The sequence below is a fragment of the Malaya genurostris genome, chromosome 2, assembly GCF_030247185.1.
Source record: "Malaya genurostris strain Urasoe2022 chromosome 2, Malgen_1.1, whole genome shotgun sequence".
NCBI lineage: Eukaryota > Metazoa > Arthropoda > Insecta > Diptera > Culicidae > Malaya > Malaya genurostris.
This window is the reverse complement of record NC_080571.1, coordinates 49,302,032-49,374,120: the sequence shown is the minus strand read 5'-3', so window position 1 is coordinate 49,374,120 and position 72,089 is coordinate 49,302,032. Positions and strand designations below refer to the sequence as shown.

The 72,089-nt window shown below is 36.9% G+C and overlaps 3 protein-coding genes across 5 annotated transcripts in view; all 3 read left to right on the top strand.

Moving 5' to 3' along the window:
* LOC131427979 (zwei Ig domain protein zig-8-like) overlaps positions 1-1,792 on the top strand; it is a 530,197-nt gene extending 528,405 nt beyond the window's left edge. Inside the window, exons 7-9 of one of the 3 annotated variants that reach the window (XM_058591597.1) lie at positions 989-1,110; positions 1,232-1,400; positions 1,517-1,792. In XM_058591597.1, the coding sequence (XP_058447580.1) occupies positions 989-1,110; positions 1,232-1,400; positions 1,517-1,647 (422 nt within the window). In that variant the 3' untranslated portion in view covers positions 1,648-1,792. Of the gene's footprint in view, positions 1-982; positions 1,111-1,231; positions 1,401-1,516 lie in introns of all 3 variants that reach the window. The other 2 variants (XM_058591595.1, XM_058591596.1) reach the window with 2 other exon arrangements.
* A 36,107-nt stretch (positions 1,793-37,899) lies between these two features.
* LOC131431467 (cytochrome P450 4V2-like) lies at positions 37,900-53,091 on the top strand. The gene is made up of 5 exons (XM_058597193.1): positions 37,900-38,294; positions 51,504-51,762; positions 51,823-51,949; positions 52,004-52,180; positions 52,243-53,091. The coding sequence occupies exons 1-5, from the start codon at positions 37,940-37,942 to the stop codon at positions 52,822-52,824; spliced, it is 1,500 nt and encodes a 499-aa protein (XP_058453176.1). The 5' UTR covers positions 37,900-37,939; the 3' UTR covers positions 52,825-53,091.
* A 9,525-nt stretch (positions 53,092-62,616) lies between these two features.
* LOC131432310 (probable cytochrome P450 313a4) lies at positions 62,617-64,435 on the top strand. Its single transcript, XM_058598513.1, has 5 exons — positions 62,617-62,894; positions 62,970-63,228; positions 63,283-63,409; positions 63,466-63,645; positions 63,702-64,435. The coding sequence occupies exons 1-5, from the start codon at positions 62,714-62,716 to the stop codon at positions 64,287-64,289; spliced, it is 1,335 nt and encodes a 444-aa protein (XP_058454496.1). The 5' UTR covers positions 62,617-62,713; the 3' UTR covers positions 64,290-64,435.
* The last annotated feature ends 7,654 nt before the right edge of the window (positions 64,436-72,089 follow it).

Here is a 72,089-nt window from a genome sequence, read left to right as displayed (position 1 = left end):
AATTGACAACTACCCCTGGATAAATTCTGAGTACTAATTTTAGATTAATTTCTAATTTATATTAGATGAACTCGATTGATAATGAGAAATAGTTTATCGCTTCAACCGAAATCGCAGAATGATAGAGAAAATTAACGCTAAAAAAACTGCTTGCATAAAAAACTTGATCACAAGCTTGGCGAAGAGAAGTTTATTTATCGAAATCGCAAGTATGTACAAAGATATAATTGCATACATTTGGGATATTAGTGTAATTTCGTCGGTTATAAAACAAATGCAAATCAAGACAAATGATGTTCGGTGTTGGTTCGGATTGATTGAACTTTTTGATTGTAGATCATTGAAAATTTTGGTTGCCTTGTTCCACATCAATGGCTCGAACAACCCCATGGGGCTGATCCTTGTAGTTCAATTCAAATATGTTTATTTGTTAAAGAATGGTAAAAATTTGTTGAAACTTTGAATTTCATTTTACAATGACTTTCAGAAAAACGTTTTTTTTTTCAACGTTTCTTTCAAAAAGTCATTTTAATGATCAAAATTGTTTGATTAGTATCTTATCCAGTATTTTTATCAGAGCAAATTTTCTATCCCGATAATATTTCGGCTCTCTATTGTGAATTTACATCATTTTCATGCACATATTTGAAACAGGCTTTACTATTCAAAGGAAAAATATTATTTCACTCCGAGTTGTCAGAACTATGCAGTTGAAATGTGTTGTGCATTGGCATTTATTTTTATTCAAGTATTTGTAACATAAAATCGAATATAAAATCTTATTTTGACCTAATATCAGCCGTAGATTTTAAATTATACACCTACTATTTCAATTTTACTCGTACTGTTTCTCATAATTCTCCCTCGATCTCCTTACTCTACTTGCACGCATTCGTCAACCGAAACACCGTTCGATCCATCGACGTGACACCACTGCATCCCATGCGTCCACATCCCGGGGGAGGTCATCTTCCGCGTCAAGAACCAGTGACAGAGATTAACGGTGGACCTGATTTATTTATTAATCGAGGCTCGACAATAAATCTCACCTGTATCGTCAAGTATGCCCCGGAGCCCCCGCCAGCCGTCATCTGGAAGCACAATCGAGATGTGAGTATAAAATAACAAGAAACACACACACACACACAGCCTCTTTTGACATTCTGTTTAAAAACGATCGTGTCCATTTATGCTTTTCTTTCTTGCTCTCCATTTCGCTCACATCGTACAGGACATTAACTTCGACTCACCCCGAGGCGGAATCTCGCTGGTAACGGAAAAGGGTGTCCTGACCTCTAGCCGTCTGCTGGTGCAAAAAGCGATAGCCAGCGATTCCGGACTGTACACATGCGAACCCTCCAACGCCAATCCGGCCTCGGTCCGGGTGCACATATTGAATGGTAGGTATCAGTTGTATGTCACATATGCGTCATCCTTTCCAAGATGCCAGACTCGTTGAGAAATCTCCACACCGCCTGTCACCTACCTACTAGTGTAGTGTAACCCTTTGTTTCAGGAGAACACCCAGCGGCAATGCATCATGGCATGTCGACCATCCTGGCCGGTCCCAGCTTAGTGGTGTTTGTGCTGTCCTGCATACTGCTCTACTACCATCACAGCATCCGGTGGAAGCATCCGTTGACGTAGTAACTTCTAGCTGCCACCATCTAATCTCCTACTATACTTTCACCGTCACACTTTTGTATAGTCGTCGTCACCGATGGAAACTGAAAAAGCAGTCGAAACCAAAAACAAATACTAAATTTCACCACGAACAAAAAAAAACAAACAAGATCCAGATCAACTTTACAAGACAACAGTATCTTCACCACTTCAAATCTAGGGTAACACACGGACATGGTTTAAACAGGAGGCGATCTGTTGAACATCCGTTTAGATGTGTCAAAAATCTGATAGTTGAAAAGTTAGGTTAATTATTAAAAAGAAAGATTTTATATATATACATGTACATTACGCCTCGAACAAGGTGAGATTGATGAAAGGACTAACAACTCGCGGATCAAAGCGCAAAGCGAGTGAGAATCCGCACGTGTTTATGATAATTTGATTTTCGTTTTAATCAATTGTGGAATCGAATTAAAATCGCTAAACAAAGGTTGATTAATTAAATCGAAATTTCCCAACAACAAAAGGACCCCGTTAGCTAGGGATCCCTGAAGACGGTAGCGGATGACGAGTGTGTGTGCGTGTGTACGTGTGTAGAATGTGCGCTCTGGTTGGTGGAATTTTATTTGATTGCGAGCTCGGTTCAAACTCGGTGTTTATGTTAGTGAAAGAATGCTGAATGGGATATGAAAATATTTATGTTTCGGTTCCCGTCAGAGCGACATAACGATGTTTGTTTTGAGGATTGTTCAGAAAATTGTAAACTCGTTGATCATATTCCGATTTAAAGTTATGAAATTTAGCAAAAGTGTATTCGAGAAACCAAGAAGCATTAGCATTACATGTCCATCCAATTGCAATGGGCCGTATTTTGTCAGACTTGTGTGGTTGGTCACTAGCAATGACTTACACCAACGGAGAACTGCACTGAACCAAGTGCACGATCCTCGTCAAGTAATTTGTATCTGTTGATGTGCAGCGGTGCAACAGAGATATCGGTCTACAGCTTTGCCTAGTCTGAATCTCGTTTGCTCAGCCTAAATCAGAGGTAGCATATTAAGCTACCCAAGTAAACACAAGCATTAGGCGATAGCAATGAAATCAACACTAGTAGGACATAAATATCGTATTGCAACCTTGACTTTGCATTTAAGTCATATATTTGAAGCTGTATATGCATAAAACGCCGCAGTTACCCAGCATCATAGATTGCTTGATATGATTGTATAATACCGGTATAAAATTTACAAGCATCAGCATCAGAGTTTTTATGTAAGTATTGATTTAGTGCTGCTATCGAACCAGTATAATGCTAATATTTTTTCTGAAAAATAGGACATCGACAGTTCAGTTTGCCTATCGAAAACATAACATGAATGAGAACAAAATATGTAAAAATGGAAACAGTTTCTTCGAAATCCAGCTTTTCGTTTATCAAGATGCGACGCATAAATTGCTCTTATTGTACCTTTGGATACACACTTCGAAAAAACGCTGTGTTTTAACATCTTACTATATGCACATAAATGGAGCGTTGTAATTTACGCAAATGTCACAGAAGCACACACCTGCGTGGCTGGTAAAAGGTGTATTTAAATTCATACAGTCGCACCTACTAGCAGAATGCAAGTTGCAGTCAAAACCAGTAAAACTAAATCTAATCTAACATTAGGTCATTACAAATGAAATTTTCCGTCATTTGACAAATCAGGTATTTACGAATTACATCGTATAGGGGATTTAGTCAACTGTAAAATTCATTTTTTTTGGTGTATATTGGAAAAAAATCACACCTTCATGAAACAAATTTAAAGCTTCTCCGAATATCGGATATGCAAGCTCTGAAATGATGACTTCATTTCTCTTGTTTATCCAACGAATTCTACTCCAAGAGCATGTCATTGCAAATTGAAGATATTTTAAAATCGAATAATCAAATATGTCGACTAGACAGTCTAAGCAAAATCATATTGAGATTCAATTTGGATATATTTCACTGCACTCAAATATTTGCGATACGATAATTTACGATGCAATTTTCAGGAGTATCTATTTTGTAATCTCAACAAATAACTCAAAATTAAAGTTTTCTGAAATGTTTATTCTTTCAATTCTTTGTCGCTTCCAATTCTTTGTAGCTTGTAAAGTTAGCTGACGTTTTTGACATGAGCACCACATTTCGGCCGTTTTGGTCCAGAACCTATTTTCAGAATACAGTTACAAAATTCAGGTGTAGAATCCAAGTTCAGAAATTGATTTTCAGAAGCATAAAAGAATCATGTCAGATTGCTTTGTACCCACGTCACTCAGTTATGTCTCTGGCATTACCCTCCCGTCATTTTTCATTTTCTTATCTCTACATTTCTGTTCTGTTAATGACAAAGAAGAAATTAAATCGGGTGAAAGTTTCTTTTTCTTGACACCAAACCTCAGTATCAGCAAAGCTATTTTCTGTCTTTCTATTTTGATATTTGTAGATTCGGTTCTAAACTTACATTACTAGTGCAGCAATCAGGCAAATATTACAGTTAAATATTTAGCCTCTTGTGGTTATCATGAGTTATTCATAGAAATTCTTCATATATATGGGGCATTCCACGCAAAATCAGCCACCCAAAATTTAATTTTTTTATTCTAACAATTTTTTTTACGGTAAAGAACTCGAAAATATTCGACACGTATTTTTTTATTTCAATATGGTACGTGGAATTTTCGAGAAATGATTTTTTGAAATTTCGCGTTTTCAAAAAAGAGCCTTTTTTAACAGCCTATAATTTTTCAATAAATAATAATAAAGATACAAAATTCGTCCAAGACATAAAATGTGCGACTTTTCCTTAGCATTCAAATAAGCGATTCCATAAAACAACCTTTAAAGTTAATATAATGATAGAAGTTAAAAATTAATAAACAAATGAAAAAAATTCAAACTTGGGCCCAATTTTTTTTGAGTTGAAAATAGAAGCCTTAGGGGTTTAACTCAATCTTGGCAAAGTTTCAGAGTGGAAAGATCAATACTTTCGGAGCAATTCAATTCCCTTTGCGCATCGTATTTCTCTTGTGATCTCTCGTATATGAGCAAACTGTACCGGGTTGCCAGCATACATTTTATTATTTTGATGAGAAGCTTCATCACAGTAATCTATCGTATGGGTTGGACATTACATGGATTCCAATGAACAATGAAAAAATATTCAACTTTCACAAAGATTGAATGTCTGTGTGTTTGGCAGCCTTGTCGAGCCAACTAAATTTCGTAGACATTGTCAGGTGAATTTTTCTATATTATATACTGGTTTTTCTATATTATATACTGTTTTCAAGGTCAATTGTGACAGATATTGTCAAAAAACTGAAAATTTTGACATAAAACTTCGTATAACTCAAAAAGTAAACATCCTATCACAAAACCATTCAATAGCGTTCAGGGTGACGGGAAGACCCTTCATTTGCGATTAGTTTGATCAAAATCGATCCAGCCCTCTCTGAGATTCCGACCTCTTAGTTGACAACACACATACAGACACACAAACGAACATTTTTCCAAAGTTCTTTACCGAAAAAAATAGATGGAAAAAAAACTTTGGGTGCTGATTTTGCGTGGAATTAATAATTATATATTAATAATATTAAGCAAAAATTCGACTTTTCATGCTTTTTAATTACTTGGATAGCCGCTACTTTGTCTGAATGTTGAAAAATACTTCGAGCCGCAATCTTGATCTGTGGTACCATGCCACTAAATATTTGATATACATTATGAACTTTTATTCTGCAACGACATTCAGAAAAAATCTGTTACAGAACAAGATGGGACCCATGGATATGCGAGTAATATTATCGGCGAACGCTACAATACTCGCATATCGGTAATAACTTAGCATGCGTTGCTTTTCTTGCACGTGGTGAAATTGCATGTGCAATTTTCAATTCATATAAAACGGTATGGTGGCAATTCATTCATCGAAGATTGTTCAAATAGTGACTACTGAATTTGATACCGTAAACATCGCGGTCAAAGTGCTAGCAAAAGAATTTTTCTAAAGTTGTTGTTGCTTCGGTTAATGAAAACGTGATTGTAGTACATTACAAAGGAAATTATTTTCGCGCAGGACTAAGATCGAAACGCAAAGATTATTGTTCAGGAGTGTGCTAGATATTAAAGCATAATTTATGTCAGTTTTAAAATTTAAATTTGGATTTTATAACAAAAAATACTGGCAGCCCCAGCAATGTTTTACTCGTGTTTCAAATATAGAAAAAATATAACGTACATCGTATGCCAGTTTTAAATTTGACAGAAAAGACTGTTTGAATAAATAAAACTAGTACGGCTTGCTGGGGATACGTTTGTTCCAGTTTTTGTTCTATCATAGATCTTCCATATAAAACTTCTAGCTGATGAATTTTGCTCTAAGATGGTCGTAGCAAAATAGACCCGAATTTTACATCCCCAAATCTATATGGGACTGATATGCGAGTATGAACAGTAATGTGCTTGAGTAAAACGATTCAGTAGATTCGATAGTGCAATAACTTATCTATCGAAAAAAATAAGAAGAGTGCAGGGATTTTTACCCCGAGTTGGTGGTTCAGTGCATAGGGCGCTGGTCTTACAAACCAGCTGCCATATGTTCGAGCCCCAACTTGGAAGGATTCATAGTGTCAGTAGGGTCGTAGTACTAGCCATGCTAGTATCGACTGCGAAGTCTGTTGTAACAGAAAGGCAAAACTCCACAAAAGACTTTTGAATACTAAGACTTTTGACATTATTTGCAGAGATCGTTGATAAATTCAATATGCATGTGTTCCGGTTTTTATTACGAGTAAATTCCAGCGTGTGATATATTGATTTAATTTCCATTGGGTGGCAGTGAGCGGCTCTGAAACCCATTAGTTGCGAGTGCGAATGCGGAGATCGTTCATAAAAAAAACGGATATCAGCATCTCCGGATGACTTCCTTGAGGATCACCGGTTTGCATTTCCAGTAGTTTCAAGCATGCAGTAGTAGTTTTTGAAAAACATCTTTTTACGTTAATATAGATTTATAAATGATGATGAATATTACCATTACGCTGGTAATGATAGACTCCGAAATATAAAAGAAAACAATACGCTCAAACCTCCGTTTACGAACTCTTTTTTGTTACGTTACTTCTTTTTACGTACCTCTTTTTACTAACTAAATCCCAAATAACGTAAACTTTTTTTTACGAACCCACTTCGTAAAAGGAAGTTATTGCATACAATGAAAACAATTTTCGGCTCATTTATATTCCACACGGAAAGAAATTCGTTACTGTTGTCATGATTAGAAAATCATGAAACCAATCATTTTAACTTATCATGAAACCATGAGCAATAACTCTTCTCCCATGAAAATTAATCATGGTTCGAAAATGCATTACTTGAAGAATGCATTTCTTTCAAAGCTCGTAACTCCAATTTTCTACCCGGATATCACTTTGATCCCTCTGCCTCAAGTGATGCGATAAATTAATAAATTAATGATAAAGCAAAAAGCAGACATTGAAAATCAAGACCTACTGAAAATGTTTACTTGATCCTGAAGTATGTTCATTTAATAATCGTGTTGTTTTACCCACCGACTGATAGAGAATTAAACATAACATAAAAATAAAGATAATGAACCAAAATTGACATCATAAGCGACTAAGCACGGCTACGCTTCTCATTTGACAAATATCAATGTTACATTTTGTTTGAATGTATTCTTACATATTTGCTGTGACCGTTGTTGCTAGAAAAATATTCCGAAAGCTAGCGTAAACCAAAAAATAAATTTGATTGTGAATTTGGAACACTATCTAACGAAAATCAGAAAAATATTTTGTTCAACCACTTTGATTAATTTGTTATATAGATTTAAAAACACAAGCTGTATTGATTTACCTAAATATTATAAATAGGACGATTTTTTTTGCAAGAATTCGACATAGAGTTTATTTTTAAGAGGTTTGATTCACACGTGTTCTTTCATGCAGTTCGTTTAAGTGTTTAAATTCTGAAACACAAAATCAAAACTGAAACAATGAACGCAAGTAAGCACGTTATTTTAGGCGTCGTCGTTTTTAAAAAACATAATATTTTAATTGTTAATGATTCTGATTAAAAGAAGTTCGTCGTGCTTTTCACTGAATTAATGTTGCAAAAATTAACATCGTTGCATAAATCACAAAAAAACGCCTGAATTTATGTCACAAAAATTACCATCGTAGCATAAACACGCCTGAAGTTATACCTCACAATGTCAAGTGCGTTACGTTTAAATTTCAGCGGAATCAGTCCAAATAGATCATGATCCGAGAAATTTTAATCATGGTGTATTATCATAACATGAAAATATAATATTTTCCCCAAATCATGACTCGTTTTGCTCATTTCTAGAATCGGAATTTTTCCCGTGCATGGAAACTACCACAATATAAGTATTTTTGGAATAGGTTTACGGAATATGATGTTTGAGATATTTTGCAAATCTAGGATGGTGACTTCCGGTGTATTGATATTCCTTGAAAACCCCTAACAATATAAGTATTTTCGGAACGAATTTGATGAATACTGATTGTTACATAATAGCCAGGGGCGTACCCAGGATTTTGTTTCGAGAGGGGTCCACAGATAAAAAATAAACATCTAACAAATGATTTTTTACCCTAGATGCAGCTATAGTACTTTTTATTTCTTAGAAGCGTGAGTATACACAACAATTAAAAAAAAATACGAATCCACGTTGAAATCAATTACCAATTCAATTAGGTAGTCCCATATTTTTTATGGAACTATGAGAGATTGAAGGCAGAAAGTTTTGTGATTCCCATAGTCCGAAGTCGACTTCCCGTTCCGAAATTACAGAGTGTTTAACATTATAATTTGAAGAGTGTGTTTTATAAGTGAAGTTGTAAGAAGAAGCCAACCCTTAAAAAAAAATTTCAGTAAGCTCTTCTAGTATGCATTTTTTTTTGTTTTTTTTTGTCGAACAAGTTTTAATGAAATATATCGGTTTGGAAAGCACCTGGAAGAGCGATCGAAAATTTCGAGATAGAACATCAAATCGATTTCTTAGAGACAGCTAAACCAATTTTAACGAACTTACATTCAAATGAAGTGTCTTATAATCCAATATGATCCTAACTAATTTTGTCGACATCTCACTTTCGGTTCTGTAAATACAGAGTGATGAGTGTTGTAAATTTCGATTCATCATTAGAAGTCGAAAACTCCAAAACTAAGCTCAGGAGGATTTCTCAGAGATTTCTACAACAATTTTCACAAATGTAAGAATTTGTATACAGTATCATTCGGTTCTGGAATATGATAATAAGAGATCCAACATTTTAAGTGTCATATGTTCTTTTTTCTTAGATCAGAATTATCTTATCGCACATCTTACTATGTAACTGCACACATGTTAACTTAATAATATTTTGAATTCAAACGATGATGTAGACTTTTGAAACGGTGAAAACGAAGATCCATGAGATGGTTATGGCCGCAAGGTGTACGGTAAACTAAGGTTCGAGGAAAGTCCGATATTAAGAATTATCTTACCAGAACATTAAAACTATTTTTATCCAAAAGAATGCGACAATAGATGAGTCCGAAAACTGCATAGGCATAGGATTTTTTTTTTCAATAGCATATGTTAATCGATGTTATTAGGTAGTGGACCGGAAAAAGATCCGCGGAATAAATACTCATCAATTTTGCAGGTTGATGAGAGTGATTGTACCTCGGAATTCCAGAATTCTGCGTACTAGTGCGATATGAACATTATGGAGAAAAGACACATCGTTAAGTCTTTAGTGTTGCGATTAATTAGTCCTAAAACTAGGCATTCGCAGTAATAAAACCTCTCTATTGCCTTCTGTAGATCCCAACAATCCACAAGGATTATGATGATATGAAATATTCAGAAATCAGTATGCATTACATCTCGGTTCTTAAGATGCTTCAACCTAATCCGATTCAGCGTCTCCAAATATGTTTCCGATGATCGCTCGCGTTCGTCTTTATATTTCAGTATAAGCATGTGCGGCTCCCAGCGGCAGAACAGATTTCTCAAAACCACTATTTCACGGTGTAATCGGAAGAAGCACTAGCTCCTAGCATATTTATTAAAATTTTGCCTCCAGAAATTGTTTTTTTTTTTTCAAAGAATGAAAACCGTTTTCCATTAAGTTTAACATGTATTAAAAAGGATGTTTAAAAAATATGCATCAAAACAAATCGATAAAACATCCGATTTTGGGAGGGGAAAACGATGACAACTCGGATTAAAAATCTTTTGCGCAAAACTTGTAAACATGTTTACTTTCCTGTGTATAAATAGAAGGTATAGTAATGTTTTTGTTTTCTTTCGGTATTATTGTGTTACCATAGTAGCGAGGCTTTCCAATGTTTATCGAGGCTTTTTTTTCCAAGGGGCTAAAATAAGTAGGGGAGACCGAGGCGAAAATGACCACTCACAATAACTGGAACACTAAAAGTTACATCCCATCGGCTATGTCCTCCATTCGAGAGCTCGAACATTAACTACGCTTAGGTTATGTTCATTTGACATGTCGTCCGACACTCATTTGAGCCTCAGTAATCGGTGAATTCAAAAGAGGCGATTTTGGCCAGAAATAATTTATTTTTGTTCCACAGTTATTTTACTTGTAAAATATATTCTCAGGAAAAATACATGTTCGATGAGTTATTTAAGGGTTATTCTAAGGCTGTGAACCATTTCGTGGTTAATTTCAACTTTTGGTTTAAATCTGACGCTTGAGTGGTTATTTTCTGTCGAGTAGTTAAATTTAACTAAAACTGCGACCCATTTCAAAGTTTGACGGATGGAAAGTTATTTGGGTTTATTTTGCACTGGAAATAATTATGACTAAAGAATTGATATTAGAATTTTCTTTGCAAGATTTTTTTCCATGTCAGAAAATAACCATCGATCTGTCAAAAATAACCATGCTTTTGAGCAGGGTTATTTTTGACAACATCAAAATGTATTTCTCTATTCTAATGGCAATGATATTTATCCCTATATTTATCACTCTGCACTTTAGTCGTTTTTACCTTTTTTTATATATATAAAAAATAGGTATAGAATTCGCTCAAACTTTAGAAAATTTTTCCGAGGCCTGGAGGGCCGAATGACATATACCAATCGATTCAGCTCGACGAACTGAGCAAATGTCTGTGTGTGTGTATGTGTGTGTGTATGTGTGTGTGTCTGTATGTGTGTTGTCAACTAAGAGGTCGAGATCTCAGAGATGGCTGGACCGATTTTTATCAAACTAGCCGCAAATGAAAGGTCTCCCCGTCACCCAAAACGCTATTGAATGGTTTTGAGATCGGATGTTTACTTTTTGAGTTATTCGAAGTTTTATGTCAAAATTTTCAGTTTTTTGACAGTATCTGTCACAATTAACCTTGAAAACAGAATATGTTTTCAGACGTAGATTCCGCACGATAATGCCTATTCAACAAGCCATAGATTGTTAAAATCCGTCCATTTTGAACGGAGATATCGAAATTTTTGTGTAAACGACTTTTCCCCCTATTCCAGCAGTAGGTGTTTTGAGTGCTGTATGACAAAGAAATGCTTGGGAGCAACGGAAAACACGATTTTTATACTGTGACATACAATTGTTTCTAAGTACCAAAAAGACTGTGTACAGCATCCTTTTTTATGACAATTTGCCTCGGACCGATTTTAGCACGGCTCGTTTTTGGCAACATAATCGTTCGAATATGACATATATAAACCAGATGATGGCAGATTTTTTTTTTAATTATATTGTTTTAAACTACTTACAGCTATAAATGCTGGAAGAACATAACATCCATATACCATTCGAATCAGTTCGTCGAGATCAGCAAATGCGTGTGTGACAAATAATTTAACTCAATTTTCTTTGAAAATTTCTTTTCTACAAATTCAGATTCATACGAAAATTCGTATGCTCCCAAACAAAGTTCCTGAATTATGTTTGGTTCCGACCTCTGGTTCCGGAACTACAGGATGATATATAAAACGAAATCAAAATTGTGTAACTCATTCTTCTCGTAGATGGCTGAACCGATCTAAGATTCAAATGAAATCTAAGAATCATCAAAGATTCAAATGAAAAGTTTCAAGATTCTATAAAACATCTTGCTCTTCAGTCAGATCCAACTTCCGGTTTCGGGGATACAGGGTGATTAGTATAAAAATGTCTATTCCACATAAATTAATCAGGTTTATCGGGTTAGCAGATTTGGATAGTCGATCAAAAAAATTAATTTTTTTCAGTTTTAGTGGTATTCAGTTGTCGATTCAGAAGGCACCTAAAAATTTAATTCATGCTATGATTCCTCAAAGATGTCTTCACTGATTTTCAAATATTTTGAAACAAATGTAAACTATACAGCTATTCAGGTGAATTTATCTGACTTCGGCCATACCGATTTTAGAATTCCGGTTCCAGTATAAAATCGTTTCTCAAAGCTCAATCATTTTCTCAAAAAAGCCTAATCAAATTTCAGAAACAAAAATTCAAATTGAATTAAACTTATATACAAAATTCATTAGTTTTATACATACATAAAAAAATTAATGAATTTTATCCAATTAAGTTTCAAAGTTGTACTCAAAACTGTAATTTATTCGTCATATGGCCATACGAATCGGTCTGGGTTATGCTGGTTCCTGAATACGGGCTCTGGAAGTACCTTAAATTACCGTAAACTCTGAAGTGGAACTTACATATCATGGCATGTTTAATCGATTATCACACTTCTAGATTTAAATTTGATTGTATTTGCAGTTTCGACATTACAGAGTAATGAGTGATTACAATCTCAAATTGTCGCTTAAAACGACGGTCATTAAAATAATGTAATGAAAACTTAAACACCGAAGAATATTCATGCAAAAAACACATGCGAATTGATAAAAAAAGGTATCATCTCACTGCTAGGTGGATTAATCACGTTTTTTTTAAATAAAATATTGATTCTATAAAACTTTTCATGAAACACGTGAATTAGAAGTTTGGAGAGCTTTCGGTACTAAGTGTTAAAACAAAATTTCGCATCTAAGGTTTAACCTGGTTTCAAAATCACTACCAATTTTTGAATTCAATTCAAAGCACCAACCTTCAAAGAACATTTAACATCAATAGCACCACGAACACTGAATCGATCGACATATAAGTGACGAAAAATGGAAATAACCAATTCCGTGTGTTGCTAAAACATTACTTTTTAAAGGGAAAACGAGCAAGCCCAGCTATAGCTTGAGAAGTGTTTTCCCCACTAGGATCCATTAAAAATGAAGGTTTGTAGTATTTTGATTTTGAACGTGCCTAAATGATACAGTCAACCGGAAAAAATTAAGCAAGTTTTGATAAACGTGATGTATGAACGCTAAATCAAAGTTCGTGAGATTAGATATGCTGAGATCGTTAGCACATGAACTGGAAGTTCTTTTACGATCTTGTACGAAAATCTGCGCATAAAAAAATCATCTCCAAATGGATCTCGAACACGGCCGCTCATAATGAACAAAAGTCTGCCGCAATAAAATGGAACGCGTTGGTATGAAACAGTGGACGAAACTATTTTTATTCGGAATCATACCAGCATTCAGACTGGAAAAGCCATTTGAAAACGTAACAGGTAGCTGGAATAATCATGGCATAAGTTTTTTAGATGTTCGAGGTATAATTAACATCGACCATCTTGAACAGGAAAGTATCATCAAAAGTGATTCACCGTTAACCATGACAATGCCCCGTGCCATAAGTCAATGAAAACAATGAAAAAATTAAACGAATTGGGCTACGATCTGTTTCCTCATCCACCTTGTTCACAATTACCTAGCCCCCAGCGATTGCTTGTCCTTTGCGGATCAGAAAAAGACACGCCGGGGAAAAAATTTGGCTCGAATAAGACAGTCATCGCCGCAAAGGAAGCCGATGTTTAGACCAGTGACAAATCATTCTATAAGGATGGTATTGAAAAGTTATTAAAGTGCTAGAACGATTGTATGTCATTTGAAGATGATAATGTTGATGAATAAAAAATATGCCTGCACATGAAATTATGTTTTTCTGGTTAGTTCCTGGACTGTTTGAACGATGTGTTAGCAACTTTTACTTCTTTTCTGAACCACACAGAGTTCAAATTTATTCGATACAGAATCGGTTTGGTTTGTATGAGTGGTTTTCTTAAAAGCGAACACACTCATTAAAACGCAGAAATTCAATGGAAACCGTGAACTTGTATGTATACGAAACTGTCGTATTTGTTAAAAGAAACCATGACATAGATTTTCGTTACTAACAGAAGTTTCGATCTCCAATTATTTGAAATATGATTTTATAGATATAGATTAATCTACTCTAATCGAAGTGTAGAAATATTTTTAGTGCAGTTATTGTCATGATATGGAAAATTAATTAAAAATGATTGAGATATAGATGTTCAAAACCTGAACACTGTTTGTACGGTTCTCAGTATTTTGAGTTTGCACACCGGTATAGAAAACAAAAACGTAATCATCCGCTCGATTCTCTCGATCCCCGTCCCTGTCCACCATCTTCATTGGAACTAACAAGATCTTTTTTTTGTCACTAACTTTTTCGTTCTCCTTTCCTCCGGTTCTTCACCATTTCGACCACCTCCTCTTTTACCTCGTTTTTCACAATATTTACTTCTCTTTCATTCTCTTCAGTAACATCACCATCACCGACAACGGAGAACCGCTCCAGTCGATGACCAGGCTGCGGGCCACCCGCCGGGTTTTTGTAGCCTGGGGATGGTAACTGAAGGTTGTAGCTTCCGAACAGTATATAACATTCCGAGTAAAAATATTATTTTCCGCACTATTTTCTGCGTAAGACCATCAGTGGTCATTTTCGCCCCGGTTTCCCCTATATCATTATTGAGTTCAACAATTCACGAATACTGAACTAGGATTGATTTGTATGGGACTTCGCAATGAGCTTTTTTTTGGTATTTTGACGATAGATTGAACTGCTGAATAGAAAACTGTGATCATTCAAAAGCACGAATAAACTCACTGCGCTGAACAGTTCAGTTTTCTGAACAATTCCCACTGACTAGACTCCGTTAGCCGCTGCATTCGTTCTGACGAGAAATTTATTTTGATGATTTATGGAACGTATACGAGTAAGTGAAAGAGTGTGCAATCGAGTGTCGTGATTCATCGCAGCCGGATCGGTTTTATGTTTTATGAATGCACAAAACAAATAACCGATGTATATCATATGTATGCACACAGTTATTAGGTTACAATGAGTCACATCCTCCGGTAATTCATAGGATAATTACATTTTCATTGAACGGATTAGCGTTTCGAATCAAGTTACAAGCTTCAATCAAACTTACGTTACCATTAATTATAGCTTGTTTAATTACGAAAACAATCAAACAAATCGGTTCTTTCCACCAGCGATCAAGCATACTTTTCAGTTGAATAAATGTTAACTAGAAAATAGCAAAACTAATTTGGCAAAACATACTTGAAAAATCAATTTTCAAACAATCAACAAACTTCACTGTCCAGTCGTCGTACATACGATGATAGTTTAGTTAATAGTTTTGTATGAACCAGTTTTGTATAGAACAATCGTGTGAATGGACGCTGCAAACGAGAAAAGCGGAAATTAAAATGTCTGAGTTGGGAGCTTTTAATACTGCAATCAGCATGTTTCCGAAATGCCGGAGTGACAGGCTGTCGACATTCAAAAACAATAGCTAGGGCACCCAATAATGAACGTGTGTCGTCATCAATCGGTGAATTTGATCCTGGATGATGCGCTGCGTGTGAATCCGAAAAAAAGGCCGAAACAAATCAATGGGAAGGATTAATGAACTCATTCCATACATACCGGGATTTGTTGTTAACATATCAATCGATCAACAGTAGCGTGTGTGTGTGTGTGTGTGTGAGTGTGTGTGAAAGCGAACTTTTAAAAAAGCGACAGAAAGATAATGGAGTTGGAAGCGTTGTTACACCGAGATAAACCGTACACGATTTAAGTTGATTGCTTACCAAAAAAAATCCCGTTCATTGTGTCGTGGAACACGTGGAACGAGTTTCGGTTTTTACGGAACATTCGGTCCAACATTAAATTGCGCGTGAATAAGTACTTTCGAACGGAAACTTCCCGGTGGGAAGCGAACCCGAAGAAGCAGGATTACGAAAGTGCGTCGTTGAATTGAGCCAGATTTTATTGATCCGTTTCTCGCCTCCAACTCAGCAAAGGTTATTTGTTGTAGCAGATAGGTCAAGTCAGAATCGAAGATTTTGTGTACAAAAACAAGCTAGGAATTTAAAGTCATAGTATAAAACATGCATAAACAAAGTTTTTACCACAGTGTGTTAGTACCGTAAGTGACGTGAGGAGAGCAGCACACACCGCCTGTGCGACGAATGAAACTGGTAACTGAATGTATGATGGCTGGGGCCAGACGCCTTGGTTGGCCGATGTTTGAGACGAGAGGTGGTAGAATGAAGGCAAAGATCGAAAACCGAATAGTTAGTGTGCAGTTGAGGAAGTCCATTCAAAACAAACTTTTTTCACGAAAGAAAGTACATAGAGATCCAACTTGCAGTCAGCAGCTTGAAGTTAAAACTAACTCTGTATTTGAAAAGTGTAAACAAATTGAATAAAAAAAATGATCACGAAAATGACGACTGGTTTGTTTTGCTCCTTTATTTCTCTTTGCTTCGAAATGCTCCAGTTGCCACTGTTCTTTTCTTTTTTGGACAACCGACGAAGCGAGACATACAATTTTAACCTTCAATGGCTTTTGTTTTTATGTTTATTTATTTTGTTATGTTCTCTTATGCACCTTTCGTTTAACACTACGCGAACGTCGTCGTTGAAATAAATTTCCTGTTTAACAATATGTTGTCGGGTGCTTACCCGGAACTGTTTACGTTGACACTAAACATGTGCAGAACGACTTTTTGCACAGTTAAAACATTTACTTTTGCCACCATAATAAATTCTGTATCTTTAACACTATAACAATACGAGACAACTGGAATTTTTATTCTGATTATATTCCTCCTGAAATACGAAACTACCCTGTCAAATTTGGACGCATATCGTACGATTAGTTTTTGTTTGGCGTCTATACAAAGAAGTTGAGTTCGGGTTTACATCTCATCCAAGTCAGTCGATAAAACAAAACCGCTTACGTTGGGGACAGAAGAAACCAAGTACAGTATTGTGTAGTGAACAATAGACCTCGAAAATGAGTGAACCAAACGAACAAAAGCTACCGCCGGTACGAAAGAATACAATTATTGTTGACTTCAGACAGTGCAAAATTCGACCTTCGATAAAAACTTGAAGGTTTGCTTAAGGAGCAAATGCATCTTGACATTAAACGTGTGCATTTACTTTAATGCAATAAGACCAATGATGTTGTTTAGATCCAGTTCTATAAAGAGTTGGATGCAATTCAATTCGCTAAAGACAATAATAATGTGCACTATGTGGAGCATGAAAATATCAAGTACAACATTCCAGTATATATGGAAGCAACTAGCAACGAAATCGACAACAATACCACGGCAATGGATGACGAGACGAACCACGAACAAACTGCCCCTCAATCCTCGCAGGAGGAAAAAGAAGCTCCTCTCCCCCTAGAAAAAGGGTGACAACGAGATCCAATACAAAAAAATATTTATCTAAAAACTCAGCTTAATCGGGCGCGTAAAGCTTGTACGCAAATAGGCCTGAACAAAATATCTTTTAAATAAAAAAACAAGAAGTTGAAAAATTTTCGTGTGGCGATTTTTATAATGGATGAAAATTTAGAACAACGGCTCGCCCTTCGAATCGCCATTCGGTCGATTGTTGTGCGGTTTCGACGTCATATTCATAGATCCACACCTCATCACCAGTTATGATGCATTCGATGAATGTGGGGTCACTATCCGCGTTGGAAATCATCTCTTTGGCCACATCAACACGACGCTGTTTTTGAATGAAATTCAGCTTTTTTGGCACCAGCCGAGAAGCAACGCGTTTCAAACCCAAAACATCAGTTAAAATGTGTTCGGCTGATCCATAAGAGATGCCCACACGGAACGACCGAAATCAGCATTTTCGCGAAAAATTTAGTTGATTTGCTGATTTTAGTTAGTTATTTTTTGAGACAACTAAAAAAATCTTACTTTTGCTGATTTAGATTTTTTATTCTCATTCCCTTAATAATAATAAAATATTTGTTGAAATGACTATTTTTTTTAGTTGAATTCACAAATTAAACGTACTGTCATTTCTTAGCTAAGGCACACTTCATATCCAGTCAACTAATTTTTTAGTTGAATTAAAGAAATATAATGTTGTTTTCAACCAATATGAATGGTTGAATTGGCTTCTGCAATCTGCACCTATATGGCGCCCTGTCACCGAAACGGTAACACCTTAATGACTACTAGCCACTAGATGGCACACTACTGCCGAAAAAAATTCAGACGCGGTTGTCTTTTCTATATTGGCAGGTATAAATACGATGTTGTGTTGGAGAAAAAGACATAAACGAAACGTAAACATCTTTTTGAATTTTTTTTCATCTAAATCACTGTTTTCTTCATTCTCACTGAAAACTTTGAGCACTCGGAAAACAAAAACCGAATACAAATAGTACACCGAACGGCGCAGCTCGGAAGGTTAGAAGATACAAAAAAAAACTTCAACACAATTAGAGTGAAACATTCGAAATTCACTTCACTGTTCCGCGTAAAAACATTATTACGCACAATCGCTTCAAGTGCGCACAAATTCTGAATAAATACGATTTCCACTAACAGTTTACGACATTTTTACATATCGGTTTAGAAATTTAAATAAAGATATATCGAACACATGCGAAAAACATCAAAACAATGTTCAAGCAGTTTCAATAAGACTGTCCCTTTTAGCTTTTTAATGGATTGTTTTGCTTTGATACTTCTCATGAGTTTTTGGCTAATAAACTTGTTAATAATACCCATTTCAGTTTTGGTTTTTTTGTGCTGTCCTTCAGTAATGATGGTGATAGATAAATAGAAACAAATTTTCTGATTTTAATAACAAAATTAGTTGTCAATGAGAATTTCGTGTTGGATTGAAATATTGCTGGTTTGAGTCCAGGATATTCACCAACTAAACACATTCTCTAAAAATAAGAGTTTTTTCAGCAAAGTAAATTCTCAATTTTAACTAATTTTATAGTTATTTTGGAAATTTTGTTGTTAAAATCAACTAATTCAAAAACAGTAATACGAATTAGGCGCAGAGCTAATTTCGGTCGTTCCGTGCAACAACACAGCAATCTCTCTAATCGGTACAGAACGACTTTGCAACACGATTTGCTTCGCCAATTCAATGTTTTCTTCAGTAACAGATGTTGTTGGGCGGCAGGGATCTCATCATGATCCAAGCTTGTACGACCACCTTCGAAGCGTTTATACCACTCGTATGCCTGTGTTTTTCCTAGACACGATTTACCAAAGGCCTTTTCTAACATTTTCAACGTTTCGGAACACTTCAATCCATTTGCAACACAACATTTGATGCACGCACGTTGTTCTAAATTTTCATCCATTATAAAAATCGCCACACGAAAATTTTTCAACTTCTTTGTATAGACGCCAAACAAAAACTAATCGTACGATATGCGTCAAAATTTGACAGAATGTGTATAAAAGTGTTGCCAACGTTGAGAGAATAAAAGTTTACCGATTGGACAGACGCAGGAATTTTAGAATGAAAATTCCGGTTTTTTTTTATCATAAGGTATATACAAGGTTTGAAACTTTCAAAAATTTATGATTCAAAAATGAACGATTTCGCTTCGCTATCTTTTGTATATTTATTTTATAATGCAGTGCCCTCTATCTACAAACCATGAAAACCGATTAAAACGTATACAATTGGTATTTTCAATAACAAAACTCCAAATTTACCACAACTACGCATTTTTTCTGGAAACTATAGACATTTCTAGACAACATATCCAAAAATTGAACAAATCGGTTCAGTGGTTATCAAGTTACAAATTTAAAAAACACTGTCTTAATCCACCTAGTGGTGTAAGGATGCCTTTCTCATATCAATCATACTATCATATATAATACTGTGGTATTCTTCATAATAATTTTCTTCGATTCTTGAAAGAATAACCGAAATCGATTTGTTTGACCGTCTACTGATAAAAACTATCAATTGGAGAAGATTTGAGGATTGATTTTTTTTAACGGTTTTTCGCCCTTTTCAGTGATGGTATAAAATTTGTAACAAACATTACTCATACGGAATACGGATACGGAAGTCGGATCCGGATGAAATTTAGGAATTCCGTATGGGACCACAGGACTTTTCATTTGAACTTAAGTTTGTGTAAATCGGTCGGGCCATCTATGAGAAATGCTAGAACAAATATTTTCATTATTTTTGCATGTTTTACCCCATAACTCCGGAAACGGAAGTCAAATCTAAATGAAATTCAAAAGGTGTACAATTTTGCTTCCGCCGTTTTTTTTTTTTTTTTTCAAAATTCAAAGCTTCATTGTGAAAAGTGCTTACAGATGTATTATTCAAAGTATTGTCCGTCTCTAGCGACAACTTTCTCCCATCTTTCCGGTAATTTTCGGAACCCGGCTCGAAAACAGGAGTTCTCTTTTAACGCTATCCATGAAGCAATCCATTTTCCCAACTCTTCGAAGGATTGAAAAATGATGATCTGCCAGGTCGTGTGCCATCGAACGGAATAGGTGGAAGTCAGAAGGGGCGACATCTGGGGAATACGGCGGGTGGGACAAGACTTCCCATTTCACCGTTTCCAGGTACTTTTTGACCACTTTTGCGACGTGAGGTCGAGCATTGTCGTGTTGGAGGATGACTTTGTCATGTCGCTTTTCTTTTAGCGCGCGACTAAGGCGCATCAGTTGCGTTCGGTAGCGATCTCCTGTGATGGTTTCACCGGGTTTTAAGAGCTCGAAGTGAATCACACCGAGCTGATCCCACCAAATACAAATCATAACCTTGGCGCCGTGAATATTCAGTTTTGCCTTCGAAGAACTAGCATGTCCGGGCTTTCCCCATGATTTTCTGCGTTTAGGATTATCGTATCGAACCAACTTTTCATCACCGGTTACAATTCGATGTAAAAACCCCTTACGTTTTTGTCTTTCAAGCAGCTGCCCACATACAAATAGACGGCGCTCGATGTCTCTCGGTTTCAATTCGTACGGCACCCAGTTTCCTTCTTTCTGAATCATACCCTGAGCCTTTAGACGTTTTGAAATGGCTTTCTAACTCACTTCCAACTATTCGGCAAGCTCTTATTGGGGTTGGCACGAATCTTCATCAAGCAATGCTTCTAGTTGTTCATCTTTGAAGGTTTTTTCTTTTCCACCACCATGTTTGTCTTCGACATCGAAATCACTCTCGACATGTTCTTTTACTCAGAGCAGCATCACCGTAAGTTTCTGAGAGCATTCGATGCGCTTCAGCTGCATTTTTTTTGAATTGTAACAGAAAAGTAAAACTTCCCGCAAATGGCGAGAATTGGGGACATAAACAGACATTTTCGAGCGTGAATAATACAAAAACAAGAACAACTGTCACGAAAACGGCGATGACAATTCGTTTGACACTGTACACACTCACTTTAAAGGCATTATCATTTATGTATTTTATTCAGCCTCAACCGATACAGCCACCTATTGGAAAACGGCGGAAGCAAAGTTGTACACCTGATAGTATGGGACCTAAAGAGCTTTCATTTGAATCTAAGTTTGTGAAAATCGGTTTAGCCATCTCCGATGAAAGTTTGTGCACATATTTTCACAATTTGTTGCACATTTTTCACCATATTTCCGGAACCGGAAGTCGGATCCAAATAATATTCAGGAATTTTTAACATACACACACATACATACAAAGTCTTCAAACAAATATGTTTCATCATTCATTACGGTACAAAAAAAGTTTAGCAATAAAATTGGTATGAAGCTTCTTGTATTGAAATTTTGCTTTAAGTGGGCATTTTTTACATACCGCTTCCAGCACATTAATTGTTGGCTCATCAAATTTATAAGGAAACTAATGTAATCTAGCGGAATTGAAAAAAAAACTCAAATATCTTTACCCAACGAGCGATAGAAAGAGTTAATCAAACGAAGAGATAATCCAACGCTGCGAGATTTTGGGATGCATGGTCACCTAGCAGAGAGTGCAGTGGCTTACAAACAGTATACTCATACATCCAGAAGCTTGGCGGTTTGATTATTCTCTCTCTCGATGTTTAAGTGTGTGTTATTGGAGAATGGGCACTGTATGGGGCTCACTACGCGTTGGTCAACACAGAAAGATTGAGCTTTTTCTCAATAATGGCTACCACCTTCCTGCCCACATACTCGGAAGCATACTTTCCGATTTCTTCCATTTCCAACCTTGCGATCTATATTCGGATACCTTTCGCACAAAATACGTTTGCCAACATCCACTTTATTCGACGTTATTTTACTGTAAGTTAATAAGTGTGTAAACATGTACCACGAAATAAAATTGAGAGTTTCAGCTACCACACAAATGAAACGTTTCAGCATTCCATGAAATATTTAAAAATCAACACTGAAAGAAAAGTTCGCACACAAATCTTACACACGACAAAACAAAAACTTTAAAAACCGGAACCGGATATAAACATATGATTTAGAAGGACCGCCATCGGGTTTTTGGGATTTCATCTGGTTTTTGCATTCAAAGTTTTTTGTATGGTTCTTTCAAAACAGATTTTAAAGCATTTTTTCTGGATTTTGCATTCAAAAATACTTGAACGGGTTTTCCGAAATAAGCTTTATTTGTTCGATTTCTGAATTTAGACTACTAGACTACTTCATAATGAAGTGCTAGACGACCTTCACGATGAAGTGCATAATGATCTGGATCACCACAAAAAAACAGCAAACTAAACAAAGGTTTACGGGACATCCAATATCGGAAAAACATGATTTCCGGCAGTATGTTCCGTATAGATACAAATACGTACAACAAAAATATCTGCCTTAATATTCAAAACAAGAATTAGCAGTGATTTTGACAATTGTGTAATTCTACGTTAACAGTAACATAACATAAGGATTTTGCATTTATAATTCATTCAGTGCTCCAACACTTCCATGACCATGATTTCACTTCTGCCTGAGAAACCCTTTAGTCTCCACGATTCTATCAAGACTGTCCCAGAAAGTATTGACGCACTTTGATTTCGCTGTAAATAATTCACAAGTGTTAGATATTCAAATTTTATTCGATATACTGATAATATTAGACTACAACAACAGAATACGAGGTCTGTTCAAAAAGTACTTACCTTTGATAAAACCTTGCACCGAAGCGAAATATGCAACTTTATGCAGCTGATTTTTACAAAATTTGTAGGAAAAGATATGCCCAAAATCATAAAAAAAAATCTAAGTGGAACTCGGTGGAACTGTTTTTTAGGTCTTTTCAAAGTTAGTTTTAATTACTGAATTATGGCAACCCCCTTAAAACTAGTTTTCTAGTCATAACTTGTTTCGTGTTATTTTTTTATGCATACTTCGTTTGGAACAATTGTAGAAAATATAGAATTTCATAATTTTGTAGAAGCTAATGCATAAGTTTATTCTTTTCTGGAAAATTTATGCATAATTTTACTTCTTGCCTAGAAAACCTTGTGCCGAAGCGAAATATGCAACTTTTATAATACTTATAGCAAACTTTTATAATACTTATAGGAGAACATGTACCTTATCAAATTTATTTTCCAATGAGAATATCTTGAGTAATATTCGTGTGACTCATTTCAACTATGGCCATGCTGAAACCATGAATGGTTAAGAAACAGAGGGCGCACAGTGGTCCAAAACTCGAAAAAGGCGGTCACAAGTCTGTACTGACTTTCACTGATTTTTAAGAGCTAACGTGTCTTTGAAGAAGTTTTACAAAATTATATAACGCTTCGTTTGAAAGTAGCACCTTAATTTTTGTTAAGCTTTCGATTTCGAAATAAAAATAATTTTGTTTTTGACGAAAAATTTTGTTTTTCTATTTAATTTCAAAGAAAAAAACATTTCAAGTATTTTTGCTGAAGATATGAATAATGTAAAAAAATATATCTTTTGAGATATTCGCTTTATTTTAAAAACAGTTTTTTTGGATTTACCAACGTAGAATTTATTTCTATTACCTAAGTATCTACTACAAAGTTAGCATTTAAATGAGTAACTTTTCCCAATACTTTTCAAAACCTAATCAATCAACTAGGTAGTTAATGTTACCTAATAAATCATTACAATATGTCACTTAGTCGCATTGCATTCGATCAATCAGTATCAGTCACGCTATCGTCCGAGTTTTCCGTATCGCTAATTTCTTGTTCTGTTGTAAGTTCTAGCATATCAATTGCTTCCAGTGACAATTTCTTTCCAGTTTTGATAGGTTTGTAATAAATATTCAAAATCAGTGGGTCAGAGGCTACTAGGAGTCTACAAAAATCATCTCTCATCGTTTTTTCACGGCTGTTTTTCCTCGTGCCCAAATTTGGATTTTTTTTATTTGTTTATTAATTTTTAACTTTTTTCATTCAATAAACTATAAAGGTTGTTTTATGGAATCGCTTATTTGAAACCTAAGAAAAAACCGTACATTCATGCCTTGGACGAATTTTTGTATCTTTGTTATATTTTACAGGCTGTTGAAAAAAGGCTTTGTGTGAAATACCCCATGGATTATTACTATACATGCTATGCACGTATGCAAATATATGAGAGATATTTCTATCCTATTTCCGACTACCAGTCTGGACGCGCGTAAACACGCATAAACAAGTTCATGCTTGCACGCGCAACTTAAGCAAATTGTTGCGATTTTTATTTTGTTACTTTTTACAATTGACAATATTAGAATGAATCTAAGTGGAACTAGATGCAATTTTAGGCCTTTTCAAATTTAGTTTTAATTATTGAAAATCCGAAAAATTATCAAAATTTCTACACATATTTAAAAAATGGAAAAATGTTTTCTAGACAAAATATGATAAAGTATTGTTAAAGTACAAACCTTTACGAAGAGATTTCATGTTTGAACGTGTAAATAAATTGAGTTATCGCGAAGCAACACGATTTTTAAGACGAGATATTGATCGGGCGACGCTCACTGCAAAAGTGAGTTACAGAAATAGCAGACGCGTGACACCCTCTGTTTCTTAACCATTCATGGTTTCAGCATGGCCATAGTGAAAATGAGTCACACGAATATTACTCAAGATATTCTCATTGGAAAATAAATTTGATAAGGTACATGTTCTAGTATAAGTATTATAAAAGTTAGCTGCATTAAGTTGCATATTTCGCTTCGGCACAAGGTTTTCTAGGTAAGAAGTAAAATTATGCATAAATTTTCCAGAAAAGAATAAACTTATGCATTAGCTTCTACAAAATTATGAAATTTTATATTTTCTGCAATTATTCCAAACGAAGTATGCATAAAAAAATAACTCGAAACAAGTTATGACTAGAAAACTAGTTTTAAGGGGGTTGCCATAATTCAGTAATTAAAACTAACTTTGAAAAGACCTAAAAAAAAAGTTCCACCGAGTTCCACTTAGATTTTTTTTATGATATTGGGTACATCTTTTCCTACAAATTTTGTAAAAATCAGCTGCATAAAGTTGCATATTTCGCTTCGGTGCAAGTTTTTATCCTAGATAAAAAAAAGGTAAAATGTTGCATAACTTTGCCAGGAAAGAACAAACCTATGCACTATCTTCAACAAAAATATGCGATTTTATAAATTCTACAATTATTCCAAACAAAGTATGCGTAACAAAATAACTCGAAACAATTTATGAATAAAAAACTGATTTTAAGGGAGTTCCCACAAAAACGCTTTGTATATCCGAAACGGTGCGACCTAGACTTTTGGTATATTTGACAAAGTAAATTATTTTTACTAGTTCTAAAACTTTGTAGAAGAAAAAAAATTTCTATCTCTTCAGATAAAAAAGTTATGGTTACATTTTTTCTCAAAGTAGGCCATGAACAATTAATGATATGATCAAATTACGCGGTATATATTTGTAAATAATTTCTTCAAAGCAACTATATGCATTAAAAGAGCGGTTTGGTAGCTACTGATTTATGTCCACGTTTTTATTGATTCGAACCACTGTGCGTCCCCTCGAATCGATGCAAATCTATTTCCAGCTAGCTGAAATCTGAGAACAAAATCAAGTTACTGAGAGTAAAATTTGGCGAATATGATGTATGTTATTAGGTCATTAATGGATCAGAATTCATTTACAGTAATCATGTATAAAACATCAATTTGATGAAAAATAACGAACAATTTTCTAACTTTCGCCGCGTTGCTTTGATGAATTTTGACCAGTTGTTGAAGGTTGTAATGTCTCTTTTCTCAGATACGCAAGACTCTATATTATATCAAATCAAAATTCGCTATCCGGCGATCGAGATGTTCTATGTATTGTTCAAAGAGTAGCAAGAGAATTAAATTGAAATTATGAGAAGACTATGCATGGATCAGGCGCGTACACAGGGGGGGGTTTTAGGGGTTCAAACCCCCCCCCGAAACAAAAAATTATAACCCGTGGGAAACATTGTGATATAAATTGTACATGTGTTGATTTATCACCATGTTCTAAAACCCCCCCCCGAAAATTTTCTCTGGCTACGCGCCTGGCATGGATCGTTCATGTTTGTTCTCTTTAGTTAAGATACAACCACATTTCCTTAGAAAGTGCGTTTTACTCCCGCTATAAGAGTTGTTGATGGTATTCTATGACATGTATTAGTGGATCCAGGTTTCATCAGCAGTTATCATTCGACGCCAAAAGTACACCCTGTTCCACATCAACATTGCTGAAAACGCTTCTGAATCAAAAATCAACTCAAGATTACAGTATCCTTACGATTCCTTGAAAACTGTTGGGTCAGTAATCGCGAACCAGCAGGCTTAGAAATAGTGTAATTTCATTGGTCCTTCGTTAATAAGCAGCGACAAGCTCTAGCGAAATTCCATGGAAAAAATACAAGTTAGGGCAACGGCTGCCTATTTCATCTTTTTTGTAAGGATGTAATATCAAAAATCTGATTTAGCCTCTAAAATCACTATAATTATTTCATATTTCTGCTTATTTCGCCTAGCTCCACATTGAGAACTAATTCAATTTTTTTAGGAAATGATTCGAAAAACAGCTAAGACACTTCTAATATGATCACTGCTCTGTTCCTAAGTTCATCTCAATGGATCATCCTCTCGTTGGACCTATATTCATCCTGTAAATTATAAATTGCGATAGTAATGAAAACAAAATATTGCATTAATACATTCTCAAGTTTAAAATGTTAGTATTCTTCTTTACCTAGTGCCTAATGCCAACTGTGAGACAACGAACGTTATTTTTAGAAACAGTTTGGAACCAGACTTTAAAAATTATTTGGTCGTTTTCGTTACCTTTTGTTTTACATTTTAAATATTATTGTAAGTTTAGTCTGAATTAGCCCTTTAACATATATTGGAATGAAACCTGTGCTATAATGGTTATTTCATTGGTATTCAACACGTACTTCTTGTTAATATTCCAATCCGAAACGGCACTATTGAAATATAAATATCAAAAATATAATTAAAATAATTTCACGGATACCAAAAAAATCTTTTTGATGGTATTTTAAAGAAGAAAAAAAAATTTTTTTTTTTCAAAGCATAAGTAAACTTGGCAACCTTGCAATACGAAATGAGATGAAAATAAGGCGCAATCAAGTGAATTGAGTTCAAATTTCCATGTCATATTTTTGAAGATTTTCATTGCTTAGCGGGTAACTTGAGAAATTCTCAATCGTTGATAAAACAAGTGTAAAGTGAACATTACTAATTATGCAGTCATCTAACATTGAAAATTGGTTGAATTATGTGATATAGTAATCATGTTTTGAAATGAATCAATTAGTAAATATTCAGAAACATGACGAACTGTAAAACTTGAGACGAAAATGTTTCCTAAATTACACACATGCACATAAATGGAGCAACGTATTTCATACAAATTTATTGTCAAGAACATGTAAAATTGCGTGATTTGAAAATTGCAGGAGTTTGAAATCGAATTAAACAAAAAACAAAAGATCGATAGCAACCGCACGACTTTAACCTAGAAACACTAGATCACAAAGCACGTCAGTTAATCGACTGAACCACAGAAGCCCATGTCCGCTTGATGAATAATTGATACATTTAAATCCATACACCGGCACTTGATAACCGTGTCCAAATTACACCCGGAACCTGTAAAATTTTGTGCGAGTGGAATTTTGTGTCATTGGATAAGTTTAGCAGTTATGAATTGCATCGTTTGTAGAATTATGTCACCTGTAATATTCATTATTTTTTTCTGTGCGGAAAGGGAATTTATTTTTTTAGTGGCATCAGAGATGGCATTTCACCAGAGTTATACACGCTAGAGTCAGATTTTTGCCACATCGAGGATGCAAAAAACGAATCACCGCCCAAAGAGGAAAGCGCACTTCTTCTCAGTGTCGAATAGACAGCATTTGAGTGTGTGCTTGTGGTTAAAGCAGCTGGCGCGAGTGAAACACATTCTCTTCGCATGAATCGCTCACACGCGCTCTCGTCTTTTTTTTTTTTTACAAGGTGAAATGCATTTACGCACGGAGTGTGGGACTCTCCACAGGACTACCCAACTGTTGATTGGAACTACCCACTAAAACACCTTGGATCTCCAACCCTACCTCCCCGGCACCACCGCTAGGTATTACTTCGGGTGGAAGGCTATTGGTGCTCACAGCATCCTCCCCAGTTTTATGCAGAATGGGGATCAGCATCCTGCTCTCGAGGGATCGACCAGTTGGATGACGAGGTCGGTCTAGTGATGCCGGCTGGAGGGTAACTTCCGGTTCACTGGCGCCTCGGCGACCCAAAACTGATGCTACGTCGCGGAACTACTCGACTAGTCTCCGCCAAAAGATCTAGTCTACACCGACGGAGGGTTCCTCGACGAGGGAAGTCCTCCCGAACCGACGCTTACGGTACGCGTCTACGACCCGACTGAAAGGATGCCTAAGTCGATCCAATGATTCCGGTTGGAGCGTGGCTTCCGGTTCACTGGCGCTCAGACGATCCTATCGGTATCACGCGACGATCTACTCATCTAGTCCCCGACAAAGGATCTAGACTACTCCGACGGAGATTTCCCCGGCGAAGGAGAATCTCCCGACACCGAGTCTCTTACGCCACACGGGACACCCGATGGAGTGCCGAGGTCGGTCCCGCGATTCCGGTTGGAGCATGGCTTCCGGTTCGCTGGCGCCTCGACGACTCGAATCGGTGTTGTGGCGGCTACTCGACTAGGCCCCGCCAAAGGATCTAGCCTACACCGACGGAGAGTTCCCCGACGAAGGAGGCCCTCCCGAAACCGACGCTTTCGATTCCCGTCAACGCCCGACCAAGAGGATGCCTGGGTCGGTCCAGTGATTCCGGTTGGAGGATAGCTTCCGGTTCACTGGCGCCCTGACTATCCTAGCGGTATTACACCACGATTTACTCGTCTAGTCCCCGACGAAGGATCTAGACTACTCCGACGGAGATTTCCCCGGCGAAGGAGAATCTCCCGACACCGAGTCTCTTACACCACACGGGACACCCGATGGAGTGCCGAGGTCGATCCCGCGATTCCGGTTGGAGCATGGCTTCCGGTTCGCTGGCGCCTCGATGACTCGAATCGGTGTTGTGGCGGCTACTCGACTAGCCCCCGCCGAAGGATCTAGCATACACCGACGGAGAGTTCCCCGACGAAGGAGGCCCTCCCGAAACCGACGCTTTCGATACCCGTCAACGCCCGACCGAGAGGATGCCTGGGTCGATCCAGTGATTCCGGTTGGAGGATAGCTTCCGGTTCACTGGCGCCCCGACGATCCTAGCAGTTTTACGTACTACTCGTCTAGTCCCCGACGATGGATCTAGACTACTCCGACGAAGAACTTCCCGACGAAGAAGGTTCTCCCGGACCGACGTTTATTCGCTGATCCCTCTTGAGCCTACTACGGTACGCGTTGATCCGCACTCCATTTCCGCTGCAATATGCCCGCAATTTGGGATGCCGCGGTCGACACTGCGTTCCAGTTCTCTACGCAGTGGCACATTCTCTGGATCAGGTTTTCCGGTGTGGTGTCCCTGCCGCATGCCTCCAGTAGCTCACTCCTTTGAGCCGCGAAACGGGAACATGCGAACAAGACGTGTTCAGCCGTCTCGATCTCGTCTGGGCAGCCAGGACATACAGGGGATGTCGCGTGGCCGAACCTGTGGATGTACCATCTGAAGCACCCGTGGCCTGTGAGGAATTGCGTCAGGCCGAAGTTCACTTCTCCGTGAGGTCTATCTAACCAGCTCGAGACCCTAGGTATGAGCCGATGTGTCCACCTGCCCTTGGTTGAGCTGTCCCACTCTTGTTGCCATCTGCGTAGAGAATCGGCTTTGGAGGCCCTACGGGCGTTCTTGTCTCCTCGCATGCTGTAGCGCTCCGCGTCTTCCTTCACTATCAGACCGATAGGCATCATGCTTGCAACCACGCAGGCCGCATCCCTCGATACAGTGCGGTATGCACTGATTACGCGAAGACACATCAGTCTATGCGTACTCTCCAGCATCTGTGCGTTGCGTTCCACATTTAGTGCCGACGCCCATACCGGGCTGCCGTACCTGAGGATCGAAACTGCCACTCCTGCCAGTAACCTTCGTTTACTGGAGCGCACAGGCGAGCTGTTGGCCATCAAACGGGAGAGCGCCGCGATCGCTGTTGATGCGCGCTTGCAGGCGTATTCAACGTGCTTGCTGAAACTGAGTTTGTCGTCAAGCATCACACCTAATTGCTTCAGTGATCTCTTGGAGGGGATCACGCAATCTCCGGCATGTACCAGCGCCTCCTGTTCCGATTTGCGGTTGTTTACCACCATCACCTCTGTTTTGTGGTGCGCGAGTTGCAGTTTCCTGCTACGCAGCCAGTCCTCCACCAAGCAAATTGAGTGTGATGCACTCAGTTCGACCTCTTCGATGGATTCGCCGTAGACTGTCAGCGTGACGTCGTCCGCGAACCCGACTATCTTGACACCCGGAGGGAGCCTCAACCTCAGTACTCCATCGTACATTATATTCCACAGGATCGGGCCCAAGATAGATCCCTGTGGTACTCCAGCAGTGATTGGAGTGCTACGTGTGCCTTCGTCGGTCTCGTAGAGCAATACTCGGTTCTGGAAGTAGCTTTCCAGAATCTTGTACAGCCCTTCCGGTACTCCTAGTCGAAGTAGGGAATCAGCAATGTCTGCCCAGCAAGCACTATTGAACGCGTTCTTGACGTCTAGCGTTACTACCGCACAGTAGCGGATCCCTCGTCGTTTGCGCTGTATAGCTACCTCCGCCGTGGTTACCACCGATGTTATGGCGTCCACCGTCGACCTGCCTCTGCGGAACCCGTACTGTTGACCGGACAGTCCTCCTGCCTCCTCTATGAAGGGGGCTAGCCTGTTGAGGATGATTTTCTCAAGGAGCTTACCCACAGTGTCTATCAGACAGATTGGTCTATACGCCGAAGGATCCCCTGGGGGTTTCCCAGGTTTCGGTAATAGTACCAACCTTTGTCTTTTCCAAATGTCTGGGAACATACGCTCGTCCAGACATCTCTGTATGACCTCCCTGAACATGTCCGGTTTTGTCATTATAGCCGCCTTTAGAGCCACGTTCGGGATACCGTCTGGCCCCGGGGCTTTCTTTGTATCGAGCGATCTCGCTGCAGTGAGCAACTCCTCGTTCGTCACCTTTACGACTTCATTCGCTGGTAGCGGAGCTGGCTGCCAGGGGGACGTGTCGTGGTGGGGAAAGAGAACCGTTATGATTTCCTTCAACCTCGCCGGACTACGTTCAGGGGGTGCTAGCGCCCCTCTCGTTTTGGCCATCACCATCCTGTAGGCATCGCCCCATGGGTTGGAGTTGGCTCCCTCGCATAGCTTGTCGAAACAGGCTATTTTGCTTGCGCTGATGGCCTTGTTTAGTGCTAGCTTCGCCGCTTTGAACGCCGTGTTCCTCTCCATCCTCATCTCCGCTGATCGAGCTCTTTGCATCCTTCTTCTAACCCTGAGGCAGGATGCGCGAAGGCGTGCAATTTGCTCGTTCCACCAGTAGACCGGTGGTCTATTGGTCCTCGGTTGAGCCTTTCTAGGCATGGTTGCGTCACACGCCCGTGACAAGATAGCGACCAACTCGTCCCCTCTCAGGTTCGCGTTGTGCTCCTCTAATTCGAAGGCAGCGCAAAACGTTTCGCGGTCGAAGTTAGCCACCTTCCGCGCTAGAGTTTTGGGAGTATTTCTCCTCCTTGTGCTTCTCGCCAATTGGCCGATCGTGTAGCGAATGGCTAGATGGTCGCTATGGGTGTAGCCATCATCAACTCTCCAATTAAGATCTCCAGCTAGGCCGGGACTACAGAAAGTCAGGTCGATAAACGACTCGACTCCATTCCGCTGGAAGGTACTTTTCAGTCCATCATTCGCTAACACGACGTCCAACTTGGCGAGGGCCTCCAGTAACGTCTGTCCTCTCCTATTGGTGAAGCGGCTGCCCCAAGCCGTTGCCCAGGCGTTGAAGTCTCCGGCTATCACCACCGGCTTCCGACCCACCAGGTCTGCGGTCAACATGTCGACCATCCGAGTGAACTGGTCTATTGACCATCTCGGTGGTGCGTAGCAGCTACAATAGTAAACTCCGTTTACCTTAGCTATGGCTACTCCCTCCGCTTGTGTTTTCACCACCTCTTGCACTGGGTATCGACCAGTCGTCAAGATCGCCACCGTCTTGGATTCGTCAGACACCCAGTTCCCGTTATCTACCGGTGTGTGATAGGGATCCGAGATAATCGCGACATCAATGCCCCATTCCGTCACTGACTGGTGCAGCAATTGCTGGCCAGCTGCACAGTGATTTAGGTTCAGCTGTACTACTTGCATGTAGTTTTGCTCCCTCCACTTGTTGAACAAGCAGGTCCGCCCATGACGTGGTTTGGGGCCTTCTTCTTGCTCGCGCATAGCATGCAACGTGGCGTTCTTTCGCATGCATACGCCTTGTGCCCCTCGCCGCCGCAACGCTTGCAGAGGTTGCTCCGGTCTGGGCCTTTGCAATTCCACGACTTGTGGCCAGGTTCGAAACACCTGAAACACATGTCGACCACCGGCGGTTGGTAAGCGGTCACTGGGCATACCGACCATCCGACCTTTAGCCTGCCCACTTTGAGGACCTTATTGGCATCCGTGGCCGATAGCTTAAATGTAGCTATCTGGGTGCCCTGTGGTCCTTTCCTCATGCGGATGGATTCCCGTGAGACATCCACACCTCCTTGCTCCTTGATGGCCATGGCAAGTTCTTCTGCGGTGGCGATTTCGTCCAACCGTTTGCACTGGAGTGCAACCTCGTTACGCAGGGCTCTAACTTCGGCCGTATCGCCCAGGACTTGTTGGGCAAGCGCAACAAGCTCCGTTCCGCCCTGAGCTCCCTTTTTAAGCTCGAGCAGCATCTCTCCCGTCTTCGTACGACGGATGCTGCGAACCTCTTTGCCAAGCTCGGCTAGCTTTGCCTCGCTCCGCATGGCCTTGAGCGCATCGGCGTACTTTTCTTTGTCGGTCTTAACCAACAAAGCCTCTCCTTTGTCCCTAGCCTTCCTCGCGGGAATGGGCCCGGCCTCTTTTGGGACCTTTTGTCGTGAATACGACTTACTTTACTATGGGGTGCCTTTTCAAAATTTACCCTCTGAGAGAGTGATAAGTTTTTGATCGTGAATATCTATTGTTGTATCTAATGAATCAACATAATTCTTGCGACATGCCATCGGAAATATGATCACAATTTTATGATAAAATTTTCAGTTTTGTGACATAGTCTCAAATAATTCAAAATTGAACTTTTCTGAAATGTTTTGTATAAAAGAATATCAAAGAGGATAATTCATAAGGCGCGTTTGCCTTTCTCGTATTTTGAAAGCTCATAGCTCAGTGATCTGTGGAAGGATTTATATAATCTAACTACCAATAGAATCGAAATTTTTCAACTTAAACGTGTATAGCAAAAACATTGAAGTATTTCAATAGTACACTATTGAAAAACCTGTCTCATTTGCTCCATGTCAACACCAGCCAATCAGAACGCGTTCTAAGGAAAAGAACAAAATATCTGCTGCTGTCCAACAAATCGTCCGGGAAAAATGTTCCGAAAAGTGGTGAATATCGTAGTGAGTTCCTCAATTTGGTCCTTCTGAATGCTAGAAACGAATCCCTACAGCATATTGATAGTTTCTTTCAATAAATTATGCAAATCCGAAAAGAAATAATCGACAATAAAATTCTGTATGCGGCTATTTTTATAGCCGTTAGGACCGCCCATTAGTGAAAAAGCTACAAACGAAATCACATAAACGGAAATCTCTTAACAAAAATTCAATCAGTTCGGATTCAATCGCCCCTGCGAGCAGATGTGTTTTGTGTCGTCTGCACAGCTAGTTTCGCTTTTGACAAAAGCGATTACGTCACAGCTGCCAGTCATTAGCATTGGGAAAAAAACAACGGTGGAGAGCATTGCACAAGATCAGCCGTACTAATGGCTCTAAAAGTTTTCTAAAGAACTATTAGGATTTGTTGTTCGCAAATCGTAGGGAAATATTCTCAGTTTACTGCAAATCAAGAACAGTTTGCTTAGATTTGTGCACTTTTCGCTGTGTGAAATTCACAGTAATCGAGATCAAGTGAAGCTTTCTTTGTTTTTGCGAAAAATGTGAAAAAGGGGAATGCGTGCATAATTCATACAATTGATATTCGGAAGTGTTAAGGAACATGTCAGTTGTTTTCGTATTCACGACATCCAGTTATGTCTCTGACATTACCCACCCGCCTTTTTCTTCTTCGCGACCTTCACCCATGGATTCTCGCCGGGTTCGCTTACATGGCTCGGATCCGGGGTTCGAGTTCCGAGGTTTGGGTTGAGCCCCTCGCCACGTTCCTTTGCCCCATCATTTCCGCCATGGTCTTTGCTCCTTTTGGCCTTGGGAGTCAGGCGTTTACTGCCTGGAGAATCCCTGGCGCGTTTCCGGCGATGTTTATTCCGCTCAATCGTGAGCCGGAGCGCATAGTCGACCGCCTCCTGTTTTTTGTCGGTATCGAAGGTGAAGGGCTCTGTTTGAGAACACTTCTCCGACTTTCCGCCACCCTCTAGCCGCACTATCAACGCCTCTTGGTCCCTTTTAGCTACGTTCACGGCCTTACGTAGCTTCAGCAAGTTCGCCTTCAGCTCCTTGCTGATGTTGGATTTCTCCTGCGCGAATTCAATAATCGCATCGAGTTGTTCTATGACCGCTGTCATACTCGGCTTGATTACTTCCTTCGCTTGCTCCTGGGACTCAGGCTGGTTCACTGGTTTGACGTGGACATTGCTGTCACTCGTCTCCTCAGCTACTGCTTCGCTCTCCTCTCTCGCACCCGTTCTGGATGGAGACCTCCTCAAACCCCCTCTTGCGAAAGGGTTTACCTCCTTACTCGACGCCGATGTTGTTGATGTAGAACTCATGTTTTATATGGGTCCCCCTTATGGCTACCGTCAAACCCAGCCGAAAGTAGTCGCTATCATGATCCCATGGTTACCTATGCGGTGCAGTGAGGCCATGCGAGGGTTGGCTTTACGCTCAGAGCCGGATCAGCGCAAATCAGGAAAAGGGCATCTGAACCTACTTCCACCCAGTCATCCCAACCAGGTGGCTGAAAGTGAGACGGCGTGCCATAAGGCCTGCCACGGTTTTATGGGACGGAAGGCAGCTACGGCATTAGCCTACTCGCCATTTCAAGCCGGTTCCACCCTGCTTTACTGAAGGAGTAGAATACCGCAGCTGTCAGCCCTAGTTTCTCTATATATTCCGCTCTACCGTATCGTATCCATGGATGGTGTGGTAGCCAGTATGCCATAGTTAGGACCTCACTGGCGTTAGTCCTAACGTGCCGAGTCGGCACTCCCGTTGGGCTTGTGCACTTTGAGCGGCACACGATCGCTTTGGTAGGACTTGCTTGCGGATACATGCAGCTTTTTGTAGAGGATTAGCAGAGCCCACTGCCAAACCCCACCGCATTCTAGGCAAGCCCTACAACTCGCAGTTGCCGGGGGAGGGGTCGTCAAGCCCTTAGACATAGTCCCTGCTGCCCCGCGCTCTCGTCTAAATACACCCAAGTGACCACTGGCGCGTGATGGTGAGCGAACACTTCTGTGAACTTCAATTAATAGAGAGTAGATCTGGCCTTGCTATGAAAAATTTGCAAGGAAAACCGAAAATTTTACGATAAATTGTTTTATTTTGCTGATTTTGCGTGTCCACGCTTCTTCTACGCAAACCATACAGCAGAGTGCTCACCGGCGTGTACACCTCTGTGAAAGTATCTGCATCCACTTCAGAGAATTTATTAGCTAATGCTCTACACAACACTTACACAACAGTGGTGTATAAATGTGAAAGAGAAGAGCTCTCGTTGAAGTTGTCAGTGCGAGGGGAGAAATTTTGCTTGCTCTTCGTCATACAGAGGTGATAGACATCTCTGAGTGGCAGTAACAAGCTAAATAAATTATAAGAATTAATTTTAAGTCGTTTCTACATTTTTATTTTAAAAATCATACCACAAAATTACTTTAATGAAGCAAAATTGTGCTTTATCGCTCATACTGTAACTTGATACTTTTTCAAACATAAACAAATATCGTCATAGTTACGGAGTACCGAGTTCGTCGATTCAAATGATACATGAGAAATCGCAAACCACTCTATCTTGAGTTTATCTTTGTCTAAAGTGCGTTAGCAGTTGTGTTTTTTAATTCGAATTCAGCATGCAGGATGATTGTTTTCATCTGCAGAATCTCGTCGAAAAAGTGTGGAATGAGAACTCATTACTCATTAGTCTTTCTGCTTGACCAAAAACATGTCATGTCTACTTCGAAATTGTTCTTTGTAACCTCATGTAGAGGCTTCTCGCTGCGAACTTCATCGGCAGTGGACTTTCAGCCAGCATGAAAATCTCTAAGCCAGTAGTTCACGATGTAAACTCAAGGAGGCTTAGCTCTATAATAATTATCAAGTTTAAAACCGAATTTAAATTGACAGTCACAACAAACCGAGTGGCTGTACTGCATTGGAGGCATAATGAGGATGTTACTTTTCATCCCATCTAGGATGACAGCACCCCCATTCATCTCAGCTTCAGTAGACATCTCATATACTTAAACCACAAGTTATTTTATTTATTTATTTGAATCAACCAACATTGTTTCCCAATCAAAATAAATTAGCACCTTCAGAGGATACTGGCTTTATTATTAATCTGTTAACGATCCGAACCGCCTAGTTTCAGTTTTATAACCCAGTGGCCCCATGCTAATAAATATCAGAACGCAACTCCTCAATTGGATTATAGGGAGCTAATTAGAAACTATTTTTCTGGTTCGTTGCATGTTAAAATTAAAATAATTATCCGGCTTATCCCATTCGCATTTTTAAAATAATTTTTGAATCCATATTCGAATATTTGTTGATACAATTTATTCTATTGGTATTAGTGATAGAATGTGTGCAACTTTCACTTTTCTTTGATTCCAGATGAAATTAATACACTTTATACAATTGTATTAAAAATTGAAAAGAGTTAAGCGGTTTTGCACATCATCAAATGAATGTGATGTTAGACTATCAAATTTTTAAAAGCACAATAACATTATGTTATTCCATTTCTTCCGAACTATTGACTGTTTGCCGCATTGCATTCGAGCTCTCGGCAAATTCCACGAGCTCATGTTGTTATGAAAATCCAACTTAATAGTAGTCTGCACTTTCCAACAACCAAGTTATTTACAACTGCCCCTGCTGTAAGCATGATTCAACTTCGGGCATCGTATCCCAAACAGTGTTCAGTGACCGCTCTTGACTCTGAATACTTTCACTTTTTGTAACTGGCAAAATACGACGGTCAACAAAGAACTTCTTGGAAGGCCACACTAGATAACGCATGCGGAACCGGTTAGCAACGGAATTATTCTTGCAGTTGCATCCGATCCGATGATTCTGCACAGAACAATTCAGTTACTTGCAACATTCGAAATAGTTCGGTCCGATCTTTGGCACGCGATCAGGTTCAAAATGTTGCTTCCGTTGTTACTTTCGATTATCGGAACTCTGCTGCTGTTGTATCTCTACACCAGGGAACTATTCGGTTCTCGTTTTGCCAACAAAATCTGTGCCACTTTGCCAGTGCATCCCGTTTTCGGTCATATTTTGTTCTTCATGGGAAAGTCATCCGATCAAGCCTTCTGCTTGGTAAACAAATACTTCAGCCAAGTCGATCGTCTCGGGAAACTTTTGACCGGTCCGAAAGCATTGATCATGGTTAATCATCCCGATCTACTGCAGCAGATACTGACGAGCAGCGATCTACACGATAAACCGTTCTTCTACAAGTTCTTTGGGCTTGGCGGTGGACTGATAACGGAGAACTGTAAGTATTTTAGTATTTGTGTTTATATTTTTTTTTCTAGTACTCATGGTTTATCAATTTCTCCTAAATTAATGTTACGCGCAAGCAGAATGCAACCGTCATTTTTTGATCTGTTATTATTTTATAACTTATAAAACCACAATTCAATTTTAACAAATATCAAGATTGATTATGCTTGATGAAGGTTCAGTCGAAAATGAACAGATTTTATATTTTTTTAATAACTATTTATTGGAATATGAGTTAAAATTAAATTATTAAGATTTTTAAATTGGGTGTTTATATATGATTTGGTTATTACCATGAGGACATTATTTGCTTCCGCAATTCTGAGATTTTTGTGTAGGGAAAATTCTAAACCTACTTGTATTGTGTAATGGGGAAAAGGAACTTTTATACTAACTTACTAACTAATACAGAGAGCGGATCGATTCAATTGAAGATTGCATCGATTTTTGTCGGAATTTGCTTATAATATTATGTGACATTACATCTAATGGTTCTATATTTGTGAGTCTGTGTAACTCATTTGTACTAAACCAGGGAGGACGCTTCAAAATCATTTTCAGAATTTTATTCTGAATCCTTTGAAGCGTTTTCTTCCTGGTGGAACAACAGCTTGACCAAATTGGTACTGCATAAAGCATGGCTGGTCTGAAAATTTGTTTATAAATTAACAATTTGTTTTTAGACAAAGATTAGAATTTCTGTTTATAAGAGGATATAAACATTTAATATATTTATTAAACTTTGCCTGGATTCATTCCTTGAAAGTGAGTTTTTTGTCATACGTTAAACCTAAGTATTTAGCTTGATCAGACCATGTCAATTCCAAGCCATTCAATTTTAGAATGTGATTATTGTTGGGTTTAAGAAAAGAAGCTCTTGACTTATGAGGAAAGATAATTAATTGCGTGTTTGCTGCATTTGGTTTAATTTTCCATTTTGACAGATAATCACTGAAAATATTTAAACTTCTTTGTAGGCGACTGCAGATCACTCTTAGATTTCTACCTGTGGCTAACAGACTTGTGTCGTTACAGAATAGCGATTTCTGACAACCAACGGGTAGATTTGGAAGATCAGAAGTGAAAATATTATACAAGATTGGAGCTACGCTCGAACCCTGCGGAACACCGGCTCGTACGGGTAGCAATTCAGATTTACTATTCTGATAGCTAACCTGAAGAGTACGATCAGTTAAATAATTTTGAATCATTTTGATCAAATAAATAGGAAACTGGAAATCAGACATTTTTGCTATTAAATCTTTGTGCTGTCGAATGCTTTTTCTATGTCTAGAAGAGCAACTCCAGTGGATAACCCAGAAGATTTATTTGCTTTTATCATGTTCGTTACTCTTACAAGTTGATGAGTAGTTGAATGTTCATGACGATGATGTCTCATATAAATTCTCATTTATATGAGACATTATTCTCAACAGGATAATTTTTTCAAAAAGTTTACTGATAGAAGAAAGTAAGCTAATTGGTCGATAACTTGATGTTTCTGCTAGATTTTTATCAGGTTTCAGGATAGGAATTACTTTAGCGTTTTTCCATCTTTTTGGGAAGTAAGCTAATGAAAAACATTATTTTATTTATTATATCGTTTATTCATACCCGGTTTTAACCTAGTTACGGTCGTTCACCGGGTTTAATGAAAAACACTTGTTGAAAATTGTAACCAGGAGTCTCAAGGCAACATCGGGAAGATTTTTAATAAGAATATCAAAAATTTAATCATTACCAGGAGCCTTCATGTTTTTAAGTTTTCTAATAATTGACTTAATTTCATCAAAATTCGTCTCAATAATGTCATCTTGTGATAACACTTGGGTTGAAATATGATCATATTTCAGTGAGACTTCATTTTCAATAGGACTCACAACGTTCAAATTAAAATTGTGGACACTCTCGAACTGCTGAGCAAATTTTTGAGCTTTTTCGCCATTCGTAAGAAGTATTTGATTTCCTTCCTTGAGAGCAGGAATTGGTTTCTGAGGTTTCTTAAGAACCTTAGAAAGTTTCCAGAAAGGTTTAGAATATGGATTAATTTGTGTAGATTCTTTAGCGAAGTTTTCATTTCGCACAAGAGTAAATCTATGTTTAATTTCTTTTTTTAAATCCTAACAAAACTATGTTTTTCATAGCAGGATCACGAGAGCGTTGATATTGTCGTCGACGAACATTCTTCAACCGAATGAGCAGTTGAAGATTGTCATCGATGATAGGAGAATTTAATTTAGTTCGAGCTTTGGGAACTGAAAGATTTCTAGATTCGAATTATTCAAATTATCAATTGCTGTGTCGATGTCCGCAGAATTTTCTAAAATAGTTTCATGATCCACATGATTTTCAATGTGAGATCTGTAATCCAACCAATTAGCTCTATGATAGTTGAATATAGAACTAATAGGATTAATCATAGCTTCGTTGGAAAGTCTGAATGTTACAGGAAGATGATCTGAGTCAAAGTCAACATGTGTAATTGGTTCACTACAAATGTGACTTTGATTCGTTAGAATCAGATCAATTGTAGACGGGTTTTTCACGGAAGAGAAACAAGTAGGATTACTGGGATAAAGAACTGTGAAGTAACCAGCTGAGAGTTGATTATGAAGTATTTCACCATTACTGTTATTTTGCATACAATTCCACTGGACATGCTTAGCATTTAAGTCCCCTATTACGAAAAAATTCGGTCGATATCTTGTGAGTTTTTGCAAATCGCCTTTAAAGAAATTTAATTGTTCGCTGGTGCATTGGAATGGCAAATATGCTTCAGCGATGAAATAAATTCCATGAATGGTTTCAACTTCGATTCTCAAGCTTTCAATAACTTTAGTATTGAAAGAAGGTAAAATTCGATGTTTAATTTGCCGTTGGACAAAAATGGCAAGTCCACCACCCATTCCAGTAAACCTGTCGAATCGATGAACCACATAACGTAAATTACTTTTCAATTTGACATTTGGTTTAAGAAAAGTTTCTGTCACAATGGCAATATGGATTTTGTGAACTTCGAGAAAATTATAAAATTCATCTTCACTCGATTTCAAAGATCGAGCATTCCAATTTAAAATATTCAAATAATTATATAACATCACTGTTAAATTTTGAATTCAATATAATATTATTTGCAAATTGCCATCCGATTTTAAATGCTTCAAAAAGTGATGAAGTCGAATTCATTCGGATGATCATTTGAAAAAGTTAATCTTGTGGGTAGATCATTTTATTTTCAGTTATATCGCCTAAATCGACTTCATTTAAAGAAGCGAATGGCATTGAAGGAATATTTGTAGGTAGACTGCCATTAGAAGAAGATGATATAGCCGATCTACCTATTAATAAATTGTTTTCGTTAGAAGTTGAACTGCAAGGCATTCCTGTGTTTTGATTATTTACATTTGAAGAATTAGATGGTAGATTTTACCTAGAAGAATTAGATGGTAGATTTTTACCTGTTATACTAGCATAACTGAAATTAGAAGAAGAAAATTAGAATGACGAGGTCGATCTACCTGTCAATAAATTGTTTTCGTTAGAAGACGAATTTTAAGGCGTACCTGCTTTTTGTTTTAAATTCGAAGAAATAAGTGCCTTAGAAGAATTAGGCGTGGCATTTGTAACGGTTTTTTGATTTTCAGGTATGTTTTGTAAATTTAAAGTCGTTTATTTGACTTGTTGTCTAAGCGAACGAGAGTTTAAATTTTTTTCCCTGACAGGACATTTCAAATAATTGGATTTATATTTTCCATAGCAATTTGAACACGAAAATTTATCAGTGGTTTCATTCATTGGACAAACGTCTTTCGAATGCGATTTACCACAATTCAAACACCGTATATCCAAATGACAATTTTTGGTTCCATGGCCGAAGCCTTGACAACGACGACATTGCGTTAAGTTTGCAATACCATCAAACAGAAATTTAGTAATTATATTATGCTGAGTATAATGTTCAGAATGAATTTTAATGTGGGAAATAAAACGTACTTTTTCTAAAGTTTTCAAATTGTTTACATCACTTCGATTGAAGTGTATTAGGTAAAGTTCATGGGAAATTCCAGAGCGTGGTTTAGAATTACCATTCGCTCTTGAGACTTGAGACTACTTGAGAAACAATTCTTTTAGTTCATTTTTAATTTCATCAGTACTTTGATCATTTGATAAGCCTTTCAAGACAGCCTTAAAGGGTCTGTCTGATTTTATATCATATGAATAAAATTTATGAAGTTTCTCGGACAAATATCGAATAAGTCGTTTGTAATCTTCCAATCCATCAACCAAGACTCGACATTCTCCTCTTCGTCCGATTTGAAATGAGACTTTTACTTCCGGGAGAAAAGTAGAAAGCTCAGTACGGAATGCTTTGAAGTCGGAAATCATCACCGTCACTGGTGGCATAGATTGTTGTTTCTTCCCAGAACGACAAGCGTCCATTTTGGGAGTTTTTAAAGAATTTTCTTCTATGTCGCTACAATCGGATTCAGGAAGAATCTCGTAAATATTGTTAGACGGCATAGAATCAACGGAAGGGAAATCCGTCCGTTGTCTTTTATTTTTACATTCAGATTCTATAAGATCGTGAATGTTATTAGAAAAATGTTGATTGTGATTTATTCCGTATTAAATTATTTTTTGCCTTAGTTCGAATATTGTGGTTAAATAGTAGCGATTTTTTAGTGAAATTAAATGCAATTTATTTTCTTTTGAAACGATAGATATGAATTTGACCAAAATCGGACATAGGTAATTCTCTAAACCGTAAATATTTTCAGTGATAATTGTAAGTCGCGAGCAAGTGTTTTTGATTGGCACAAGTTGATCAACGAGAGTCGAGGCCGTTTTGACAGTTTTCTTTGATTATCGAGGTGTGGTGCACTCCGAATTCCTTAAGACCGGCCAAACTGTCAACTGTCTTTTCGAATGTTGTGCGTCATTTCCGCGAAGTGATTCGTAAAAACAGGCCGGAATTCTGGACCGACAACTCTTGGTTTTTGCACCACGATGATGCACCGTCGCATACTGCATTGATTCTTCGTGATTTTGTCACCGAAAATTCAACCAATATCATTCCGCAACCACCGTATTCGCCTGCTTTAGCTCCGTGCGACTTCTGGCTATTCAGCAAACTGAAATGACCGCTCCGGAGGAACCATTTTGAGTCAAATTGAAGACATCAAACATGAATCGCTACGCGTATTGAAGGCTATTCCGGAAATTGCCTTTACCAACTACTTTGAGGAATAGAAAAAAACGTTGGCACAAATGTATTGAGACCGAGAGGGATTACTGTGAGGGGGACAAAATAGATTTGGAAGAATAAATGAAGAATTTTGAAATTTTCTTTGCTCACAGTAGTAACAACAGTAAGACACAATTTTTCGAACTATTTTTTCGATGATATTGCTTCTTAGAGTCGAAGCAAAGATATTGTATCCGATTTTATAACACTAAACTTGACGTTGACTAAAAATCGAGTAATCGGCAAAACAATATAGCTACCCTACTAATGAGATGACTTTTGGTGAAATAGCCATAGTAGCTCACAAATACGTTGGACATTTTCGAAATCGGTTCGAACAAATTTAGGGTTCACTAAATTCTTTTTTATGCGGGGGATACTTTTCGCGTAAAAAACCGCATAACTTCGAAAATCCGTATAAAAAGCCGAAAAACTAAGGAAAACAATTTTTTGTTGTCAGAAGTATTGAAAATTTATGGAACATCGAGAATTGGTATTATCTCAAACGAAAATTTTTGGAAAAATATAGACTTTGGAAGAATTTTGAGATTTCGAAAATCATATATTTTATGCCAAATGTTTTAGAAATACATGGAACGTCGATATCTTATGCTATTTAGAATTTAGAAAAAAATATATTCATTTTTTATAAAGTCCTTATGTTTGTTACAGATTTAGATATGAAATTTAGATCACAACGTTTCGTGCGTTTCGAAGACATACTGCCAACAAACAAAAAGTCGCATAAAAAAAGCGGGTGGGTAATGTCAGAGACATAACTAGATGACGTCAATACGAGTAAAACTTAATGCTTTTGCCACACTTCCGAATATCGATAATCGTATGGCTCACCAATCATTCGGTTGTGAGAATTTTTCAAACTTTCTATGCTCGACTCGCGGAATTGTTACGGTACAAATATAAGGCGGAAAACACGAGGGCAAAAAAATTACACAGTTATGTAAGAACAAGATCGATTACGATGACATTAAAGATGCAATATTCAAATTCATTCATAAATTTATCACTCAGCGACTTGCAAAACAACTTGTAAAACTTGTGAAGTGACTCGAAAAATACTGAACTAGAATTTTCGCCAAAGAAACGTCCATTGATACGGCATCTCAATCAGTTGTTGCAAAAATCGTTGTGAAGTTTCCCAGCCTTATTGTGGGTGTAAAGTAAGAGAATATCACCAGAAAAACATAGCAGGGTGCATACGTTTCCTATAATTTCATGGGAAATATTTTTCCCTATGATCCTCAGAAATAAATAAACGAAGAGTTGGGTTTATTATATCATAATTCAATTTATTGATTTAATTGCTTTAATTATCAGAATAGTAAAATAAATAGTTAGTTGTAGTATTCTACGAAACGATTTCGTGTACTTGTTTAGCACAAGTGGACGTTGCATATTAAAAATTTAATATATGTTAATATATGCATTCTATGAATCATATGATGAACATTTGATTCATAGATGGGCAATATTCAGTAACTCAGTTCTGTCCATTTTGCAAGTAGAACTGAGTAGTAAGCTGGTACACGGGGAAAATTTCGATTTTAGAAATGAGTAAAACTAATAGTATTTAGGGAAAATAGTATTATTTCTTGTTATGATAATACACCATGATTAAAAGTTCTCGGACCATGACCCATTTGGACACACTTGAGGTTGTTGGTTATAACTTCAGGCGTGTTTCCGCTACGATGATAATCTTCGCAACATAAATTCAGGTGTTGTTTTAAAATATGAAGATTTTAAATATGAATTATATTAAATAGTGTGATGAACGTATTTTTAAGCGATTGAAACTGATGTCTTGAATGATGTGCAATTGAATAGCAGCATAGTAAAAAGAACGACGAATTTCTTTTAATCTGAATCATTACACATTAAAATATTATGTTTTTGAAAAATGGTGACACGTAAAATAACGTGTTTACTTACGTTTATTGGTCCAGTTTTGATTTTGTGTTTCAGAGTTTAAACCAGGGGTGGAAATAAGACAACTTATTGATTCACAGTACATAAAAATAGTCAGTATTGTCTTTTCATGTCACATATTTATTGTAGATATTATAATGAATTTTGAGCGATTTTTGATAAGATAAATTTTGTTAAAAAATGTCTTCATCGTTATCAGTATCACTGTTTGATTCGGAATCAACATTAAAAAAAGTTAGGCTCGTTTTAATGCTACTCTGTGTTCATTAAACACACACTTAAAAAATGTTACATCTTTATAGATGCACATAAAAGGAGCGTCGCGATTTACTTACATTCACAATACAAATCATTTAAAGATAAGTCATATCATTACCTTCACAGTTGTTTTAGCTGAAACTCACATCAATACAGACGCAAAATATATGTTTACATGTTAGTAGATGTAATATTGTGCCATCACCGAAGAAATTACGGCATACTTGAATTTACGTCAAGCGTAAATTTCATTTTTTTTAAGAGTGCAGGTTTGAATTTCAAATGGCTGTCATTTCCATTTCCGGTGATGTAATGGTATAAGTGACGTTAACGTCATAACTGATTACAGCTCAATTTTCTCGGAAATGGATTATACGATATCAATAATTTTAAGTTCGTTAAGTGAGTTTATTTCGCCAGTCGTATCGAAATTCCATGTTTCGTGATGTATTTTAAATTTATTCAGTAATACCGTCCTGGTGGAGTAATATCATCAATAAAAAAACCTGTTTTAATCCACCTAGTGGTGCAATGATGCCTTTCTCATGTACATATAATATTGTGGTATTCTATTCAAAAAAATCCTATTCGAGTTTTGAAAGAAACCAAGAGATTGTTTATGCATAACATACAGAATAAAACAGTGCTTTGATTGCGTAAGCCATCCTTAAGAAAACTAAATGGGTTCACTATTATATGCACTTTCCGGAATCCGGAACCGGATACCGGAAACCAGGATAGCCGGAAACAGTTTGTTTAGTTGCCTACTGATAATGACTATCGATTTGTGTAGTTTTGAGACCAGTTTAGAAATTTTTTTACGTTTTTGTTTCGCCTGTTTAAGTGACGGTGTACAACATTGAACACACTTTACCCTATAATTCCGGAACCGGAAATCGGATCCGGATGAAATTCAGGAATTTCGTATGGGACCGGAAGACCTTTCATTTGAATCCTAGTTTGTCAAAATCGGTTCAGCCATCTCCGAGAAAACCTAGTGAGATTATTTGACACATACACACACACATACATACACACACACACACACAGACATTGCTCAGCTCGATGAACTGAGTCGAATTGTATATGACACTTGGCCCTCCGGGCCAATTTTCACTGGTCGGTTTTTCAAGTGATTGCATAACCTTTCTATATGAGAAAGGCAAAAAGATAATAATAGTAACATACATGCTGCGATGAATAATTATAACGATAAGAAAAACATGTCCAATCACAAAGCGTGCTACGCAGCTAATTAATATTACCCTATTTAGCTTGAATATCATACACAGAAGTAACAGGAGTGCAGAATTTGAACTCGTCAATTCGAACGCACCATTGAAACACTGCGTCAAATGCTGCGCTCCAATTACTTCTTTGAATCAAGTTCATGTCAAATACCGTTTCATTGGGCTTAATCTAGATAGTGCGTGAACAACATCATCAGCATCAACCAGCTGGAAGTAAAACGAATTTTTTTTTCGCTATAATCACTATTTGGTGTGGTATATTTTTTTTTTCCTATTTTTGAACTGCGTATTGATATTCCGCAGCGAAAACTGTAAAATTTACATTATCAATTGGATTACGATCCAATCTGATTATTTTCATAAAACCTTCATCTAGCATTCATTTCCTTTCATCTAGTATTCATTTTATTGCAATTAAACAACAGGTTGCGAAATCGAATACGTAACTAAATTCGTAACCGTGCCGTAACGAAACCGGTATTTTCCCAAACTCTGGTGACAAAGTTACAAATTAACAATTTTCCCCCATTTTAGCACCTTCATTTAATCAAAATTAAAAATTAGACGTAAATGAATCGGTAGTCATGTCATATGAGATTTTCTTCCACAATACTCAAAGCTGTTCGAATCGTGCAGTGATTTGATCTTACAGAAATCAGTGCTAATAGTAGCTCAAACTCACCACCGATCAGTATCGATTGTGATCGATGTGATTCAAAGATCACTGATCAACTGATCTTAAAAAGATTAGATCTGTAGTGATTTTTATTGGGAAAGATCATAATCAGTGATTACGATTTAATGATTTTTTTTATTTTTTCACTTTGAATGGGATTTACGGATCACAATTTTAAACAAATTTTAAGGTGGGGTTGAGCAAGATCGCATCAGGATTTTCAGGAAGTAGATAAAAAAAACTTTAGAATGATTGAATAGTTAGAGACATTTTCCCCCACTTTTGAAAACCTAATAATTAACAATTGTGCCGCACGCCAAGGAAAGTAATTGAACAAGTCACAGGAAACACAACTGCCAAAAAATGCAGGGTTTAATATTATTACACAATTGTATGAATATTATATTGTGATCGAGGAATTGTCGGAGAGTTAATTAGCACAAGTTTCTACACCTGTTTTCATGCGAATGGAGCACTCGAACTCCGTTCTTGGCTAAACGCGCTGAGAACGAACGAAGCGTTGTACATCCAACGGTGCGAACGAGTATTTGTGGGAGCAGCTGATGCTCTCTCCTGCGCATGGTTGTATTCTGAGAATAAGAAAAAAATTTGTCTCGCAATAAAAAGAGCGCGTATGGATAAGGTCTGCTGCTACTCTGTGTAATATACGGTAATCGCCATTTTAGTTTTGTTACCCAATTTTTTAATTCACGGTGCTCGGTTTTTTGATTCACAATCGAAATTCTTGATTCACATTTTCCTGCGCAAAATGGGCTTATTTCCACCTCTGGTTTAAACACTTGAACGAAGTGCATTAACAAACACGCGTGAATCAAAGCTCTTAAAAAGAAACTCTACGTCGAATTCTTGCACATGCCGCGAATTGATTTTTCCTTTTATTTTACCAAAACATGGTTTTCGAAATCGTCTTATTTAAAATATTTAGGAGAATTAACACAGCTTGTGTTGTGGTAATTCTCTGAAACAAATTAATTAAAGTGGTTGAACACAAAATTCCTGATTTTCGTTAGTTGGCGTTCCAAATTCACGGTCCAATTTAATTTTTGGTTTACGCTAGCTTTTGGAATATTATTCTAACAACAATAGTCACATCAAGTATGTGGGAATACATTCAGATATAGGGTAACGGATCCCTATTTCATCTGAGCTCCTATTTCCATCTCATTCCTTCACCTCATTACTTTGAACATGAATCGTATCTTACAACGTACCTAAACCAAACTGTGAAATGTTTTAAAATGATTGTTACACTTTCCCATTGGAACAAATGATTTTAAATTCTTCGTTGATCTCTTTTTTTTTTCATTTAAAACAAACCAATTTTTCAATTTAGGACACATTTTCGTCTCAAGATTTACTGTTCGTCTTTTTCTGAATATCTACTAATCGATTCGCCTCAAAACATGATCACCATTTCACACTACTATTAAATGCTGGATGACTTCATATTTTGTAATGTTCACTAGCCACTTGTTTAATTACGATTAAAAACTCCAAAAATTACCCAACAAGCAATAAAAGTCTTCTAAAATATGAAATGAAAGTTTTTCACTTAGTTCACTTGATTTCATCTCATTTGGTTTCGCAAAGTTGCCAAGTTCTCTCATAATGTTACAAAAAAAAATGGTTTTTCTTCTTCAAATTACCACCAACAATCATATTTTTAGTATCCGTGACATTAGTTTAATTATATTGTTGATATCTATATTTCAATAAAACAGTTTCGGCTTCGAACATTACCAGAAAAATCATGTTAAATACTAATGAAATAACTATTGTGGTAAATCTAGTAGCACTGGTTTTTTTCCGCAATATGTCAACTTAACGCTGTTAAGTGTACGTGTTTCATTGGCTGTGCACAGAGATGCCAGATATTTTCATAGAAAATATGTATTACTTTGCATAGAAAGTCTATATCTGCTATATCTGTTTTCACTAATAAAATTATGTTAAAAGATAATTCTTCATATCTCCGTAAGTCATTGCCGTACTTACTAGAATATTCAACGAGGATTTTTTTATCAATAACATTTACTTCTCACTTTTTATGATCCTGTACAAATCTGTATTAAATTTAGGAAATTTGTATAAATCAATTTGCGAACGCAAAAATCTACACAATATAGATAAATCTGTGTAAATGGCATCTCTGGCTCTGAATTTTGTTTTTAGAAAAGCCAATGTCTAAATAGTAACAATTCCTTTTTTTTGTTTTTTTTTTAAGTTTACCTAACTAACCGCACTGAAAAATGTTAAATTTAGAACGGAAGGTAACGAAAACGATCCAAAAATGTTTAAACATCGAAATGATTCAAAACTGGTTCTAAAAATATCGTGTGTTGTCTTATAGTGAGCATTAGGCCCTTTTTAAAGAAGAATTCTGCTATTTTAAACCTGAAAGTGTAATAGTGCAATGTCTTGTTTTGATTGCTGTCGCCATTGCTAATTAATGGGATGAATAAAGAACCAACGATAGGATGAATAAAAATCCTTTGAGATGAAATTAGGATCAGAGTAGTTAACATATCATAAGTGTTTTTAGCTGTTTTATGAATATTATTTTGATTTTCTAGGAATGTGAATCAATTCTCAATGTGGAGCAAGGCGAATTTAGCAGAAATCTGAAAAATCCACAGTGAATTTAGTGGCTAGGTTTTTAAGGTAACGTCCTTACAAATGAGATGAAATAGGGAGCCCTTACCCTATTTATACAAAATGTAACATTTATGTTTACCAAATCTAAAGCGTATCGGTTCATTATTATTATGTTATCAATTCTCTGTCGGCCGTTGGGTAAAACAACACAATGTTGAAATGAATATGGCTCAGGATCAAGTAAACATTTTCAGTATTTCTTGCTTTGCAATGCCTGCTTTATTCAATTAAGCAACCCATCACATAATTTGTAACTGAGGATTCAAAGTGATAGAAAATTGGAGTTACGAGTTTTGAACGAAATACATTCCTCAAGTTACGTATTTCCGGACCATGAATAATTTTCATGGTAGAAGACTTATTGTTCATGGTTTCATGAGAGGTTAAAAATGATTGGTTTCATGATTTTCTAATCATTACTGCAGTAATTTAGTTCTTTCCGAGTATAGAGGTTACAGCGATGAGTTTTTAGTGAGAATCACTTTTTCAGACATCATCAGCAATTATGAGCTGAGCTGTCAAGTTGTAAAAGCAGCATTGAGTATTTTGCAACTCCCTGCTATGAATTCTTATTCCTGAAGCGAGCGTTTTTCAGTGTGGCAACGTTATTGTCAACAATATGTTTAGCAACGTTCAAACCATTTTGATGCGCACAGTAAACGATTATGAAAATGAGTTTCTGTCTGATACAGAGGATTCTAAAGTCGAATAGTTTCATATAAATTCTTGACCAGTACAGATTATACTCTAGTCTCAGAGGAGGTTTACGGAGGATTTCCAGGGGAAAGATGTAACAAGTGTACCTCACAAGGGTACCTCTTCTGAGTATATTAGACATAAGAAAATTTGTTCTTGATACCGACAAAATCCATTATCATAACTAAAAAAAATGTCGTGCTGCTATATTTGAAAATGTGTTACACTTCTCTGTATTCAATGAATTTGGTAAATTTACTGCCCTCGGTCTATTATAGAAACCATTGGAATTTATTCACCTGTATTTAATCCCACGTGAGTAAGAAAGAAAACCAAGCATTGTAAAAAATGTAGGCTTCATGCCAGTTATATGCAGATGACAATCGTGCCACCGGGGTGTTTTTTTACCATCCTTCAAGAAAGCAACGCAATGTCCTTTTGTATCAACAGCTGGTGAGCGGTGGCTTCGCGTGAGAAAGCTCCTGAACCCAACTTTCAACACTAGAATGCTGACCAGCTACTTACCCATCATGGACTTTCGCACTAAGCGGATGATTACGAAACTACGAACAATGGCGGACGGCCAAACGGACGTCAACATTCTGAAGTTCATCGGTGAATGCACTCTGGAAATGGTCTTCAGCACAACGATGGGACGCAATGCACACGAACTGCCCGGTCAACGAGAATACATTCAAAATCTGGAAGTGTAAGTTTCGATTGGCGATGTATCAACTCGATGTCTTATTTGCTTCGAAATTTTTCACAGAATACAGAATTTGTTGGGAGAAAGAATTTTGAACGTGAATCAACATTTGGAATTTGTGTACCGAATGAGTAAGGCATACAAAAGAGAGCAGAGCTCTCGAGATTACTGTAACAAATTCACGGATAAAGTAGGCTATCCAAAAAATATGATAAAACTATAAATAATAACCGTAAATTTTTAGATTATAGCCGAAAGACGCAAAGAACTCGACAAATTGTCCGGCATGGAAACAGAAGAAGACGAATATCATACGAAGAGTTTGAATTTTTTGGATGAAGTTCTTGCCATTCACGATGAAAATAAACTTACTTTTTCGGATCAAGAAATTTCAGATCATTTATATACTATAATGACGGCCGTAAGTTCCATTCGTTTACAGATTTAAAATTGTTTATTTGTAGCGTTTTTTTTTACCCTCAGGCCCACGACACATCGGCTCTGACTGTAGCGTACACTTGCCTATTAATGGCGATGCATCCGGATATCCAGACCAAAGTTCGGAACGAAATGAATGAAGTATTCTTTTCGTCTTCGGTGGACATTAATTGTGACAGCCTTAAACAACTGGAATACACAGAAATGGTGATCAATGAAGTTCTTCGGATCTGCCCAGCCGTGCCATTTGTCGCTCGTCAGACAGCCCGCGAGATTGAACTCGACGGTGTCCGTATTCCAAAAGGTCAAATTCTGGTGGTGAACTTCTTTTCCTTGCATCGTCGGACGGATATTTGGGGTTCGGATCCGGAACGTTTCGATCCAGAGCGATTCCGGCCCGAAGCTACCAAGGCGCGACATCCGTTCGCTTTTCTACCCTTCAGCGGAGGTTTGCGGAACTGCATCGGCTCACGCTACGCCAAGAATTCAATGAAGATAATGTTACTGCGGATTTTACAGAACTTCGAGATTCAAACCGATCTAAAGTTCACCGATCTTAGATTCAAATTCGAAATCACCCTCAAGCTGGCAGGTCCCCACAATGTTCGGTTGGTGAAAATAAATTAGCGTTGTTTTGTATTCCACAAGTGAGATAAGTTTATTTGAAACGATTTTATAAAGGCCATTACTAGTATTCTCTTTCGAAATAATTTCAATTTCTATATGCAATAATTAAGTCTATCTTCAAATAGGATCCCAGTTACACCTATAAAGCAGAATTACTCGAAATTTCAAAGTTTATACTATCAGAATCATAATTCTGGCTATCGAAAAAGTTTTCTTAAAATACATATTAATTTATTTATTGCAGAAATAAAACACGCTCAATTATCTAATTAGAACAGAAAATGTTCTCCATACTAAGAGTTTTATTATTTAATTATTAGCGAAAATTTGGATAGACGAAGCACATTTATTCAAACCTTTGAGAGTAACAAACGCACCATTATCAGTCTTTTGGTAATTCAGTAGATCATTCTAATCTTAATATTGTCGCCAATCAACAGAAGCTGAATCTTTCTGGAAATGTTCAGTTCTCCCAAATTTTTTAACTTTTCACGGAATTTCCATTAAAAAAATCACGAAATCATGAAATAAGTCATATCATGAAATCATCCCTATTATTCATGTTTTCAAGAGTAGAATCATTTATATTGTGAAAAATTTTCAAGTGTGCTAAGCTATTTTTCATTATATGTATCATTTTGCTCATGAAATCGTAAATAACAGACATGATTTCATGAAAAGACATGTTTTATGTTGTCATGATTTTTCTACGTGTTGCAATTTGATGCTCTGTTGATTAGTAGATCAATTATGGTAACATATTCAAATTTTATTCAGCTCCACCATGGTGGTGGAATAATATCTTCCATAAAAACGTGATTAATCCACCTAGCAGTGAGATGATACCTTTTTTTATCAATACGCATGTGTTTTTGCATGGATATTCTTAGGTGTTTCAGTTCTCATGACATTATTTTAATAATCGTCGTTTCAAACGGCAAATTGAGATTTTAATCACTCATTACCCTGTAATTTCGAATCTGCAAATCGTATCGAATTTCAATCTTAACGTGTGACATTCGATTGAACATTCCATGAGATGTCGAAGTAAGTTCCACTTTAGAGTTTTTCGTCATTATTTATGGTACATTATTTATACTGGTAGCTGGTATTCAGGAACTAACATAACCCAAAATGATTCGAATGGCCATAAATTAATACGCCAAACAATTTACATCTTCTATATCGGTATGAATTTTAAAAATTCATCTGTAATTCCAGAATCGGATAAAATTCACCAATTTTGTATGGGACCTTAAGTCCTTTAATTTGAATTTTTGTTTTTGAAGTTCGATTTGGCCTTTTTGAAAAAATGATTAAACTTTGAGAAACGATTCGAAACTGGATCCGGAGTTCTAAGATCGGTGTAGCCGAAATCAGATAAATTCACCTGAGGAGTGTGTAGACATCTTTGAGAAATTGTAGTGCGAATTAAAATTACATTCCGAATCCAAAAAAGAATACCGCTTAAACTGAAATAAATTTATTTGGTAATCGACTATCCAAATTTGCAAACCCGATAAACCTGATTAATTTATGTGAAATGGGCATTTTTATACTAATCACCCTGTATCTCCTAAACCAGAAATCGGATCTGACTAATTTTTATAGGATTTTAAAACATCTCATTTGAATCATAGATGATTCTTAGATTTCATTTGAATCTTAGATCGGTTCAGCCATCTACGATAAAAATGAATTGCATTATTTTAATTTCGTTTCACATGTCATCCTGTAGTCCCGAAATCAGAAGTCGGATCCAAATTTGGAAGTATACTAGTTTTCATATGAATCTGAGTTTGTAGAAAACGGTTTAGCCATCTCCGAAAAAATTGAGTGAAATTATTTGTCACACACGCATTTGCTGATCTCGACGAACTGAGTCGTATGGTATATGGAAGTTATGTTCTTCCAGCTTTTATTGCTGTAAGTAGTTTAAATCAATATAATTATGGAATTACTTTCAACTCGAAAATGCTGATATCATCTGGTTTATAAATGCCATATTCGAACGATTATGTTGCCAAAAACGAACCGTGCTAAAATCGGTCCAAGGCAAATTGTCATGAAAAAGAATGCTGTACACAGTCTTTTGGGCACTTAAAAACAATTGTATGTCACAGTATAAAAATCGTGTTTTCCGTTGCTCCCAAGCATTTCTTTGTCATACAGGGAAAAAGTCGTTTACACAAAAATATTGATATCTCCGTTAAAAATGGACGGATTTTAACAAACTATGGCTTGTTGGATGGCTATTACCGTGCGGAATCTAAGCCTAAAAACATATTCTCTTTCAAGGTCAACTGTGACAGATACTGTCAAAAAACTGAAAATTTTGACATAAAACTCCGTATAACTCAAAAAGTAAACATCCTATCTCAAAACCATTCAATAGCGTTTTGGGTGACGGGGAGACCTTTCATTTGCGACTAGTTTGATCAAAATCGGTCCAGCCATCTCTGAGATCTCGACCTCTTAGTTGACAACACACATACAGACACACACACATACACACACACAGACAGACATTTGCTCAGTTCGTCGAGCTGAATCGATTGGTATATGACATTCGGCCCTCCGGGCCTCGGAAAATTTTTCGAAAGTTTGAGCGAATTCTATACCTATTTTTTGTATATATAAAAAAAGGTAAAAAGCAAACAATATTTACTTATATGTTGTTAATAGTAATAAATATAATGATCATAAAAAACAAATAAAAGTCAAATCACAAAACATGATATGCAGCTGATTAAAAAATATTAACCAATGTAATTCAAACGCTGCGCTTACTTGTGTTCAAGACATGCTAAATCCTGCGCTCCTGTTACTTCTATAAATTAAATTGATGTTAAATTTAATTAGTGCAACCGGCTTGAATTAAAACAGTATTTTGTCGCGATAATCACTATTCGGTGTGGATTATTGACCACCCTAAGTGCATCGAAAATATCACAATCATTAGTTGCGATTCAATTTATTCAGTAGAAATTTTTACTATTGTGGAGGATATAATGATCTCTGGCACAAATCACTTCGGTGTCGAGTTGAAATGTAGTGGAAACTAATCATCGAAATATCATCTGAGACTCTTCTCCCTTTCGATTATCTTTTAAGCCATTATTCTGTGTTCACAAAAAATCACTTGTAAATTTCGAGGTTCAGAATTTGTGGATGCTTGATTCATGCATGAAAATCTCGGGAGTTTTATTTTTAGAAAATCTCTTGGACTGTTTTTTTTTTCACGAATGACACTGCTGGCAAGAGAAATATTTATTCTGTTTTGTTTGAAACTATCTTCAATATCAACTGTAATGTGATAGTACCGATCATGATTTTGGTACTCTATTGAAAATAGATTAAATCTTCTTGTGACGTGTAATCCGCTATGAACTGTGTTTAACTTTCAACAGTTTCAAACAAAAAACACACTGAAAATTGACATTGACATGAAATAACTCAGAGACGGGAATCGAATCCACAATTTTCTCTTGTCCTGGCTGTTTAATTAACTAGTTCTTTCACCAATCTATACTTTCGTTGAATACTATTAAAAGTATATATCACACCGAAACAATTTCTATTTGACGAAATTTGTTTACATCGATGTTCACTGTCATAATGTAGCGAGAGTTAATCAATACCCGTTTTGAATAAATGTTTTAAATTGGAATATAAAACTTGGAGTAGGCAATGTCAGAGACATAACCGCGAGATTGACGTAGGACTACTGGGGGACTATTTTGATACATTGTTCTACTAATTGATAATCCATTTCATGTAAAATCTTATGAGTTATTTGTAAAAGAAAAAAAAACGAACAAATCGGTTGTGTTTCCTGTTGCGAACGGCGAAAAAAGTAAATCAGCCACTTGCTTGTGTGCCCTCCCGTACAGTGCTAATGTACCGCACCGAGTGCAAATCGCTGCACCCATACTGAAGTTCGACTTTGTGACGACACTTATTCCGATTGAAATTCGGTTTCATAAAATCCAATTGATAAATATGAGGAAATCGAGTTAACTCTTAGCTAGATTTGATGTGGAGACACTGAAAATGACCCGGAGTCAAATGATTTGCCCGTAATTGTTAATTATAGCACTCACATTCATGGCCCTTAGAAAGGTCGATTTGTGTATTTTTTTTTCATTGTGTTCTTACTGAAGATAAGCTCAAAATGAAATAGTGTATAATATTTCATATACCATTCAAATTGGACCCCTCAAAGAAATCGGTTCACCGTCAGTTGCAGTTTAGTTATTATTAGAAACAAAACAAAAAGAGTAGAATCGCTACATGCGTCGTTACTATGACAATGTTTGTTTATGTAGAATTAATCTTAAGTTGCAATATGAAAGAAATCGCGATAATTTGCTGCATATCGAGTGGATCTTGAAACAGAAAAGCAAGAATCAATTGGAATTATCACTAAGAATTTGTATAATTTGGTAAATTCTTACCTTACGAGGCATTAAAGTAAATTGAAGTAACAAAATATTATATGCGATATGTTTTCATATGTTTACTACCTTCCAAACTTGTATTGTTGCTATGGAATTTTACCGTCCTATTCCAATGTTTATCGACGCTTATTAACGAAGAGTCAACAACACTGCATTTTTACTAAGTTCACTGGTTCACGATTACTGATCCAACATTTTTTGATGAACTGTATGGGACATTGTAATCATGAGTGTAGCTTTGTTCATACTTCGATGTATTTTTCGCACTGCGAACAGTGCACTTAACAAATCCAACGGTGCGAACGATGAACAAAGTAGATCAAAAGGTCAAAAACGTTCGTTTTTCCGTCCGTCCAGCAGCAGAACTGCTCACAGCGCGGACTGGTTCAATACTGAATCAATTTTTGTGAAGGGTTTTCATTTTACGTGATTCCGTTGGCACATTTTACCAAATGAGCGATCCTAACGGCTACAAAAGTAGCAACATAGAAAATTTTGAGGTTGATTACTTCATGTCAGATTTGCATTTTTTTCTAACAAAGATACTGAATGCTAAAATTGTGGAATTTTTTCCGATATTGAACACTGTTCGGTGCCTTTTTCTCGAACGCAGAGCAGCTGATTGTTGAATTTAGCTGCACTTGTTTAATGCGAAGTTCGCATTGTAAGCGGTGCACTTAATTGATAATGTTGTCATGGATTTGCACCAAATTATTAATTCTACTTCTGATTTGCATAACACATGGATCAATAAGTCCAGAGACTAACAATGGAAACAACATTTTTTCTGCAAAATTTTCTTTTATTCATCAACATAATCACCTTTTTTGGTGATACAATGGTTCCAACGTTTTTCCAATTTTTCAATACCATGTTTATAAAAATACTTATCTTTCGCTTCAAAATAAGCTTCAGTTTCAGCGATGACCTCCTCATTTGAGCCAAATCTTTTTCCCTGGAGCATTTTTTTAAGATCAGCAAAGAGCCAGTAGTCACTGGGGGCTAAATCTGGCGAGTATGGGGGGTGGGGATGCAGATCAAAGCCCAATTCGTTCAATTTCGCCATTGTTTTCATCGACTTGTGGCAGGATGCATTGTCTTGATAAAAACCTATTTTAATCCACCTAGTGGTGTAATGATGCCTTTCTCATATTACTCATTACATCATAAATATAACCGTGAAATTCGCAAAAACAACTGTTTATTGAATAGGAATAGGATAATTTGTTCGGATCTAATCGCACAAACTCTATAAATCCTGTTTAACCTGTAGTTCCGGAACCGAAAGTAGTATCCACAACAAATTAAGGAATTCCGTATGAAACTGTAAGACTTTTCTTTTGAACCTATAAGTTTGTGAAAATCCATTCGGCCATCTCCAAGAAAAGTGAGTGAGATCCTTTTTGCAGTTTCTAATCACTATTTCCAATTCTCTCGAAACCGGATTCAGATGAACGGAATAGCCGAAGTTGGTTCGTTTGCTACCAACAAATATGACCTACAAATTGGAACAGTTTTGAACGTAGTTAAACTTATACTTACTATCTCATGCTCTATTTCGTTTAAACCAATTAAACTAAATCTAACGAAACGAACCTGCGTTTCTGTTACTACTGCGTGCTAAACAGCATGAATCAGCAGCATGAAACATGTAGTAGGATTGTTATTATTATTATTGACATCACTACACAACGTGTACGAAATAGAACAAGCACGCCTTGTTCGTTTTGTGTTTTCTTCTTCTTTCGGTGTTGTACATATTGTCACTCTATATGGCGATTTGAAAACTTTGACACTAATCGCCCTGTAACTGCGGAACCGGAAGTCGGATCCAGATGAAATTTCACAGTAGGTTTAAAGACAGTATGAACTTTAATTCAAATCAAGATTTGTGAAAATCGGTTCAAGCATCGCAGAGAAATCGAAGTGAATTTAGTTTTAGGAGTTTTTCTTCTCCACTGTCGGTGCTCTCGGAACAGGAAAAGAGGGGACCAGTAGTGCCGAATTAAGTTTTTATGCCCACAAACTAACAAGCTCTGCAAACTAGAAGAATATATCAGACAGTTTTATGGGATTTGTACCTGTTTTTAACCATCGTTCGTGGAAAAATACTAATAAAATTGGCAATTTTCCACTTATCACGCTTTAGTTCCAGAACCGGAAGTCGGATCCAGATAAAATGTTCCACAAATTTTTAGAATATTATAAGACCTTTCATTTGAATCTAAGTTTGCGAAAATCGGTTGAGTTGTTCCAGAGATAATTGAGTGTAAACTTTTTCTCAAATTTTCACATATTACCATATAACTCCGGAACCGGAAGTCACATTTAAACGAAATTCAATAGCAATCTATGGGACCATAATACCTTTTATTTGAATCTTAGTTTGTGAAAATCGGTTCAGCCATCTCTGACAAAAGTGAGTGCATATTTTTTTAATTTTTTTGGTACATATCATCCTATATCTCCGGAACCGAAAGTCGGATCGGAATGAAATTCAATAGCAGGCTATGGGACTATGAGACCTTTCATTTGAATCTTTGTTTGTGAAAATCGGTTTGGCCATCTCTGAGAAAAGTGAGTGCATATTTTTGTTACATACACACACATACACACACACACACACGGACGGACACACACACACACACACACAGACAGACATTTGCTCAGTTCGTCGAGCTGAGTCGAATGGTATATGACATTCGGCCCTCCGGGCCTCGGTTAAAAAGTTGATTTTCACAGTGATTGCATAGCCTTTCTATATGAGAAAGGCAAAAAGGATTTTTTTCTCTGCATGTGTGGTCGTTTTTTTGCGATTTCCTCCTTCAAACGCACCAGTAAGTCAATATAATAATCACTGTTGATCGATTTACCTTTTTCGAGGTAATCAATGAAAATCACGCCATGCGTATCCCAAAAAACTGACGCCATGACTTTGCCAGCTGCGTTTTCGGACGCTTCGGACGGCTTTCGCCAGCTGTAAGCCACTCAGATGACTGCCGCTTCGACTTTGGAGTGTAGTGATGTATCCATGTTTCGTCCATGGTCACGTAACGACGCAAGAAATCTTTTTTGTTGCGAGTAAATAGCGATAAACTGTTTTCTGAATCATCGACTCGTTTCTGTTTTTGTTCCATCGAAAGCAATCGCGGGACCCACTTGGAAAAAAACCTTTTTCATGCTCAATTTTTCATGAAGGATAGTAAATACACTTCCATATGATATCTGTGTCATCTCAGCAATCTCACGGAGCTTCACTTTACGATCTTTCATTATAATTTTTGTCACTTCACTCACATTTTCCGGTGTAACGGCTTCCACAGGTCTACCCGAGCGTTCCGCGTCATTTGTGTTGGTACGACCACGTTTAAACTCGGCGAACCACCGACAAACCGTTGCTTTTGATGGACAAGAGTCCGAATAACATTTTTCAATCCATTGTTTCGCTTGCACGGTGTTTTTACCCATTAAAAAACAATGTTTTATCAAAACACGAAACTCGTTTTTTCCATTTTTTAAACAAACTACAAAACGACTTTACTCCAACCTCGATAACTCAGCTGTTTCTGGTCGGATCGACTTAAAATTTTGACCCGTTTCAAGCAAAGATTAGTACTCTTGAAAGACGTGGTTACTGGTTTACTACGAGCGCCATCTCTGCTTTAGTCTCGGGACTTATTGATCCATGTGATATTATTTTGTTTAAACTCATTTCAATTCAAATGTTCAAATTGCCTTACAAAACCTGTTTTAACCACCTAATGGTGTAATGGCGCCTTTCTCATATCAATCATACTATCATATAATATTTTTTTTCGATTCTTGAAGGAATAACCGGAATTGCTATGTTTGGCCTTCTACTTCTATACTAAGTGATTTAGAATTTTTTTAGGTTTTTTGTTTCACCCCTTCAAGTGATGGTATAAAATTTTAAACACACTGCACCCAACAACTCCGGAATCGGAAGTCGGATCCGGATAAAATTCAGGAATTCCGTATGGTACTACAGCACCATTCATTTAAATCTAAGGTTGTGAAAATCGGTCAAACCTTCGATGAGAAAAGGAGTGAGATCTATTTGGGAAAATATGACCGCTATTTCCGGTGCCTCCGGAATCGGAAGCCGGGAACCATGATAGCCGGAATCAGTTTTTTTGACCGTCTACTGATAATGACTATCGAATGGAGTAGTTTTGAGGCCAGTCTAGTAAATTTTTCAAGTGTTTGTTTCGCCCATTTTAGTGATGGTATAAAATTTTTAACACTCTTACCCTATTATTCCGAAAGCGGTGCGCATTTTTGTTACACACTCTCAAGCATATACACACACACATACACACACACCGGATTGCCGATTAGGCAGGAATGATGTAGTCGGTGAGATTGTTCGAATTTTTATTTATTTATTTTTGCACACGAAACAACGGAACAGTATTTTGAAGATTCTCATTGTAATATTTGTGCGTCTAAAAGTTTAGGTGATCGGTATATTTATTCTCACTAAGGTGTTCTCAGTTAAATAATAAATTCGGCAAACCAGAGTTCGAAGAAATGTTTCAGTTCCATTGAAATAATCTTTCTCGAAGAATTAAAAAAGCGAGAAAATGTTTCAATTCCAATAATCTCGTGGATCCCGAACGGTTCACCAGTGCTCTCTGAGCGTCTTCAATTTCCAGATAGAGCCTGCTTGTGAAATGTTAATCAAACAAAGCGCAAAACTAACCACCGTGATTAAACCAGCCTGTGTTGACAAACCAACGTCGTTTGTTTGCATACGCAGTGAATGGTAGAACTGAAGCCGATGTCAAGCGTAAGGTATATTGCAGAAAGCAATGCATTCATTCATACATCAATAATATTATAATTTAAGATCAGCGCCCAGATCTAATAGAACCACGAGACAACGCAATAGGTAAATTATGCTACTTAATGATGAACTGCAATGCTGCACTAGCAATTCAATCAGAACAGTTATGCACTGATGCACTGGAGACAAAAGATAAAAATAGAAAAAAGAGCTGATTCCGTTAGACAAACACGAGAATCAAACGTGATAACTGCGTAGTGTCAATGTCACGCTTTCAGGAAGCAATGCAGGAATGCGACTAAGGCGAGCTTCTGAGAAAAAAAAACTACTAGATATTGGTTGTAAATGAAATGCGAGATCGAAAAATAATATCATTTTCCTCTGAGACATCGGTGACAGAAATTATCTCGGTTCTTCGAAAGATTCAGTGCGCAGTGTATCGTTTAGAATGGTGTTGCTCAGTCTGTTAGTCATTGCAGTAGTTCTACTGGTAGTCCGTATTTGCTTACTGCTTCGTCAGCAACGTTTCGCCGATCGAATACCAACCGCACAGCCCGCGTACCCCTTGATCGGCAATATTCCCCTGCGATGGGATTTATCATCTGAACAGGCATTCCAAAATATGGTTGGATTTTTCGGCCAAATCGATCGACTGGGAAAACTTATGCTCGGTCCGTTGTTTCCGATTCTTATCGTGAACCATCCCGATTTAGTGCAGGAGGTACTGACGCAGAGAGACATTTGTGACAAACCATTCCTTTACGATTTTCTGGGCCTTGAGGCTGGGCTGATCGCTCTACGATGTAAGTTGAACGTTGATTGGGATTGTCAATGCCCCTTGCTAATATTCGAATGATCATGAAAAATACATCCGACAGCCGGAGAGAAATGGCGCCGCGTAAGGAAACTTCTCAACCCAACGTTCAACACCAAAATGCTGACGAGCTTTCTGCCGATCATGGGGTTGCGAGCATCCAAAATGATTGCAAAACTACGGCCACTGGCAGATGGCCACACTGACATCGACATCGTCCAGTTCATCGGTGAATGCACCCTGGAAATGATTTTCAACACGACGATGGCACGAGACGCCAACGAACTGCCCGGGCAGCGGGATTACATTCGAAACCTGGAAATGTAAGAAGCTTCATTCGGTGACTCTTTTTCCCATGATCTAACAGATTTCTACAGCATACAGAATACGATCGGGAAAAGAGCTTTGAATGCCAACCAATACTTGGGAGTGTTGTATCGAATAAGTAGAGCATATGAAACCGAGCATATCGCCAGAGGTTACTGTAATGAAATTGCGGATAAGGTAGGATTTTTTTCGTTAAATGAGGCGCAAATATTTCACAAATCATGAACTTCCAGATTATAACCGAAAGACGAAAAGAGCTTGACGAAACTTTAACTGAATCTGAGGTCGACGAAAACGAATTCCACACGAAGACATTGAATTTTCTGGATAGGCTTCTTGAAATACAAAAGGAAAATAACCTAATATTTTCAGATTCGGAAATTTCCGATCATCTCCACACTATAATGGCTGCTGTAAGTACAACCGGTGAAAGATTCAAACGGAATCAGAGGTATTTTTTTTCTCGTAGGGCTACGATACATCATCTCTCACTGTTGCCTACAGTTGCCTGTTCCTGGCAATGCATCCCGATATTCAGCACAAAGTTCGGAACGAAATGAATGAAGTATTCCATTCGTCCTCGGTGGATATCAGTAATGAAACGCTCAAACAACTGGAATACACGGAAATGGTAATCAAAGAAGTTCTTCGGATGTGCCCAACAGCACCCATAATCGCTCGTCAAACGGCCAACGAGATCGAGCTTGACGGTATTCGTATTCCTAAAGGCCAAATTATTGCCATAAATTTCTTTACATTACATCGACGCAAGGACATCTGGGGCCCAGATCCGGAACATTTCAATCCGGAACGTTTCCGGCCCGAGACAACCGAAGGACGACATCCGTTTGCTTACTTGCCGTTCAGTGGTGGATTGCGGTATTGCATCGGTTCACGATATGCCATGAATTCAATGAGAATTTTGCTACTGAAAATTGTACAGAATTTCGAGATCCAAACTGACCTGCGCTACACCGATCTTAAATTTAAATACGAAATTTCACTTAAACTGGCAGGACCCCACAGCGTTCGATTGGTGAAACTGAATAAATCCTAAGTGTTCGTCAGTCGGAAGCTTAGATTTCGCAAATTCTGTTTTAATCTAGCATTATAGCGGGGCTTATTTGTGCCTCATCAGGCATTTATTCTTTGCACTCATATGACAGCACGTGAAACAACGAATGTTATTACAATAACTTTATAATCATTACTATGTACATATAAAACAAAAGTATCCTAAACGTAACAGCTTATTTCTTCGCGGAATGAGAATAAAAAAAATAGCAACATACAGAATTTTTATGTCGCTTATTTCATTTCGGATTGGCTTAATTCAGTGAAAGAAACTATCAACATGCTGTACGGGACTCATTTCTGGCATTCAGACGGAAACACCAGGAAATCTCTACGATATAACACAGTTATCAGGGTTTTTTTCCGAAAGCGAAGTAGTCGAATGCTGGCTTTATTCGCACTCGTTTGGTGCGAATTTTGCACTGCGAAAATTACAGAAAGGTTATCAAATTATTCTAGATTTGCACTAAACTGAAGTAAATAAGTAATCTTTATAGTTCTTTAGGTAGCATTTGGAGTTATTATGAGTGCTAATTTTAGATAACGTTTCTCATCGTTCTTCCACTTTTCTTTATAACGGGTGGCAACTAAAATTTTGGATTTTTTTCGAAGCCTGTATGCTCAACGACAAACGAGCTCAGATAGAACTAAGAGTGTGTATGTGTTAGCTCTCTTTCTCCTCTTTCTGCTAGTATTTTCTGTTCTTTTCATGCTTGCTCAGTTTTGCTCAAAATGCCGTCGAAACAAGAAGTATTTCACGAGCGCATTGTACACTTCTACGAACTGCACAGAAATCTCGGCAAAAAGTATACGGTACAACATTTTAAAAGCAAAAATGCTGCGGCTTCGACAATTTACAATATCCTAAGATGCCCAACAACTGCTCGTAAGGAAGGTAGTGGAATACCAACCAAAATTATGGACGCAAAAGGACTTCGTTCTCTTTTTCTCTTTCTCGTGCCTTCAACAACAAGGATTCACTGAGTCAAAGGGATGTCGCAAAAAAGTTCAACTGTTCTCACCAGTACATCTGCAAAACATTGAAAAGACTCGGAATAAAGTACCGAAAGAAGACACGAGCCCCGGGATATACTGACGCACATATTTCAACGATCGATACTATTCAACGAATAGTTCTACTGTACATCCGAACATAAAATATTAGTTTAAACATAAGTTTGAACAGAAAGTGATGCTGTACATTTTCATTTACGAGAAAGGCATTTCTAAGCCATGGTTCAAGCCATCTGGGTTGGCAATCAATCAAGATATGTACCAGAACGAATGTTTGTAGAAAGTTTTGATTCCGTTTTTTTCAAAAACATCATGCTGATGGATAATACGTATTTTGGCCGGATAAAGCGTCATCGCATTGCGCAAAAAAACACAATCGTTCCTGAATACCCATTCGATCCCATTTGTACCCAAAAACCACAACCCGATAAATCTACCTCAGTGTCGCCTAATCGAAGATTTCTTCGGGGTTTTGAGCTCTGAGTTGTGGACCAGCGTGATAGATTTAAGTGGTAGGAATACTTCGTATAGTTCTTTGGAGATATAATAATAGTTCTAAAAAGAACCGATTTATAAAATTCAGAGACTGGACCTGAGTTCAACAACCAAACATGCTCAAAATTCAGTTGTAATTTAGTTCTGGAACTAAGTTATTATCAATTATCAGTTTAATTTCCGAAACTGAAATTAGCTCCGAGATCAAGTTTTTTCAAATAAACCTTATGATGGCTTGTAGCCTTTCGGATTACTTTCGGATACATTTTTGGACAACCTTTTCACGCTTTTCATAAAAAATCAACGAATTTAAAAAACTTCAACGAAATCGGATATATGAAATTCATTGATTTTCCATGAGAAGCTTGAAACGGTTTTGAAAATGTGTCCGAATGTTATCCTTGTAGCCAGCATAAGGTTTATTTGAAAAAAATTCATGCAATCGAATTATTTTTTCAAATAATTGTGAAAGATCACAAAAGAACTCATTTTTTCAGAGCTATTTTCGATAAGACTCGGAAAATCCTCCGAATTTTTCAGCCATTTTTGCCCTGCAGATAGATAAAAGCTTTTCAAAGGTTTTGGCAAATTTTTCAAAATTTCCATCGAAAATCTCCTAGAATCACCCGCGCACATGGTACTAGGACGATGGCCTTTAAATGGAAAATGTACATCCTTTTCTCACTAGAGGTTGCAGTCAGGGTCTCAGTAACGGGAGAAATCATTCCCCTAGTGCCACTTGAGCCAATTAGTTTTGATTCCTGATTCCCGTCATATTATTCTTCTGGTGACAGTTACACAACTACCATAAATCTATCGGAGTTAAATATATATATATATATATATATATATATATATATATATATATATATATATATATATATATATATATATATATATATATATATATATATATATATATATATATATATATATATATATATATATATATATATATATATATATATATATATATACATATATATATATATATATATATATATATATATATATATATATATATATATATATATATATATATATATATATATATATATATATACATATATATTTAATAAAATATATTTAATAAAAAAAAACAATCTTCCCACTATTTATTCAATATACCTATTTATGTTATGAAAAGGGTAATATTAATGAATCTCCACGATAGTTGATTACAATCTTTAAAGACAAGCAATAACATGGAAGAAGAAAACAAAACAAATAACACTCAGAAGCTAGAAGAAAATGGATAAGATATCATACTGTCGAAAATGAGAAAACATTTAAAGAAAAGTTTTTTGTTTAATAAAGAAATAATTCAGTAAACAAATGTGAAACGTTGAAAAAATCTGATGACAAAGGGAAAAAAGAAATTCCTGCAATTGTCGCCTTTTACGACATGGAATCTGGAATCCAGTGGATCTATACTTGGTTAAGTTAAGGTTAGGTTTTCCGCCGGATTCCACACGGCATCTAGACTGGCACTGTCCGAAGAAAGATAATTGGTACTATCAATCTTCTACTGAACCCCAGCCCACAAATCGTTCTTTAACCGAAGTTGGTTTAGGCAAAATAACAGAAAATAAAATGAACTACCTACAAGATCAGTTTTTCCTAATATGACCTGACGAATTCGAGGTCGTCAAATGGTGAGATAACTAAGTCCTCACAAGTCCCTATCTCATGCCTCCCCGAGCGTTTATGAAGACATTTAGTCAATAGAACGGCGTGGACTGGGTGCTATCGCCGTTAGTAGCAGAATGAAAGGGTGCGAAATGGCTTGTAGGTAGAAGCACATCCTAAAGTGCAATGTTTATCATAGTATATTACAACCTATAATTCTGTTGTTTATTACATCATGTATTATTATTATTATTTTTATTATTATTATTATTAGAAGAAGAAGAGCGTAACTTACACTGCGACATTAACTGTTATATTGTATAATAGCATATTGTTTCCTATATTATCGTCTTACACTATTTTATGTTGTTATATACTATGTTGTATGGTATTATACTGCATTGCATTATATCATATTATATTGTATTATATTATATTATATTTTTTTATATTATATTATATTATATTATATTATATTATATTATATTATATTATATTACATTATATTGTATTCTATTATATTATGTAATATTGTATTGCATTATGTTGTATTATATTATATTATAGGGTTTATTATGAGTAGTACTACGTTCCTCTGCGCAAAATATAAATTTGTTTTCCTTATAAGTTATCATTTTTAAAGTAATCTTTTAACTAATTATCAAGGTCGTCACAAGGTGAGCTTGGTCCTCACTGGTTTCTGTTTCATGCCTACACGTGTGTCTGTGGTGACAATTGGTCGAGGGAATGCGTTGATGGCAGAATGAGAGGATGAGAAATGACATATAAATTCAAGTAATATAATATCATAGCGTATCGCAACATATCATTTTATAAATTCTATTATTTATTATATATTTCATTGTACTATATCATATTGGTTTTCATTATTATTTTCATTATATTATATTTATTGTTATTATTAATTCGTCATCAATAATAATAACATGTATTATTTTTATAGATGAGGATATTATTACTGTTATTAGAAGAGAAATATTCTACTTCCTGCAGTATTGCCAAGATAGAAGAGCATAACTGACACTCTACATTAACTGTTATTTTATACATTGTTTTATAATATATTATATTATATTGAATGACATTGTATTACATATGTATTAAATTAAATTATATTATATTATATTATGTTATATTATATTATTTTGTAATCTATTATATCATTTTATGTTATATTAATTTCGTTACACTATGTTTCATTGTATTTATCAATATAAAACATTTATCACGGGGACGTAAAGAGGAGGGAGCATCAGGGCATCGGACGAATTGATGCCTGGACGAGGGATTGTGGATAGCCAGCCCAAGTCACTTGAAGGAAACTTGTTTCCTTCTGAAAGTTTGAAATGAGTTTGACGCGCTCTTCTCAAACAAACCATCAGGCGGGTTCAAGCATGTATAGCGATATGCTTCATCCATGCACTGGATATTATGGTTGGAAGAGCATCTTTTATTCCCGTGGAATACGAGTAAGTGACTCTACTTACATATCCGCCCAACCCTTTTTGTTCGCTTTTCGGTAACAGCTATAGTAAGAAGGTGAATGGATGAGTCATATCGGGGCTACTGTAAGTCTACCCGCATCCACTGGCAAGTCACTTCACATCACATCACATCATATGTAATGCGAATGAATTCGACTTCATCACTTTTCGAAGCATTTCAAGTTTGTTGCCAATTTGCGAATAGTGTCATAATGATTTAAAATTTAACAATGATGAAATGGAAATGCTCGAACTTTGAAATCAAGTGAAAGTGAATTTTATAATTTTCTCAAAGTTCACAAAACTCATATTGCCATTGGGACAGAAACATTTATTAAACCAAATGTAAAATGGAAAAGTAATTCACATTATGTTGTTCTTCGATTTGACAGGTTTACTGGAATGGGTGGTAGAGTGGCCATTTTAGTCCAACGGCAAATTAAACATCGAATTTTACCTTCTTTCAACAAAAAAGTTATTGAAAGCTTGAAAATCGAAGTCGATACCATTCATAGAATTTATTTCATCGTTGGAGCATATTTTCCATTCCAATGAACCGGTGAATAATTAAATTTCTTTAAAGGCGATTTGCAAAAAGTCACAAGATATTTTCCGTAATGGAGGACTTAAATATAAAGCATGTCCAGTGGAATTATAAGCAAAATAAAAATTATGTTAAAATACTTCATAATAAACTCTCTTCTGGTAGTTTTACAGTTCTTTATCCCAATTATCCGACTTGTTTCTCTTCCGTGAAAAACCCCTCTAGAATTGATCTGGTTCAAAAAGATCAAAGTTACATTTGTAGTGAACTGATGACTCATGCTGACTTTGACTCAGATCAACATACATCGCAAGAAGATAAATTTGAGTGAAACAGTATAACATGATTTATGCGGTCGTTGAATCTATTGGTAATCTATTTTCTTCGTTACATCAATGATACGAATTATGAACTAAATTGGGGTAAAACGGATCGTGGTCAGAAAAAAAGAAGAATTGGGGCAAAACGGATGTGATAGTTAGTTTTGGGGTTATTTCGAATATCACCAATCAATTCTACTATAATTTTTGCATGAGAAATACCTACTTCGAAAATATTTACATAGATTTCTAAAAAATTAATGAGTAAAGTAGCTTTTTTAATCCTCACTTGTCCTCACTGTGCAATGGATGTAATTTTTAGCTTTGTCATCCACTCGCTCCACAATTAAACTACTTGACTCGTTCACAGTCAAGCGTTTACTGAGCGAAGTATGTGTCGGTGCATATATTCATAGATTCTATTTTGTGCGATAGTTCGTTCTGTCCAGAGCGGTCGAGGATGACATCATTGTGGCAAGCAGTGATTGGCTCATGAAAACACAGGTTAATTCAACCCGATTTTTTAATGGTATACTATTGAAATACTTCAACGACGTTGCCTCCCATGTTTAAGTTATAGGTTTCAAAAACGATTGATAGTTAAACTATATAACTCCAACAACAAATGACTGAGTTATAAACGATCAAAATTATTACAGAAAAAGGTTGCGCGACTAAATCTTTGACTTTTTAATTGACACCCGGCCCCGCCTAGTGATGTGCAAGGCATTTTTAATGCAAAAACCCTTCCCAACACCTAGTGGTGAGATAATGCTTTTCTCTTTTTTTTTTACTAAATATTTTCGGACACTAATTTGGGCTCATTTTTGGCACCAATTGATCCAGATTGATTCGAGAAGTTAACGGAAGCATGCTTCAGTGTTTATGTCACATAGTCGGCATCATTTTTCCAACCAAGGTTTGACATTTGCGTTGCCTATTTGTATGAGAAGAGTGGTGCTAATCTAAAAAACCCTTCTTAATCCACCTAGTGGTGTGATAATGCCTTTCTTTTCTTTCATAACAGTCTCATGAAAATGTATTTCATAATTTTATTAAATAATTTAGGATATTAATTTCGAAACTAATTGATTCAGATTGATTCGAGTAGTTCACAAAAGCATGCTTCAGTGTTTATGTCACACAGTCAGCATCATTTTTCCAAATTAGTGCTTGACATTTGCGTTGCCTATTTGTAATCAGTGATGCTAATCTAAAAAAAGCCTTCTTAGTCCACTTAGTGGAATTTTCATATATCTTGAAAAATCACCATAGGGGGGAGTACATGAAATTTTCGAAATCGAAAAAAAAATTTTGATGCCAAAAGGCTTAGAATTGCATGAAACGTCGAGATTTAGTGTCATCTCGAAAAAAAAATTTTTTGAAAAAGTCGACTTTTTGGGAAGTCCCAGAAAGTTGATTTTTTCAAAAAAAATTTTTTTCGAGATAACACTAAATTTCGATGTTTCATGCAGTTTTAAGAGTTTCGGCATCAACAAAAATTTCGATTTTGGAAATTTCATGTACTCCCCCCTATGGTGCTTTTTCAAGGTCGAAAATTGTCAAACCTTTACCACCGGGCAGCACCCATTACGCATGTCCGATTTAGGTCAAATTTTGCACGAAGGCTTTTTTCGAGGTGCTTAAACTTTTGAGCACTAGAGCTTAACGAAAATAGAGGTGATCCTAAAATTTTGGCACCCATATATATATATAAGAGCGGTAAAAATCAATGTGTTTTGTCGGTCACGTCACTTATACCATCATATATCTGGAACCAAAAGTCACAACCATTTGATCTTCGAACTTGATCAATGGCCCGACAGTAGCTTCCAAACGAGCCCAAGTTTGTTAAAATCGGTTCAGTTATCTCTGAGAAAATTGAGCGCGTTCAAATACAACGCTTTTTGTCGGTTACGTCACTTATACAATCATATCTCCGGAACCAAAAGTCAAAGCCATTTGATCTTCGAATTTGATCAATGGCCCAATACTAGCTTTCAAACGAGCCTAAGCTTGTTGAAATCGGTTAAGCCCTCTCTGAAAAAATTGCGCGTCAAAAAAATTCGGTAACAGGTGCACATACACACACAGACATTTTCCGTTCTCGTCGAGCTGAGTCGATTGGTGTATAACACTATGAGTCTCCGAGGCTCCATTCAATAGTCTGTTTTTCAGCAATGCTAATACCTTTCTATAGACAAAGGCAAAAAGTGCATATTAAAAATCATTCGCCCGGTTCCGAAGTTAGTCTTGAGTCAAATTGGTTTCTTCAT

What these genes read in the sequence shown, in the direction of transcription:
- LOC131431467 (XM_058597193.1), top strand. Translation starts at nt 37,940, where the DNA reads ATGTTGCTTCCGTTGTTACTTTCGATTATCGGAACTCTGCTGCTGTTG. An exon ending in TACATTCAAAATCTGGAAGT is followed by an intron (nt 51,763 to 51,822) that starts GTAAGTTTCGAT and finishes AATTTTTCACAG; the next exon opens with AATACAGAATTTGTTGGGAG. An exon ending in TATATACTATAATGACGGCC is followed by an intron (nt 52,181 to 52,242) that starts GTAAGTTCCATT and finishes TTTTACCCTCAG; the next exon opens with GCCCACGACACATCGGCTCT.
- LOC131432310 (XM_058598513.1), top strand. Translation starts at nt 62,714, where the DNA reads ATGGTTGGATTTTTCGGCCAAATCGATCGACTGGGAAAACTTATGCTC. An exon ending in GTAATGAAATTGCGGATAAG is followed by an intron (nt 63,410 to 63,465) that starts GTAGGATTTTTT and finishes ATGAACTTCCAG; the next exon opens with ATTATAACCGAAAGACGAAA. An exon ending in TCCACACTATAATGGCTGCT is followed by an intron (nt 63,646 to 63,701) that starts GTAAGTACAACC and finishes TTTTTCTCGTAG; the next exon opens with GGCTACGATACATCATCTCT.